At 38.3% G+C, this 66,951-nt stretch overlaps 8 protein-coding genes across 10 annotated transcripts; 2 read left to right on the forward strand and 6 right to left on the reverse strand.

The window, feature by feature from the left end:
- The first annotated feature begins 7,368 nt into the window (after positions 1-7,368).
- On the forward strand, positions 7,369-10,607 carry LOC121797415 (peroxisomal adenine nucleotide carrier 1-like). The gene is made up of 6 exons (XM_042196171.1): positions 7,369-7,508; positions 7,639-7,795; positions 9,088-9,319; positions 9,622-9,768; positions 9,860-10,020; positions 10,180-10,607. Exons 2-6 carry the CDS (start codon positions 7,665-7,667, stop codon positions 10,454-10,456), a joined length of 948 nt encoding a protein of 315 aa, XP_042052105.1. The 5' UTR covers positions 7,369-7,508; positions 7,639-7,664; the 3' UTR covers positions 10,457-10,607.
- A 9,357-nt stretch (positions 10,608-19,964) lies between these two features.
- LOC121795879 (glucose-1-phosphate adenylyltransferase large subunit 3, chloroplastic/amyloplastic-like) lies at positions 19,965-24,283 on the forward strand. The gene is made up of 15 exons (XM_042194534.1): positions 19,965-20,281; positions 20,469-20,582; positions 20,748-20,921; positions 21,043-21,135; positions 21,289-21,372; positions 21,498-21,553; positions 21,907-22,000; positions 22,081-22,193; positions 22,278-22,350; positions 22,467-22,547; positions 22,704-22,790; positions 22,910-23,014; positions 23,699-23,805; positions 23,892-23,952; positions 24,031-24,283. Exons 1-15 carry the CDS (start codon positions 20,060-20,062, stop codon positions 24,130-24,132), a joined length of 1,566 nt encoding a protein of 521 aa, XP_042050468.1. The 5' UTR covers positions 19,965-20,059; the 3' UTR covers positions 24,133-24,283.
- Positions 24,284-24,613: 330 nt separating this feature from the next.
- On the reverse strand, positions 24,614-28,317 carry LOC121795880 (DEAD-box ATP-dependent RNA helicase 58, chloroplastic-like). 2 transcript variants are annotated; one of them, XM_042194535.1, is made up of 10 exons: positions 28,046-28,317; positions 27,720-27,813; positions 27,249-27,362; positions 27,010-27,132; positions 26,747-26,851; positions 26,195-26,353; positions 26,036-26,104; positions 25,779-25,868; positions 25,055-25,195; positions 24,614-24,958 (listed from the first exon to the last, which is right to left on the reverse strand). In XM_042194535.1, the coding sequence occupies exons 1-10, from the start codon at positions 28,282-28,284 to the stop codon at positions 24,689-24,691; spliced, it is 1,404 nt and encodes a 467-aa protein (XP_042050469.1). In that variant the 5' UTR covers positions 28,285-28,317; the 3' UTR covers positions 24,614-24,688. The 2 variants fall into 2 exon arrangements, with proteins under 2 accessions (XP_042050469.1, XP_042050470.1); XM_042194536.1 differs by lacking the exon at positions 28,046-28,317 and adding an exon at positions 27,899-27,975.
- A 2,698-nt stretch (positions 28,318-31,015) lies between these two features.
- Positions 31,016-31,480, reverse strand: LOC121796961. The gene has a single exon (XM_042195714.1). It carries the CDS (start codon positions 31,478-31,480, stop codon positions 31,016-31,018), a length of 465 nt encoding a protein of 154 aa, XP_042051648.1.
- A 1,975-nt stretch (positions 31,481-33,455) lies between these two features.
- LOC121796962 lies at positions 33,456-33,845 on the reverse strand. Its single transcript, XM_042195715.1, has one exon. It carries the CDS (start codon positions 33,843-33,845, stop codon positions 33,456-33,458), a length of 390 nt encoding a protein of 129 aa, XP_042051649.1.
- Positions 33,846-36,221: 2,376 nt separating this feature from the next.
- On the reverse strand, positions 36,222-38,955 carry LOC121797416 (3-dehydrosphinganine reductase TSC10A-like). The gene is made up of 3 exons (XM_042196172.1): positions 38,245-38,955; positions 37,496-37,643; positions 36,222-36,807 (listed from the first exon to the last, which is right to left on the reverse strand). The coding sequence occupies exons 1-3, from the start codon at positions 38,779-38,781 to the stop codon at positions 36,518-36,520; spliced, it is 975 nt and encodes a 324-aa protein (XP_042052106.1). The 5' UTR covers positions 38,782-38,955; the 3' UTR covers positions 36,222-36,517.
- A 13,562-nt stretch (positions 38,956-52,517) lies between these two features.
- LOC121793971 lies at positions 52,518-53,338 on the reverse strand. Its single transcript, XM_042191989.1, has 2 exons — positions 53,091-53,338; positions 52,518-52,993 (listed from the first exon to the last, which is right to left on the reverse strand). The coding sequence occupies exons 1-2, from the start codon at positions 53,223-53,225 to the stop codon at positions 52,730-52,732; spliced, it is 399 nt and encodes a 132-aa protein (XP_042047923.1). The 5' UTR covers positions 53,226-53,338; the 3' UTR covers positions 52,518-52,729.
- A 2,410-nt stretch (positions 53,339-55,748) lies between these two features.
- LOC121797418 (NEDD8-activating enzyme E1 catalytic subunit-like) lies at positions 55,749-59,973 on the reverse strand. 2 transcript variants are annotated; one of them, XM_042196174.1, is made up of 9 exons: positions 59,719-59,973; positions 59,348-59,511; positions 58,050-58,252; positions 57,373-57,605; positions 57,229-57,291; positions 56,916-56,972; positions 56,574-56,674; positions 56,323-56,440; positions 55,749-56,240 (listed from the first exon to the last, which is right to left on the reverse strand). In XM_042196174.1, exons 1-9 carry the CDS (start codon positions 59,812-59,814, stop codon positions 55,953-55,955), a joined length of 1,323 nt encoding a protein of 440 aa, XP_042052108.1. In that variant the 5' UTR covers positions 59,815-59,973; the 3' UTR covers positions 55,749-55,952. The 2 variants fall into 2 exon arrangements, with proteins under 2 accessions (XP_042052108.1, XP_042052109.1); XM_042196175.1 differs by having other exon boundaries at positions 56,323-56,464.
- Positions 59,974-66,951: the final 6,978 nt, after the last annotated feature.

The raw sequence follows: 66,951 nt of genomic DNA on the forward strand, positions 1-66,951 counted from the left end.
CTCCAAACTTTGGCGGCTTCTCGGTGGGTGGCATCATTCTTGGTGCCATTGGTGCCAGATTGACCCCATGGAAGGAGCCTATCCCGTTGCCCCCGTAGGAGCCAACAGTTGGGTTGGGCATAGAACCCCCCAAGTTCGTGTTGGGCATAGTGCCCCCCACATTCGTGTTGATCCCGAAAGATCCAACACTAGTATTGAGCCCGAAGGCACCAACACTCGATCCATTAAAGGATCCGAAGGAACCACTAAAAGTGGAACCAACCGAACCACCAAAGGTGGAACCAGTGGACGCCCCAAAAGGGCTGTTCCAAACCCATGGGACAGTTGATGAAGCGGCTGGGAAGCCAGGGGTCGGCATCATCGAGATGGTGGATGCATTGGCAGATGCACCGGTGGATGGAGTGGGAAGAGTGACGGCGGCGTTGGTGGCCGGAACGGTGGATGCGGCAGTGGCCGGAGTGGTGGCAGAGGTGGTGTTAACGTTGGTCGACATTTCCAGCAAAGGTTTAAGTTTTGAAAGTTTTTAATTCGTTTTTTTTAAGTCTAAGGTCTTCTGTAGTGTATATCTCGTCTTGCTATTGTTGGAGATATAGTTATAAAAAACACTAACCGGACGTAATACAACCCGAGAGAAGACAAATAAAACAGAAACAAAAATTACAGTGGAAATTCGAAACTGTAAAGATGAACTTAGCCGAGTCGAGGAAGGCCTATTTCCGCAAGACGAGATACGCCCTGGTAGTGTTCTCGGTTTTGGCGTGTCGTCCCCAAAGATAAAACGGCTACGTCTCGTTCGTTGCAACACCGCATTTGGAACGAGCTCCGGCAAACTGGAAGAGGAAGAGGGCAGAGCTTTCGACAGAAAAACAATATAGAGAGGGAGAGAGCTTTGTACAGAAAAACAATACAGAGCTTTTACACTATACTTAAATAATAACCACATCGTATATTCAGTAACAATTAACTAATCTAGACCGCATGTTTTTCAAATCTTATAGACTCAATTCCTCCTCGTGGCATACGAATTTTTCTTAAAATGATAGGACGATGGCATGCTGTCATTTTTACAATATCTCAAAACATTAATTTCTCATAATTCACTCATTTTAAATTACTTTTCACCAATAATATATCTACCTAAAAGATAATTTTACTAGGATTGATGAAATCCTAATGGCACGTGTTCTCATATAAAATTGTGACGTTGATTGTGTTCTATCAATATGTTGATTTTTATATAATTAAATTTATATTATTCTCTTCCTCCCACGTCGTAATTTTTTATATTAGTTTGTCACATATTATGAGTCTTAGTAAGAATTATATTAATAGTAATAGGCCCACATTCTAATAACTTCATTTTACTCAAATTTTATTACTCTGTACTATATAGGAAATGAGATTCATATTTAACTTTTTTTTTTACTAACTTTTTTTGGTATTTCTTCAAACTCTGCTAAATTTATCTAGGATTCCTAAAGTGGAACAGAAAATATAATATATATAGTGATTTGAGTTTGTATTATATATATTGATTGAGTTTGTAATATACACACCACTTACTTAGTTTAATATATATACGATGCATAAGCTATGCATTCTTTTATTCAATTAAACATGATTTTGGCGTGCAACGCATGGCCCAAATATAAGGTATGAAATGAATAATAGTATAGGTAGGAAAGGCGCAGTTGGCAGTTTGCAGTTGGCATTAATAATGCACATCTGTGTCATCGGTTCTGTTTTGTGCAATGCTTAATTTGTGTTATTTTTATATATTTTCTTGTCTTTCTTTTAATAGTTTCTCCTACTTTTTTAATTCTTATTCTCTCTGTCGTACTTTAAGTGAACTATTTTCATTTTTGTAAATTCCATTCTAATGATATATTTTTAAAAATAGAAACATCACTCTCTCTTAATTCTCATCATTTAACTCACAAAACAAATTACATAGAATTCCATCCCTGAATAGAAATGTTCACTTAGAGCGGGACGGACTGAGGGAGTATTTTACTTAGAATATGAATTCTTAATGTCAATGCCCATTGATTGGAAGGTAGTTTCTAATAAAAGTTTATATGGTATTACTATGATACTTAGTCATCAAGAAAGATTGTTATTAATACAAGTTAGAGTAAAGGCTAAAACTGGTCCTGAATATATGCTAATTTTACAATTTTGGTCCTATACTTTATCTTTTGAATTTTTCATCCTTAACGTTTCAACTCGGTTCACAGTTGGTCCTACACTAACAATTCCGTCAATTTTTAAACGGTTTTTACCCGATTTTGATGGTTTTAACAGTCCCATTCGGGTTAAAACCGTTTAAAAATTGACGGAATTGTTAGTGTAGGACCAATTGTGATCCGAGTTGAAATGTTCAGGATGCAAAAATTCAAAAGATAAAGTATAGGACCAAAATCATAAAATATACATATGTTCAGGACTAGTTTTAGCCTTTACTCTAGAAGTTATGATGGTATCACTATCAGTTTCTTGATTTTTTCGATTATTTTAACATTGACATTGCTTCTTTCTCCAACTACTTGTAGAAGTTATGATGGTATCACTATCACTTTCTTGATTTTTCCGGTTATTTTAACATTGACATTGCTTCTTTCTCCAACTATTGTATGTATTTCTATCTTTTATCACTCATCCTAATGATACAATATCTTTCAATAACATCTATATCAATCATATTTATGAACTGTAGTTTGAACCTTTAATATTAATTTTCTAGCTTCGCCTCGTGATTAGAGCATTAGTAATGGCGCCCGTCCCGGCGGAATTCCGACCGGCGTGCCAGAAGTTCGCGCGGGACGTCCGCCATTGTGCAAGGAAGGCACGGATATGGACATCCGCTGCGGACACCGGCGTTCCGCGGATATCCGTCGCGACGTCCGTGCAGACGTCTGCCATTGCGTTGACTCCCATGGACATCCGCGTGGATGTCCCGATTATTGCATTTCTTTTTTTAATAATTCTATAAATACGTATCGTTGAACTTCATTTCATTCACACCACTTGCATTAACGAGTATCTCTCTCTAAAATACTTTTCTTTTGAAGAACAATGGAGCACCACGATAGCGATTCCCCCGCCACGAGCGAGTCACATGCGCCTTATTTTCCCGTCGGCGGTAGTACGCCGATGTCCGCCGCAATGCCCCAAATGCCGGGGATGATGCCTCAATCTCAAACGACGGCGGGGATGATGCCCGGGTACTACAACATGTACCCGCAGTGGTATGGGATGATGCCCCAAATGTCCTAGATTCCCGGAGCGCGTCCCGAAATGGCCCAAATGCAGGGGATGATGCCCGGAATTCCGGGGATGATGCCCCAAATGCCGGGAATGATGCCCCAGATGCCCGGGATGATGATGTCGGGGATGATGCAGGGATCGCCTGGCGCTGCGGGGAGGAGTAGGCAGGGGATGATGCAATCGCCGACGGACAACGTCTATCGGCCCTATATGGATTTACTGGCGCCAGACAACCCGCCGAGTACTCCTCTCGAGACTCAGTTCACTGGCATCGAGACGTTCTCGCTTGAGGAGTTGGGGCTATCTCCGATCCGGGATTCTCTCACCGACGCACCAACGACGACAGGGGGAGGGGGAGGGCAGGGAGAGGGAGGGGCAGGGGAGAGGGACCGGCGGGAGCCGCTGAGGTGAGGGAGGGGTCCAGCGGGAAGAAGAGGACCGTCTGGAGCATGGAGGAATGCATCGCGCTGGCGAAGGCGTGGATCAGTGTGGTGGAGGATCCGTACGTCGGGGCTAACCAGCACATCGACAGGATGTGGTGGTGCATTAGCCAAAGTTATCTCCAGTTCAAACCGCCAGGGGGGAAGCCTCACAACGGAGAGCAATGCCGGAAACAGTGGGAGCGGCTGAGGAGGTAGCTCAGCCGATTTGCCGGCATTTACACAAACAACCTCTGCTCCGCAACCAGCGGCATGTCTGCCGAGGATGTGAAGCTCCTGTCTCACCATCAGTTCATCGACACTGCACAGGGGTTCGGGGAATTCAAATATTGGGAGGTCTATCTTGTTGTGCAGACTTCGGTCAAGTTCACTGTGGGTGTTGAATCTGGCTGGCCGAAGCGGACGAAGATCAGCGCCTCCGGGGAGTACAGTAGCAGTGCTGGTTCCCACGAACTCCCCCCCGCCGAGGCAGAGTTCCGGACGCCCACATCGTCGGTCCGCCGCCGTCGCCCGGTTGGGCAAAAGTCCGCGGCGCGAATGGCGAGGGGAGACGCCAGCGGATCCCGAGAACCCCCCCCATTCGCCCGCATCCCGGCACATGAAACCTTGTTACGTGCAATGGTTGAATGGTGTCAATCGACCGACCGCCATTACAAGCGGTTGCTTAAGGATATCATCAACAGTATGGGCCGCGATTTGGGGTTCGGATACATGTCGGAGAGTGACGACGAGGGGGGTGCCGGCGGCGGGGACGACGAGGGGACTGGCGGGGGGGAATCCGAGGAGTGAGAAGGCGGTTTTTTTTAACAATGTAAATTTTTTTATAATAATTATGTTTTTTTTAATTAAGTATGTTTTTTTTAAAATAAAGTGGTTTCATTTTCTCCGTATTTGTGTCGAAACTTTAATTCCGTAAATTGTTTAATTTGTGAATTTGTGAATTTTTTTTTATTGTGGGAAGTCTGTCGGGATGTCCTTGGGGATGTCCGCCACTGTGCAGTGGAATGTCCGTATGACGTGACATGAGGTGTTTTTGGGTTGTCCGCGGGGATGTCCGCCGGGACATCCACGTCACTGCGGATGCTCATGTACTCCTATACATCTTCCTATAATAAACAATATGTATATTACATGATTCACTCAATAGTGTCCCTTAAATATTCATCCATGTCGCATCAATCGCATATATAAAAATTGTGTAATGATAAAACCATATAGTATCTGCTAATCTGCCAGTTTGCATGCTCTGACTTGTACAATTATGATAATGGCATGCCGCACGTTATTCACTTCAGATCATCGCTTAGGATAATCATTCTGTATCTTATTTTTGTAATTCGCTTTAATTATTTACTCTATTTTGTATATGTCTCTAATATCAGGGCACTTATCGTTTTTTTTTGTGCAAACTTAAAAGTAATCAGTTAAATCACAATTTTTTCAATTTTGTGCAATTTTGCCATCCGATACATGCACCTTGTTTTTCTTCTGTGAACTTAAAAGTAATCAACTAAATCACAAACTTCAAATGAATTAGAAACTTCAAATTCACTAAATAAATATATTTAAATTTCTAAACATGCTTTAAAATTTCTTGATGTTTATGTTTTATTTTGCATAAATCTCAAATGTTAGTATTTGATAATGTTTATATTTGAGTTTAAGCATATATCTCAAATTTATCATAATTAAATATTTTACATTTTATAAATATAACTAATTTTCACCATTATTTATTGGATTGATCGCATGTTAATTTTATCGGTAGCAACCTGATTAACCCGATGGGCTAGCCCGCACCGATTGACCCGCAACCCGAATAGGGTTGGCCGGAAACCCGATGGACTGACCCGATTGACATCCCTAGTTAAAACACATACTAATATTAAAATCATATTTGGCATTTCTTTAAAAAAAAGACACATTAAATATGAAAAATTTTCACTTTATCGTAGAAAAATAACATCAAATATAAACAATTTTTAATGAAACGAATTTTAACAATTTTAGTTGGGTGCTTTCTAATAGAGGAAGATCACCTATTATTTGATGGTATTTATAAGTGGAGGAGAGATTTAGTGGCCAGCTCAATAATGATAGTACAGAGCATCCACAATAGGGCGGATATCCCGGCGGATAAGCACTAGGACATCCCAAAAACACCTCCGGCCACATCACTAGGACATCCCACTGCACTGCCACATCACTAAGACATCCCACTGCAGAATAGTGGACAAGCACTAGGACATCCCAACAAATAAATTCACAAATTCACAAATACGGAATTAAAATTTCGACACGAATATGAGGAAAATGCAACCATTTTATTTAAAAAAATATACACATTTAAATTAAAAAATAGTTCACCAAAAAAAACATCCAAAACCAAAATACATAGTCCGACGGTATGATGTTTTTTTAGGCCTGCATTTTTGACGATCATGTTATGCATGATAATACATGCGTTAGCCGGTCGCTCATCCGCGGTGCAAATGAAACTAAGTGCAATGAGCCGTATATATAGAGTTTTGAAAAAAAAATCGAAAAATGCTCTTGTCCGTCGAGCACCCACAATAGCGGACGGACGACCGCATTATCCAACGGACGACCTCTCGTCCGTCACGCGCTAGCCGGTCGCAATAGTGGACGAGCGCGACGGACGAGCGGCTCGCCGGTCGCTCGTCCGCGTGCTCGTCACTATTGTGGATGCTCATGTTATTATGTAAATATTTAAATAAATTAAAGTTGATATTGAAAAAAGGGAACATCATTTTTGGTCCACGAACTTTGCCAAAGTATCATTTTAGGTCAGTGAACTTTGAAAATATCATTTTAGGTTCGTGAACTTTGAGTTAGTATCATTTGATGTACTTTTTACTATTTTCAAGTTTTTTTGGATGAAAATACACTCAATACCTTAAAGTGTATATATTTTTAATAAATTTATCATATACTCATATTTGTTTTATAAATATCTTTACAATATATTTTTGACAAATTTTCTAAATATAATTTGACCTTAAATATTATCACTTAATTTTGTGACATGCAAGTAAAATTGCTTCTTCAATTTTTTATATTAATTTTTTTTAAAATTGAATAAATAACTTTCTTTAATAATAAAAAATTGAATAAAGATCTTTTTATAAATATCTTTACAATATATTTTTGACAAATTTTCTAAATATAATTTGACCTTCAATATTATCATTTAATTTTGTGACATGCAAGAAAAGATCTTTATTCAATTTTTTTATTATTAAAGAAAAGTTCTTTATTCAATTTTAAAAAAATTAATATAAAAAATTGAAGAAGCAATTTTACTTGCATGTCAAAAATTTAAGTGATAATATTTAAGGTCAAATTATATTTAGAAAATTTGTCAAAAATATATCGTAAAGATATTTATAAAAAATTATGAGTATATGATAAATTTATTAAAAATATATACACTTTTAGGTATTGAGGGTATTTTCGTTTAAAAAAATTTAGAAATAGTAAAAAGTACCTTAAATGATACTAACTCAAAGTTCACGGACCTAAAATGATACTTTGACAAAGTTCGTGGACCAAAAATGATGTTCCATCTATTGAAAAAAACTAAGTTATCCCAACCTATCCCGATTGAGTAGATGGTTTTATCCCACCGTATTAAATAAAACAAGTACTGGCTATATAGCCCATACTCTGCTTCCCAAATCCCAATACGATTAACAGACAGCTCAGCTCTGACCGCGATCACCACTCTCTCCGTCTCGGCCGGCGAATTTATCCATCGCCGCCGTTCTCGGAAGTCTCGAGGTTTGTTTTTCACCTCAATACATGGTTTTGCTTGGTAGGCGGAACAACTGATATGAATTTTCCCAAGTCTTAATTTCTACTGATTTAATTCCTTCGTTTTGCTGGTTGTTGCGTGTGGATAACTCAAAAGGTTGGGATTAAACGATAGCGCTTGATATGGAGTCGTTAGTGGAGGCGACGTCGGGTGCAGTTGGTGCGCTGGTCAGTACCACCATCTTGTATCCGCTCGACACATGTAAAACTAGGTATCAAGCTGAGAATCGTGCTCATCAACACCAGAGATACAGGTTCGTGTTTTTTTTCCTTTTTTTTTCGTACTTTGATGTGTTGTTTTTCGATGTCTAGTTTGTTTTTGTTTTTAACTTTTTTCTAAGTGGGCGATCATGCTCTGAATTATTAGCAGTAGCTATTTTGTTTTAGGTTTTAATAGCAGTATCGAATTCGTTTGATCCTTATGCTGGACCGTTGGTTGACTGTGAGTTCAATCGTAGTAAAAATAATGTATCCAGAGATTAGAATGGTTGGGAGGAAAATAGATGCAAGACTTATTGGTATGCAGAGTATATATTGAAATCATAGAAATTTAAAAAATCGGTTCTTGTGTGCAGGGTAGTTATCTTGATAGAAGAAAATGATTTGTGTGTGTTGTGGGGGGTAAAGGCACAGAAAATGCATACTGAGTGTAATTTATTCTCAATCAATTGTGCTTGAGGACGAAAGAGATACAGAAGCAACATGATAAAACTGGTAAGATAAGATAGTATAATAACAAACTCTGGTTACTTTACAAATATTTTGTTAATTGGTAGTATATGATTAGACTATAAGTTACCAACCAATGCTAAAATATAGTATAGCAATTTACCAAGGCCAGTGAAGTGGTGATAAAGGAAGTTTTAATGTTAGTATTAGTTTTACAAATGCATTTTACATTGGGGATGAATCAATAGTATATATTTAAGTGTTTAACTAATATACTATATACTTAGGGTACGTAGTTTTTCTAAAAGTATGGAAAGGGAGACTCTGCACATGACAAGTAGAATGATTTTGTTGGATTAAATGCATAACCTCAATCAAGAAGATAAATTTTTGACTTAATGAAGCTAAATATGTCCTGAGGAATTTCTTGTGTCCAACATTTGGCTCTTGATACTTATGCTTCAATGCTTTCTCTGTGCTGACCAGCAAAAGATGGCAACAAGTGCATGCATCAGCTTCTGATGAAAGTGTGCTTCATCTGCTTAGCATTCATAGTCTTGGTGTCTTCTACCACATCATTTTCTTGAGATTGACACATGCATGGACATACATATTTGTAACACTCACAAGTCTCAGACTATCCCTTGGAGATGCATTGTTGTCTTATATTGTTATCTTAATGTTAGACATGTCACATGTCCTTTTGGGATGTCTATCTATTGCTTGCAGATTTGCATCTTTTATTGTGTGGTCAAATTCTGAACATACCTTTTGTCCATCTTTAAAATCTTGTATCTTTGTCTTGTCCATTGTCTGGCTGAGCAGTATAGTGTCAGTTCTAAAAGGGCAATATGAATTGGTTTTCCTGTGATAACAGGAATATTTCAGATGTTTTGTGGGAAGCAATATCCCAAGGTCAAGTACTGTCTTTGTACCAGGGCCTGGGCACGAAGAACCTGCAGTCCTTCATTTCACAGTTTATCTACTTCTATGGGTATAGCTTTTTTAAGAGGCTGTACTTGAGAGAAAGCAAATCTAAATCCATAGGAACTGCTACTAACTTATTAATTGCTGCTGCTGCTGGTGCATGCACAGCCATAGCGACACAGGCACGTCTCAGCTTCATTGATTTCAGATTTTATATATAGTGTTGGCACTAACCGATTTCTGTAATGATGTTTTGTTACATTAAAAGTAGGGTATATATTGTAAATGTATTCTACAAAATTGATGGTGTATTAAGTTTGCACTGAAGTTTAATGTAATGCAATGCTTAGAAGCTTACTTTAATGGGTGTTGCTTCTTCAAACTCTTGTATGAACATGCTTGTTGAGGATCAATATGTTCTTATGTTAGCAGCACCTGTCTGAATCCTGCAGTCTATCCCAACATCCTAATTTTAGTTTTACAGCCTCTTGATACAGCATCTTCAAGAATGCAAACAAGTGATTTTGGAAAATCAAAAGGCTTGTGGAAATCTCTCTCGGAGGGCACTTTCAGCGATGCATTTGACGGTCTGGGAATTTCCCTTCTACTTACTGCAAATCCGTCCATACAGGTACCTCTTTTCTTTCTCTTCAAACTGTTGCTTTGTAAATATTTGTTAGACAGGCCAAACAGATTCTTATACTAATTGCAATGCCATGCAGTATACAGTATTTGATCAGTTAAAAAATAGGCTTCTAAAGAGTAATGTGAATAAACAAACTGATGAGGTGTTGTCTCCAGAAGCTATTTCTGCTTTCTCTGCTTTTGCTTACGGTGCAGTCTCGAAGTGTATTGCTACCTGCTTAACTTATCCAGCTATAAGGTGAATGTCTGTCTTCATTACTTCTCTTCAGAAAACACTTTTTAGCCTCCTCCTTGGGGCTTGAAATCATGAACGTTATTGCATACATTGTTTTAGTTTGTTATCCTACTGCTTCTGTAGAAAACATAGAGTGATAGAGCTCATCTGGATAATGCACAGGTGTAAAGTGGTGATCCAGTCAGCAAAATCAGATGAGAGTGAAGAAGGTAAGCCCAAATCAAGACCCCGTAAATCTATCACTGCAACACTTTGTTCAATCTGGGAAAGAGAAGGGATACTCGGCTTCTTCAAAGGGCTGCAGGCACAAATGCTGAAAACAGTCCTGAGCTCAGCACTACTTTTGATGATAAAGGAGAAAGTTACGAAGACCACATGGGTCCTAATGATCGCACTAAGGAGGTTTATGTTGACGAGACCCAACCTAAAGAGTTCTTGAAGAAATCTTGTTGAATCAGTGAGATGTTCACCTTGATAAGTACAATAAATATGAAAAAAAAAATGAGACTTTTAGGGATCATAATATAGCAAAATATTGTCTCAGTGTAACAGATTGAAAATGCCCAAATTCTCAACTTTGATTGATTTTATTTGGTTGTATCAACATGAGAGAATCGAGCAAGATTTGCGAGAATATATATAGAGCAAGATTGTGTTGCTTTACTGGTGATAAGGTGATAACTTGCTGCATGAAAATGACAGTAGCAGTAGATTAAAGTCCATTTTGAGAAAAGATTCAATTATGATTTAAACATGAACGATTTATAACAATTTCATATTTGCGGTCAATCTTCAATCATTTTATAACAAGATTCATTCGATTGATGCATATGTTATGTAGGTAGAGGTAGTACTAAAATGAAGATGTTTGACATGGCACACAACAATTTTTGTTGAGTAGTAATGACAAATCGAAAAAGAGCGAAGGACGACTATTCACAGCTTCACCAAACATTGCCTTCAACGCTCTATCAAAATTGTAGAGTGATATGTAAAAATATTCATATTGACTTGACCGACAATTTCATGCATCAAGAATCTTGTTTTAAAAACAGTTGAATATTAGCAGCAAACTTGAAATAACTTGTCAAACTTCTATCTATAACTGAAAATTTTCCATATTTTAGTAAAGTGAATAATCAAAGTTGTGTTATTACAGATATTTTCCTCTAAATTTAGGCTGTAAAATATACTAAATCAAAAGTAAAGCTATAAACTGAAAAAATTGGAATTGAGCTAGCCAAATTTTTAGTATTTAATTTTTCTTACCTCAAAATAATAAAATCGGAATTGAACTAGCCAAATTTTTAGCATTTAATTTTTCTTACTTCAATTATTTTGAGGGCATAATTCTAAACACTAAAACACTCCTAAAAGAGGTAAATATATTCAATATGCTAGAGTTTGAAAAAAATGTACTATATCCTAATAAGAGGTGTGATATCAATTGCTAACTTTTTCTATTGATAATTTTTTCAATTGCTAACTCTGTTAACTCATCAACACAACGCAGTGTATGCATAATTTTGTTGACATTTCAATATACTGTGTTGACATTTTAATATTATCGTGTTGACATTTTTAATACACTGCGTTAATGAGTTAGCAGAGTTAGTAACATAAAAAGTTAACAATATACGGACCCCACCCCAATCATATTTGCAATCCTAGCCCAAAGAACTAGGCCGAAGATCGGACTATTTTTGCACTATTTCAAAGGGTCCTGTTAGGTTGAGATTTTTGGGCCTAATTAATAACTAAGATGCTTTTTTAGCCACCCATTCACAATTTTAACGCGATGTCAACTACAGAGACATTATGTCAACTAGGGGGCATAATTGTCATTTTCGCGCGATGTCAACTACAGAGACATTATGTCAACTACGATGTCAACAACAAACGTTATTTATGTCAACTATTATGTCAACAACTAACATTTTATAAATAATTAATTTCAACAACAAATAATTTCATGTCAACGACCTACATTATTTATGTCAACAACAACGTTTTACATATAATATATGTAGATAGGGGAATGTTATATTGCTAACTCAATACTTAATTGCTAACTATAATTAAATAATAGTCATTAGATATTCAAATCAAGAGCCTAGATCATTAGTCCCGAAATATCAATACGATAAAAAAATGTCAATAAGGGTATTAAGGTCAATTTATATTAAATTAGTTATAACTAACTTTTGAAAATATCTCATAACTTTAAAACGCATATAACTTTCTCAATTTAAATTATGTTTTCGCACAACATATATCAAATTGAAGATAATTTCATAAGGATTCTAACGAGATCTCACTTGCATATGTTCCGACGTCAAAATTTGAAAAAAAAATCAAAAATTTTCAATTTTTTCGTACAACAACAAATGTCTAAGATAGTATATAAAATATGTCAATATAATACAGATAAAATGTCAATATAAGCAATGTGTTAACATTTTCAAAGCATTATGTTGATATTTTCGAAACACTATATTGATATTTTTATCCAAAATCCTAATTTGGTAGTTTTTTTTATCTTTTTCGATTTAATTAATAAAAATGAAAATTACACGTGGCAAATTTTAGACCACAAGATTTCTAAAATACTATGGTCTTAAATTAGTTGTAGTTAACAATTAAATGATGAGTTAGCAATTGATCACTCCCCTATGTAGATATATGTAGTTGACATTATATGTATATAGTTGACATGAATTATATATGTAATTGACATGGATTGTACACATAGTTGACATTATATATGTATAGTTGACATGAATTGTATATGTAGTTGACATTATATATGTGTAGTTGACATTCTCAATTGGGGAATATCATCAAACACCTAAAATGCATTATGATTAAGCTTGATTCCCCAATCCAGCTCACATCCAACACAATTGATAATTCAAACCCTAAAACTTCCAATTCCATAAACGAATCAATAATTAAGCTTGCAAAAAGTTCAAATCCTATAACAAATCCCCACCATCCCCGTCTTCCCGGAGCAATCCGACGCCTCCACCTTCCCCCTCGACCAGCTCTTCCGCAACATCAAATCATCGGCGAAGCAGGGGAGCATTCTCGGCGAGGGTGGTTTTGATCCTGTGGAGCAGAGGGGCGGAGGAATTAGGGTTGGGGAAGAAAATAGCAGCGATGAGGCGGTTGAGGAGGGTGAAAAGGGTGAGGTCCTGCGGGTTTTGAGAATGTTCGTTGCCGATGGGGTCGATCACGACTCCGTTGGGCTGTTTGGTAGCAGTATCGTTCGCCATTGTTGAGTTTGAGATGTTATGTGGTGAGCAGTAATGATGAATTGATCTGTGGCGTGAGTGGATTAGGCGATTAGCGTTGATTGACTGAAGGAATGAGCGAGCTACAGAGATGAAAGAGAAGTGGAGTCGACGAAGGTGACAAGAAGATATGGCAGTTGGGGCGATGGACTCGTGGAGAGAGGATCATGTGGCAAATTACTATTATGCTCTTTCATAATTAATTAATCTAAAATATTTTTCATGTGGCAAATTCTGGATCACTCATTTAATAAAAATGAGTGGCTGATAATGTATCTCAATTCTCAATTAGGCTAAAAATCTCAATTGATCACAACCCCTATTCCAAATATCAAATTATTTTTACGTTTTAGCCTAAAATCAAATAACACACTATAATTAACTAAGTATTATTACTAGGGGAGTGTTATATTGCTAATTTAATACTTAATTACTAACTACAATTAAATAATAGCCATTAGATATTCAAATAAAGGCCCTAGATCATCAGCCCATAATGTCAATACGATAAAAAAATGTCAATAAGGATATTAAAGTCAATTTACAACGAATTAGTTGTAGCTTACTTTTGAAAAATATCCCAAAACTTTAAATGCATATAACTATCTCTATTTAAATTATTTTTCCGCATAACATATATCAAATTAAAGATAATTTTATAAGGATTCTAACGAGATCCAACACGCATATGTTTCGATGTCAAAATTTGATAAAAGTTTAGTAAATTTTCATAAATTTCGTTAACAGCTTTATATAAATACACGACACATAATATGTCAATACAATACTTGTACAATGTCAATATGAAATTGTATTAACATTGTCATGTCTTTGTGTTGATGTATTTAATAAACTGTATTGACATTGTGTTTCTAAACCCTAAATTTGATAGTTGCTATTATCTTTTAAATATTAAAAAATAAAAAATGAAATTACACATGACAAATTGTAGACTACAAGATTTCTAAAATCTTATGATCATAAATTAGTTGTAGTTAGCAATTAAATGATGAGTTAGCAATTGATCGCTCTCCGTTACTATACGTTACTGTTGGAAAGAAATCAAGGAAGAATCAGATCACAAGCAAATAATCACGAAGATATGAAATTGATTGTGATTAGTAAATTACCGTGTAATAAGACAATTAGAATTATGGTAAATCTTACCTTAATTTGTATAGTCTCTCTACTATATAGAAGAATGTAAATCATGGAACAATTCAAGTTGAATACAAATAAACGCCTTTCAACATGGCATCAGAGCAGAGGCTCAGAAACAAGTTCATCACAGCCTAAATATACCTCTCTCGACCTAAGGCAGAATTAAGCCATGGCCGACGACGACAAACCCAAAATCCCAAACGACAACAAGCTGATAGTCATCAAGAATGTAATAGTTGCCGTAAAGCTCAACGGATCGAACTATTCGATATGGGCACGGCTAATGAAGATCCAGATTGGGAGTAGAAGGGTACTCCGCCACATCAACGGCAATCCGCCACCACCCGAACCAGGGGTGGCGGACTACACGGAGTGGGAGGAGACGGATCTAATCGTCTTCTCATGGATCCTAGACAACATCGAGACCAACATCGTCATCGATTTTGCTCATCACCAAACGGCAGAGGCGTTGTGGAAAAACCTAGCTGTGACATTCGAAAGCACATCCGACCCCTTCTTATTCTTCGACATGGAGGAAAAGGCAGAGAAAGTCAAGCAAGGAGAACAAAGCCTGGAGACATATTGGCGACACTTACATGGGACGTGGATAGGTGTAGATCGGTGCCAAGAACAGCCGGTCACATGTTGTGACAAGGGAGTAAGTCAATTATGAAAGTACGTTGAAACACGGCGGTTATTCAAATTCTTAACCGGCCTGAACCCAAGATATGATCAGATGAAGCGTGAAGTACTCAAGGATAAACCGTGGCCCTCAGCCGAGGTCGCGTACGGCTGGATTAAGAGGGAGACCGTCTGGCTCAAAATCATGCCGGCAACCACCATCGAACCCACCGTCGCAACCAACGACACATCATCATCGGGCGGGATTGGGCTCAGATTCACGGCTCGCAACCAGCAGCGGGGTGGACAGCAGCCGTCGCATCGAATCGGAACACCGACCGCTCCAAATCGCCGGCCATTCAAGCCGGAAAAATCAAAATTGTGGTGCTCACACTGTGGGAAACACAAGCATACCAAGGAGTCGTGTTTCTTACTCATCGGATTCCCAGAATGGTGGGACGAAAATCAAAGGGCCAAGGCAAAGCTAGTGATTGGTGTAACCAAAAACGGAGGGGGTCTGCTTCCTTCGACCGGAGCGGGCAACCAGGACGTCGCCGACGCTCAGGGACGGCCGGAGAATAGAGGCGGAGCGATTGGGGAATCGGCTATCGCCGACTACAGAAGAAACGGCGAAATGTTTGGAGGTAAAGGGTTAGGGCTTTTTAGCCCTAATCCTCATTTGTCATTTACACATTACACCCCCAATTCCATAAAATTTCAGAAATTACCCCATCCTACATCCTCTGTTACACATAAGTCCCCCAGATCTGATAAATTGCATAATATACCCCAGAATGATGTTATTATGCAATTGAGTCCTAAGAAAACTGAAAATACAAAGATTGACTCCCCAATTTCGAAAAATTCATTTATTAGCCCTAATTACTTTGCACCCCTTGAAAACACACATATTGCGTGCATGGCAAAAAATTTAGAGTATAATAATGGAAGTGAATGGATTTTTGATTGTGGAGCCACAGATACTATGACTTATGATAGGAAAGATTTCTCCATTTTTAATGGGGCAATTAAAAGCCAGATTCAAACTGCTGGTGGCGAATTTACATCTGTGCATGGAAGCGGAACTATTGAAATATCTCCAAGTCTGAAACTTAAGAATTGTCTCTATGTGCAAAAATTGTCTCATAAATTGATGTCTATTAGTCATGTGACTAAAGAGCTGAATTGTACTCTATTGATGCACCCGAATTTCTGTGTGTTACAGGATATCAGGACGAGGAGGATAATTGGGCGTGGCACTGAGCGTCAAGGACTCTATTATGTGGACGAGATAGCTTACCAAGGTGGCGCCGCGATGCTTGCTCACGGATATGCTAATAGAGAAGCTTGGTTGTGGCACCGAAGATTGGGTCATCCGTCTGCGGGTTATTTTAAATTGCTTTTTCCAAAATTTTCGCATCTGAAAGACATTTCTTGTGAGTCGTGTGTTTTTGCTAAGAATCATAGACAATCTTTTAAGCCCAGTAATACGCGTGTCAAAGACATTTTTTCTCTAGTTCATGCTGATGTGTGTGGCCCTGCGCCTATTACTGGTGATCATGATTTTAAGTATTTTCTTCTGTTTGTTGATGATTGCACACGAATGACCTATGTGTATTTTCTGCGAAATAAATCTGAAGTCTTTGAAAAATTTGTCATATTTTTTAAGATGATTCAGACACAATTTCACAAAAATGTGTCGGTCCTTAGGTCAGATAATGGGATGGAATTTGTTAATAAAGACATGGAATACTTTTTTAAAACACACGGGTTAGTGCACCAAACCACACGTCCTTATACGCCAGAGCAAAACGGGGTAGCTGAGAGAAAAAATAGAATTCTTCTTGAAATAACTAGAGCGTTATTTTTTGATTCAAATGTCCCAAAATTTCTTTGGCCGGAGGCAGTCGCTACCTCAGTTTATCTTGTAAACCGTCTTCCTATAAAAGTGCTTGATATGAAAACACCCCTTCAAGTCCTTTCAAAACAGACAAAATCTCGGAACCCCTCACCCTTCCGCTCAAAATTTTTGGATGTTCTGTCTATGTGCATGTTCCAAAACACGAACGAACTAAATTTTCTGCGTGCGCTGTGAAATGTGTCTTTCTTGGGTACGAGATTAATCAGAAAGGATATAGATGTTATGATCCGTCATCTAGGATAATAATCACTACTATGAATTGTAATTTTCTTGAGTGCGAGTATTTTTATCAGACCCAACTTCGGGGTCAGGGGGAGAGTAGTGGAAATAGAAATGGCCTAGGAGAGATAAGTGGACCCCCAAGTTGGTTCCGCCTCGGTCCAATCCTCCTCCAGTGATATCTGAGGTAACTCCCGAACCAGAACCTGAAAGTACATCTGTTACTGCTGACAATTCTGACACATATGAAGTCATTGCCGTTGACGGAGACACTGGCCGTTATATTCTTCCCCAACGCAGCACTTGAGGAATTCCGCCTAGAAGATACAGTTCGGAGAAGATTGGAGCTAAGAGCAGATACTCAGTAGCAAACCTTGCTCAAGCTAATCTCACTGAAATGGCTAGGGCATTCACAACCGCCCTATATAAAGCAGAAGAGGCTATGCAGATAACTCATTGGAGGAAAGCAATGATGGTAGAAATGAATGCCCTGATGAAAAGTGAGACATGGGATGTATGTGCCAAACCAGAAGATGTGCGAGCCTTAGGATGCAGATGGGTCTTCACCATCAAAAGGAGACCTGATGGATCGATTGAGAGATACAAGGCGAGGTTAGTAGCCAAGGGATACACTCAAACGTATGGGGTCGATTATGCAGAGACGTTCTCCCCAGTTGCCAAAATGAATACTATCCGAGTCCTATTCTCTATTGCGGCCAACAAAGAGTGGCCCCTGCACCAGTTTGATGTTACTAATGCTTTTCTACATGGGGAACTCTCGAAACCAATATATATGGAAGCCCCACCAGGTTTCTCTGAAGACTTCAAAGGTGGACAAGTGTGCAAACTCAAGAAGACGTTGTATGGATTGAAACAGTCACCTCGAGCATGGTTTGGGAGATTCACCGAAGTCATGAAAAAGTACGGGTACAAACAGAGTAACTCTGATCACACCCTGTTTCTGAAGAAGAGGGAAGGAAAGATCACCTACCTGATCATCTATGTAGATGATATGATCCTCACCGGCGACGATGAAGAAGAAATCAAGATGTTAAGGCAGAACCTTTTTTCAGAATTTCAGATGAAGGATCTTGGATTGCTCAAGTATTTTCTGGGAATAGAAGTTTTGAGATCAAAGAAGGGAATCTTCATTAACCAGAGAAAGTATGTCCTCGACTTATTGGCGGAGACAGGGATGTTGGATTGTAAGCCAGCGGATACCTCTATGGTGCAGAATCATGGGCTGCAGATAGTAGAAGGAGCAGAGCCTACTCATGGCACAAGGTACCAACTCTTGGTTGGTAAGCTAATTTACTTGTCCCATACGAGACCTGACATTGCATTGCATATGCAGTTGGAGTAGTGAGTCAGTTTATGCACAAACCCCAAGAAGCCCATTGGGAAGCAGCACTGCGGATCGTTCGCTATCTAAAAGAAACTCCGGGACATGGAGTAATGTTTAAGAAGCATGGTCATATGGACATATAAGGGTTCACAGATGCCGATTGGGCCGGAAACCCGAATGATCGAAAGTCAACCGCAGGGTATTTTACATTCGTTGGTGGTAATTTGGTCACCTGGCGAAGCAAAAAACAAAAGGTGGTAGCTTTGTCAAGTGCTGAAGCAGAATTTCGAGGGATCAAGAGTGGATTGACCGAGATCCTGTGGCTAAAAAGACTAATGACCGAGTTGGAGTTGATGCCTTCCGGACCCTGCAAACTGTTCTGCGATAATAAGGCGGCCATCAGCATACCCGAGAACCCAGTACAACATGACCGGACGAAACATGTTGAAGTTGATCAACACTTCATCAAAGACAACATTGAAGCCAAGGTTGTGGAACTACCGTTTGTCAAATCAGAAGACCAGCAAGCTGATATCCTTACCAAAGCATTGGACTCCAGAAGTTTCCATGAAGTATTGGGCAAGTTAAGTTTGGACGATCCCCTTATTTATTTAACTTGAGGGGGAGTGTTGGAAAGAAATTAAGGAAGAATCAGATCACAAGCAAATAATCACGAAGATAAGAAATTGATTGTGATTAGTAAATTACCGTGTAATAAGGTAATTAGAATTAGGGTAAATCTTACCTTAATTTGTATAGTCTCTCTACTACAAAATGTAAATCATGGAACAATTCAAGTTGAATACAAATAAACGCCTTTCAACAGTTACTATATTAACTCATTATCACTGCTCATAATTGTTTACATATAAATTAAAATAGTACGTGTCTCACATATAATGTACTACTAGATCATATCAATATCAATATAAATGCTCTCGTATATACTACTAATATTCTATATACAATAATTGCTCAATACAAAATCAAATTATAAAGACATTCGGATATCCGTCTTATTTATTGAAGAAATAAAAATATGTTATTTCAGAAAGTAATAAAAATATGTTAAAAACAGCATATACCCTACTGATGTCCTTTATTCTGATCGACCAATATCCCCCTCAACCTCAAACGTGCAATTTGTAGATTAAATTAAACCTCAGATTATTAATAACTCACAGGCTTAGAGAAATAAATAAACGAAACAATCAAGAATATTTGTACTAGTTATAAGTAAACTATACATACAATTAACACGAACACAAGTAAATTAAAGAAAACTTCCAAATTCATTTGGCATGATTCACATGAATACAAAAGAAAAATTGGTGGACGCAGTTGAATTTGGATAGCGTGGCTCACTGCATCAATGGCATGCAATCCATGTACCCAAATCACACACACTCACAAAACACTCTTTAGTCTTTCTTCATATATACATGAAAACCTGACCTCCCCTGCAGAAACTAGCCTATTAAAATGGCAGTCACTGCCGGTGGCCGCGTCGCCCTGTCTGCCACAGGGCAGCTGCACCGCCCCACGAGATCTTACGCTCGAAGCGGGAGGCTAGTGAAGTTTGGCAATGGAGAGTTCATGGGGCAGAAGCTCAAGTTTGCTCCAGTGCAGCAGAGGAAGAATGACAATGCTATTAGAAGCCATGTCTGCAATTCACTCACAGCTGACTTGGCGGGTGAGGCCAAGGTGAGATTCTTGGTTTCAATGCAAGATGAAACTGTGGATAAAAAATCCTTTTTCTTTCTCATCCTTTCTGTAAAACCTCAAGATAAATGCCAGCATTCAAGAAATACATGATTACAGAGAAAACGGTTAATGGGACTGATTTAATATAAATACCCTGATTTTGATGCCACAATTGATGCTTATACAGTTGAGGGACCTGGAGGTGGAGAAGAGGGATGCAAGGACTGTTGTCGCCATTATTCTAGGAGGAGGAGCAGGCACCCGTTTGTTCCCACTCACAAAGCGCCGTGCCAAGCCAGCTGTGAGTACACCATTCTGCACCTCACCAATGAGTACTACAGCATCTATAGGCATATACTACATTACGTATCAGTAGTTATGAGTTATAATGCATATTTTCAAAACAAGCCACTCTCAAGAGTCATTTTATAACATAGATGGCTTCTGCTGCTCGATGACAATTTAGGTTCCAATGGGAGGAGCATATAGGCTAATTGATGTGCCAATGAGTAACTGCATCAACAGTGGGGTCAACAAAGTATACATTCTCACTCAGTTCAACTCGGCATCACTCAACAGGCATCTCGCAAGAGCTTACAATTTTGGAAGCGGTGTCTCATTTGGAGATGGCTATGTTGAGGTAAATGTCTCAACACTTTTTATGCACATGGAAACACGATCACGTGTCAAAGACATGTGTCAGATGAAGAACCACACATGATTTAGTCGAGTATGATACTGATGAGTACTTGGTAAGTCAGGTATTAGCTGCCACTCAAACTCCCGGTCAGGCAGGTAAAAATTGGTTTCAGGGTACTGCAGATGCTGTGCGGCAATTCCACTGGCTTTTTGAGGTATGATGAGTCTGCTTCGTAACAATATGTATATAGTAGTAGCATTTCTTCGGATGCAAAGACCATCAACTCTCCATGTAAAGGACCAAAACATACGCATGAACCTGCAAATGTATGGTATTTATATGAAGATTCGTGTTCCATGCACCACAGGATCCAAGAAGTAAAGATATTGAAGATGTTCTCATTCTATCTGGCGATCACTTGTACAGGATGGACTACATGGACTTTGTTCAGGTAGCTATTGGCTATTACAGAAAGATTTAGTGCCTAATGACTGCAGTTCAACTCAATTTTCTCAACAACAAATGAAGTCTATTTATTCACAGCATTAACATTGCATAAGATTTTGTTTTGTGCAGTCTCACCGCCAAAGTGGGGCAGATATTACTTTGTCATCTTTACCTATAGACGAAAGGTATATCACTTTTGTGCAACTTAATACTACTTATTAATAGTTTTCAAGAAAAATAAGATAATTGATTTCCTTAGCCAAGCATCCCTGTGACTAAGCATTTATATTTGTGCAAAGAATTTGAACAAATATAAGTATGATGCATTGCACTAGTAGGTTCTCTGCAACACGGTTTAGGAAAATGTGGAGAACAATAAAATAAACAGAAATAAGTCCACATTTAGATTTTGAAAGTGAAAAAACAAGAAGGGAAGTATATAGATCTGAAGAAAGAAAAATCCATAACTGCCAGCTTTGGTGTTTCCTTCTACACAAACACATATATATTCTATAAGATTCATCTCTTTCTATGATAGCCGCGCCTCAGATTTTGGTTTGATGAAGATTGACGATAAAGGAAGGGTCCTTTCATTCAGTGAAAAACCAAGGGGGAATGAGTTGAAGGCAATGGTAATTGTGGATATAAATACTTACTCCTGTCAACTGTTCTCTAAATTACGGAGGGAAGCAATTACAGTGGTATATTTCAGGCAGTAGACACAACAGTTCTTGGACTCTCTCAAGAAGAGGCAGAGAAGAAGCCTTATATAGCTTCAATGGGAGTTTATGTCTTCAAGAAGGATATACTTCTCAATCTTTTAAGGTAAGTATAAAACCACTCGAATACAAATATCTGTGTTATCAAATATGTGAAGACTTAGCATTATCAGTTGTTTTGTTTCTTGAGATGGCGTTTCCCAACTGCGAACGATTTTGGATCAGAAATAATCCCTGCATCAGCTAGAGAATTCCATATTCAGGTCTTCTAAAGAATTCTTAACTAAGACAGCAATAATTTCTTCCATAATACAATTCCACAATACACATGTTTTTGAATCTAAGTTGCATGTTGTGGAACTGTGAAAACATTATGCAGGCTTATCTATTTAATGACTACTGGGAAGATATTGGGACAATACGTTCCTTTTTTGAAGCAAATCTAGCCCTTACAGAACATGTAAGGTTTCTGTAGTGCAAAGGTCTACTCTTTTAAGATGTCATCATCACTTAAGCTCTCTTTTTTTGGAAGTAGTACGGATGAAGGATATAAACTTTCATGGTACTTATGTAATCAACAATGATGTCTTTCTCTTGCATTGCTTTGTCATTTCAGCCACCAAGATTCAGCTTCTATGATGCTACAAAGCCAATCTACACATCTAGAAGAAACTTACCACCATCAAAGATAGATGACAGCAAGGTTACACACTTTTTGCATGACAGAGAATCTTAAAATTGCATATCACATCACTTTCAAAAGCCACTCCATGTAGATTCTTCTGTCTTAACATCTTCAGGAAGCTTATTTTTGTTTTGCAGATTGTTGACTCTATAGTTTCGCATGGTAGTTTCTTGACCAGTTGCTTGGTCGAGCACAGTGTTATTGGTATTCGTTCACGCATAAACTCCAAGGCCCACCTAAAGGTTAGATTTGTGAGCAGTGCAATGCTTCTAAATTTTCAACACTTTACTGCATAGTCTCCTCATCATCAACCCAGAACAGGGATCCAGACCAGCAATACACTAAATGAATTTATTAAAGTACAAACCATCTATCCCTTGGATCTGGTTCTATCCTACAACTCAAGCGCTTGATAATATCTGGTTTTTGCCAATGACCTTGGTTAGACTAGCAGAACTCCTGACAGGCTTCTACTCTGACTCTTACAGCTCTCATTATATTCATGACAGATAAGAGAGCCATAGTATAACAACATTATATATATATAGGTATATATATAAAGAGAAGCAGCAGCAGCAGCAGCAGTAGTAGTACATATATAAGGGTGCAAGGTGTCATTTTTTATACACCATCTAGACCATATGTAACAGTGAGATTACCGAAACCTCGTAGCACTGAATGATTTTTATATCATTTGGAAATTTGAGAACCGATGAAGGTAACATGGATTTCTTCCATATTTACCCATAGGCAACGCCAGAAAACAGCAATCAACAGTAGTTAGTAGGGCAGCCAGCCTTCCCAAAATTAACACCGAAGAATAAAAACATGAAGCCGGGAAAAAGTAATTGCATATGTAACCTGTTTCAGATTTTGGTAATTTTGTCCACATATAAAGTGATTGTTAAGCTTTGAGGTTATTGCAGGATACGGTGATGCTGGGAGCTGACTTCTATGAAACTGATTCAGAAATTGCCTCTGCCTTATCAAAGGGGAAAGTGCCTGTAGGAATTGGAGAGAATACAAGAATCAAGTACAGACTATTTGATTTATGACTTATGATTAAATCCTCAAAAGTTCTTTCACATTATTTTCGTTCTCACATTTCTCCATTTGCAGAGAATGCATCATTGACAAGAATGCTAGAATTGGTAAAAACGTCGTCATTGAAAATTCAGAGGTAAGTTTCTCTCGAAATACTTACCAGCAGCTACTGACGTTCTTTATCAAGCACTCACTACAATTTGATGATGTACAGGGTGTACAAGAGGCTGACAGAACTTCAGAAGGATTTTACATCCGATCAGGCGTTACCATAATTTTGAAAAATGCAATAATCAAAGATGGAACAGTTATATAACAATTTTGGCTCTCTTAGGTTGGGGGTGCCGAAGCAATTATTTATCCTCAGAATTCAGATTCTATCAGAGCCATATTTCCCTTTTGTCCATATATTCCTACAATGTAGAATTCTACAATTGTTTCGAAGTCACAATTATCTCTTATCATTATTACATAAAGTACAGTACCTAATAAGTACTCAAACAAGGATCTCTGAAGAAATATTCAGCATACCAATAAAGGCTTCAAAAAGTTGACAGGAGCCAGGCTGGCTAGTTTCACATCTGTTTAAATGAATTCCGCAGAAATGACAAACATGCTTCCCACAATCAACATGCAAAGTTGGGGATTTTCATTAACGTTCAACTATGTGAAAGAAATTCAGACATTATTAATCAACTATTATAATCAAACTGGAGAAAAGTTAATAACAACATGAATGCACTGTGTTTTTTTAGATAACTGAAGGAGCTTGATCCTTGTTATCTTCGAGATATAAGTGAGGGAAAGGGACAAAAATGTACACTACTAGAAACTATAAAAAAAAGAGTTGTATACAATGTGAGAGCAGAGAGCTATTCCGAAAATAACAATTCTTCACAATGAAATTTTAATTCATTCTCAAATCTCTGCAAGACAAAGCGTTCTTCTGCTGATATAATGCTGGTGACATAACATTTACTGTCTGAAAAAGGCTTCCTACCTGTTCTTCCTGCCCGATGAAGATAATTAATTGCATCTTTTGGGATATCAAAGTTATATATATGGGTTGTTTCAGGCAGATCAACTCCTCTACCAGCTATATCTGTTGCAACAAGAAGATAATCTCCTGATTGCTTGAGGTCCTATTTTCAAAATGCAGGTGAAAACAGAACGGATAGTAGTCAGCACAGGGAATAATCTCAAATATTCTTTCCCTAACTGAGAATGGATGAACTTACAGTTATGGAAGTAGCTCGTTGGTTAAAATTGATGTCTTCCTCTAACAGAACTAACTCTAGGCATCCTCCATAAGATGTTCTCAGAAATTCAATCAGAAGAGTTGTAGACGGAGCATTTCCAGCTTTCTTTGACTTCTCAGACTGCATATCATGAACAAGATGCAATAACCCCATCATTGACATTGATATCTTCAAAATCAATAGCAATCTATATGATAGAAGTGTGTGAATTATAATTTTACTGTTATAAAGAAGAGGTTGAGTAATTTCATCTAGCCTAGATAGTTGACCATTAGTAGAACCTACTTGCAGTACTAAGAGTTTTAACATATGCTGTGATCAGTACAGAGCATATTGAAGATCGGAATGGTAATGCAAACACTGAGTTATTTAAAAAGATGAAAAAAAATCATGGAAAGCTCAATCTTACAAACATGAGTATTGAGTTCTATATTTTTGGTAACCATTAACACACCTGTGGAACTACTTTGGGAAAGTACACACATAAAGCATAAGAACTACATGAAGAGATGCAATTTTATTTTGATACTGTTCAGAAACACCAGATAACATAACATATATCCGTGTTTATCACTTTATCTTGAGAAAAGGCTTCCATAACCATGGCCATGTAACTTTGAATCACAAATCATGAAAGACAGCCTTCTTTGGTTTATGAGTGCAAGAGTTGACTGTATACTTAACAGAGTTAAGAGACACTAACTTGCTCTCCAACAAAAATGATGGCAGATAGAGGTGAATCAGACTGTAACAACTGTAGGAGCGTAGAGTACTTCTCTCTGTTACCACATATCTGAATTAACAAAATGAAGAGACTAGAATAAGATATTACCAGGTCAAACAAGTTAAAAACTATAGCAGGATAATATTGGTTAATAAAGAACCAATATGTGTTGTCATCAACAATGGATTGCACATTGCAATTTATCATCTCAAATTCCTACGGCTGCATTTTCTCACCACATATCTGTGATGAAGGCACAAAGGCATTGGCTCTATTGGGTTTACATGGACATGCACAACATTCGCCTGTCATACAAACATGAAACAACAGATTTCATAAATAGCAGAAAGTGAACCATATGCACATAATGACTAGTATACGTCTAATTTACTAACCTTGGTCCATTTCTGCTGTATACAGTCATACACAAATCGTCTATGCTGAGGAATAGATGCACTAGCAAATACAGTTTGGCGGCTATTGATTGACGAGTGGATTGTCAAAAGCTTCTTTAAAGAGCTCACCTCCTTGGAAGAATTAAACATAAAATCAACCTACAGATTTAGCAATATATTAACCACAGCACCACATATGTTGTTAGGGCATTTAAATGTACATATGACAGCATACAGAAAGTAAGTTACAAAAGTCATAGAAGAGTTAACTCTCTAATACACTTGATTGTTAATTCTATTGCCAAGCTTTGCCCATCGGGTAACTTCAACTATTAAGGCAACACAAAGACTTAGGAACTACAACTAAAGTCATCCATGGGATTCCTAAGCCACACCTGTTTCCAGAAGTTTGTTAGCCAACAGAAAGCCAAAATTGATTTTTTTTTTTTTACATTTTCCCAGAAAGATCGGAATAAAGCAGCCTAGGGATTTTAGCATATAGTTTGGTTTGTGAAAAGAAAGGACATTAAAAAATGGAAATAATTTAGGTACCTCATCAATTACCAACACTCGCAAGGCATCCAACTTAAGAATATGCTTGTCAAGCATCTGGCATAGACTCCTCAAAGTAGCAATTACTATAACAGGGGGTTCCACCTGTTAATATGAAATTTTGTGATTAGATTATGGGAGAACACCAGAAGAATGTCGACTTTAAGATGAACCATACAGCATCATTAGTCACCAAAAGTTATCACACAAGTTTGAATTCATGGTCATAAAGATATATGTATAGTAACAGGAATGTCAATTACCTTTAACCAACTCTTATGTCTTCTCAATGTTCCACCGTCTAAAAGAGCCATGACTGTACATGACTTCTGTTCATTCTCAAGCTGCAGAGATTTTGCAGCCAAAGTACGAGCAACTTTTGTGACCTTTTGTTGGAAAGATACAAAAAGCTTTTCATTATCCAGAACTCATTTCATAACACTAAGATATCTACACAGAAATTACTCTCTACACAGAAATTACAGAAGAAAGAATCAACTACCTGCATACCGAGTTCTCGTGTGGGCACAACAATCACAGCCTGCACGGATGACCTTTGTGGATTGACAACTGAGAATATCAAAAGTAGGTACGCTAGGGTCTTTCCTGAACCTGTCTAGAGAAACAAAACCAGAAAGAACAGTTACTTTATCAGCTTTCGTGTGGAAATGTGGAAAAATCAGCTAATGATAAACCATTGCTATCGAGTTTGAGGTTTTAAAATGGACTCTATCTTCATCATGAGAATGGCCTCATACATAACGAATTCTCAGAAGAAAAATAAGGTCCATCCTAGGATCTCATGTCATTTTCATTTTTTTGACCTTATACTTTTATATTTATCTGGATTTTTTCGATACTAGCTCCCATTTTTGCCACCGCCACGGAATGTAAGCCTCATAGAATTTTCTGAGCGAATATAGAAAAACATGTAAATACATTTAAGCAACACTGGAATCTGGATTGTATTGACCTGAGCATGAATCACACAATCACGGCCGGAAAATAACACCGGAAGCGCCTCATTCTGTACTGGCGTCGGCACTATGTATCCAACCTCCTCCGCCCTGAAAACAATAAATCTAAGCAATTCATCACCGAGAAAGAAAAAAAAAAAGCAAACAAAGTAATCATCGGAATTCATATAATTACTGTGAGAACATGAAGTTAAACCAACTCTAGGGATTTCCTTACTCCAGACCAATCAAATGTTATCCTACATCAACTCAACCTCGCTTCGAAATCCCTAAACATTCATTTTCCACACGAAACATAACTGAAAACCAAAAAAAAGCTTGCCTCTGGAGCACGTGATCGGGCACGTGACCTTCACACAGTTCAAGCAGCGTTGAGCATATATTGTTGGTTTCCACAGTAGAATTGACAGAAGCGGATAGCGAAAGACAGTTTGACATACGATTTCTGCGGTAAGAAAGCAATGAGCTCTTGCGATTAGGAGGGGCAAACGAATGAGAGAGCAGCTTCATTGAGGATGTCCATGATAAAGGGTGCGTATGAGCTGCAAAGGAAGACGCCATGTAAATGACTTCTTCAGTGACACGTGAGAACGGATTGAGAGTGGGAATGGGGATTTAATCATCCATACTTAAATTTTTTTTTAATCAAAGACGCCCCTGGGTAGGGGTTTAGGTAGGCCCCCAACCCGTAAATAAGATCAAAATATAATGTTCCAAAACATGATCATTAGCTCAAAAATGACTAAGATCCAAAGCAAGAACATGAGAAAACAGACCGGGGGTCCCACAAGCCGGGATCCTCAATGCTATCAAGGGAAAAAATAGGGCCAAATAAACAAAAGGAAGCAGTATAACTGTAACACCCCAACTTTTTCTACCATTTTTATTGTGTTTTTGAAATTACCGTCATTTGCGCATCTGAAAATATTTTGCCGTTGTTCTTTTGTCGAGAAAAAGATTTTACTCTTTGGACCAAATAATTATTCTTTCGTATCTCAAGTTGAAAATGAGCCCAAAACATATATTTATTCTTTCTTTTGAGCCAATTTTGGGAAGCCCAATTTTTTCCATGAGAATTCAACGGCCAACCCACAATTTTTGTTCCACAAAATCTGGCACTTAGCTCCACCAAATCCCAACAACGATTTGTTTAAATAAACTCTTCCCTCACTCTTCTTTCGCAACACAAAACTGACACCGTAACTCTCTCCACCACCCTCCAAAAGCTCAACAATTTATATATATACACAGCCCACAACTCCACGTTTCATATGATTCAACTAATTTAGCTACTATCACTACTTTGAGAAACCGATAGTTGAGCCGAAGAAAACACAAACTAGAAGGAAAACGCAGTCTGCAGAAAACATAATGGGTTAGAGAAGAAACCAATCAAGATCCAATGAACAATGGATGAATGTATGAAATAGAGAGAGAAAGGCATGACAGCAGCGGTGATGAGTTGTAATAACGAGAGGGAGGGGGTGCGGTGAATCGAGGAGAAGGCGAAGGACGACGTGCTGGCGGGGAGAGCAGCAACAGCAGCTGCTGCTCGGCAGCGATGACACAGACGGGCAGAGGCGACGTCGCTGCCTATGCTTCTCCGACATTAGCAGAGAGGGCGAGGAGCAGGGGCTGACCGCGACTTCGATGCGGTGACGGGCCGAACAGCGGTGGACAACAGCGATGATGCTGGAGAATTTCACTGAGGCAGTGACAGCGACGGCGCGAGAAAGGCATCGACGGAGACTCGCTGCGATTCAGATCTGAACGGCGGCGGGTAAGACCGCGAAAACTAACGGCGATGCAGTTTCGGCAGACTGAGCGATGACGGAGGCAGAGGCGGCTGCCACGGAGGGGCGGTGCTGTAGTGAGGTAGAAGGAGATGAGGGAAAGATAGGGATGGAAACGACGACGCGGAGGGCGTGAGCTAGCAGAGAGAAACATAGATCATGGTAATTATCCTTTTTTTTATTTTGAATTTGGGAATAATGTAGGAGAAATAGACGTGAGATTTGGAGAGAAGAGAATAATGGGGCTGTTGTGTTGAGTTTTCAAAAATATGAGTGGACCCATTCTGGTATTTGGGTTGCACTACTAATTTTTATTGGAGTCTTGAGTTATTTAATTGATTGGGCTAAGACAATTAATTTTAGTTGAGCCAACTAAATTATCAATGGAAGTTTTGAGCTGGAATGTTAATTAGTTGGGCTGCCCGTTTAATTATTAGGATTGGAATATGAATACAAGAATGATGGGGATATGAATAGACGGCCGGCGTCACCAGCGACGCCTCGGGCGGCCACAAAAAATTCGAAAGAGAAAAAGGACTAGCTCTGCGATACATTAAGGTCGAAGTACGGAAATCGGAGTTAAGCAAACTCTTAAGTGAACGAGGTGGGCTTTCTTTTTAAATAAGGGCTATGCCCTAAGTGTATTTTTATGTGAAAATAATGTGAATATTTGTCATGCCGTGTTTTGTTTTATTCTATGGAACCTATCTGATGTGGCTTTCGCCATCTATGGATAATCGAATTCGGGTTTGACTAGGGAATGAGTCCCTACTCAGGCTAGTGTACACCAATGGGGATCGTGAGCCGTCCTTTGGGTCGGCCGGTCTAGTGACTTGGGATGTGGCCACATTCCTTGTCATCAATGGATCAGATATGGTAGACATCTATGGAAAAATGACTACAGTCACGAGTTTTTACGATGGAAATGATTTTAGTGTCTTGGGCGATTTCTAAAGTTAAAACCCCAAGGTCACTCAATGGTGGAATGATAAATACTTTTTATAAAATGTTTTCGGCATGAGTCCACTGAGTGCATCAAGTACTCAGCGCTGCATTTCTTTTTAAAAATGTGCAGGTTGAGCGTGACGGGTGCGGTGGGTGTTGAGCAAGACCGTTGAAGAAATTAATTGTTTAGAATGTGTCATGTCTTCACACGTGGCATATTCCTTCTCTCAAATGCTTCCGCTAAGTAGTTGTCCTTCTTTTGAGTTCTTGTATCGTTGAGATAATATTGTTTCTTTTGAGTTGTTGATTGTTGAGATACTCTGATTTTATTCGAGCTATTCCCATTTGTTTCGAGCTATGGTCAAGTTGTGATGTTTTCCCCTTTCTTCCCCGCTTCTTTAATCATCATCTAGTCGCGATCAACCGTGTTTCCTATCCTTAGAAAATGCGGGCGTGACAATAACTGAGATAAATCTAACTATCATGAGAACAAGATTAACCCACATCTCTACGTCGAAAACGGAAGTTAGGATATCCCGACTGGTCCATCCTAACTAGCGCCTTGACATAGCGAGGCGTAGAGATTGGGTCATAATAAGTAAGGGCAGGGGTCTGAGCCCCCTACCTGCCAGAAAGTCGGCAGCCTGGTTCCCTTCTCTGTAGATATGTGAGAACCGAACATGCCGCTGAGCAGTCATACTCCGGATCAAAGCCGTGTGATGTCTAATATCCGCAGAGCCAAGTCGTCCAGATGACAACAAGGTAACCAGAGCTGCTAAGTCAAGCTCAATCCAAATGTGGGTCGAAAGCTCCATCGCCATCCCCAAACCCCGAATCAGAGCCAACAGCTCCGCCTCAAAGCTCGATGATGCGGTAATCGGAGAGTAGAAGGCCCGTAGAAGGCCTCCATCCGGCCCTCGAACCAATCCTCCCTCCCCCGCCTCCAGCGTCGATGCAGAGAAGGCACCATCAGTGTTCAGCTTCACCCACGGGGCATCAGGGGGATGCCATAAGACCATGAGTGACCGCAGAACCCTCTGTCTGGGGGAGTCAGGCATGAAATCAACCGACGGCGAGCATCCCCTCCAATGTGTTGGGGTGATCCTGCCGGCTAGAACAAGCACGTGCAGGTGATGAGTGACCTGCCAAATAACATGTGGGTGACTGAAGGGACGACCGCCATATTTGCAGTCGTTCCTCTCCGTCCAAAGAAACCAAGTAATCAAACAGGGAATAAGAAAACTAATATGCAAGGCGGGTGCCCTCTGGAAGGAGGACCTCCGCCAGTGACCTAGTCTAAGTGCAATATCAGTGCTCGTGTGAATCGGTGTGTGCGAGGAAGGAAACCAGGCATCGAAATACTCCCATGCAGAAATCGCCGACTGACTCAAGAAAAAGACGTGACTCAGAGACTTGACATGAGGAGACCAACAACACTGACACCTAGATGCTAACTCAATCCCCCTCCTTTGTAACTTCTCATCCACTAGCAATCTACCAAACAATAACCTCCAAATGAACACCGAGATGGTAGGGGTCAGCCCTTGGTTCCAGATAAGGCCAAAAATCTCCCTCTTCGGCAGTCTAGTCCGGATGCTCTCCCAGGCTGAGGTCAGGGTTTAGGGTTTAGTCAGACTCCACAGAGAACTCGCCATGGCTAGTCAGACTCCACCGCCTCACATCCTTCGCCCCCAACTCGATCGGCGTGGCTCTGATCTGATCTATAACATCTGGAGGTACGCCAAACCTGAAAGATAAACTATGTAGCATATCCTCATCCCATGCATGCTCATGCCAATATGATGCAACGGCTTGGGATTGAGGAGGATCATTTCCCGGGATGCACAGATTCCGGATGGGACTAGCCCCAAGCGAAACATCATCCCAGAAGCTGATCTTCCCCTCAACCAAGGACCAACGGATATACTCATGCATGTATGACCAAATACGACGTAAACGACGCCAAGTAGGACTATCATGCGACCAACAAGGGGATGTATGCAAATGACAAGGGAGGATACTGTATTTCCGGGTCATGAACTGGGCCCATAGGGAGTCATGAGCTAGAAGTCTCCACCACAACTTGAACCCAAAAGCCACTGCCACTTCCCTGAATCGGCGAATGCCAAAACCACCCTCATCAAAAGGCAAACAAATCTGTCTCCAGGAAATCCAGTTCAGCTTCCTTTTCTCACCAACTGTACCCCAAAAGTATCTAGCCAGTATCCGCTCCAATTCGTCCAGAAAGCCAAGCAGAGGGCTCATGACCTGTAAGATATGAAGCGGGATGGCGGCAAGGGTACTCTTAATCAAAGCTAGGCGACCCCCAAAGGCAAGGTGTCGATGGGACCAACTGTGGATCCTGTCCATGAGCTTCTGCCTAAGGGGCATAAGATGACCTGCCATCCTCGCTTCTCGGAAGATCGGAACCCCTAAGTACGTGAAAGGCATCACCCCTCTCTGGAAACCTCCAACCTCATCCACGATGGCAGCGAACTCCATGTGCTCATCCACCAAATAGAACTGTGTCTTTCCATTGTTCACCATCTGACCAAATACAGCAATGTAGTGTTCCAGGCATCTAACCAACTTCTCCACCGCCTCTCTGTGAGCTCTCGAGAAGATGATGGCGTCATCCGCGTAGGAGAGGTGCGTGATAATGGTGGCCTTTTTCCGGCATCTGTAGACTAGCTCTCTATTCCCTTTGATCAGTCTGTCAAAACATCTCGAGAGGTAGTCTGCCGCCAGCACAAAGAGGGAAGGCGATAAGGGGTCCCCTTGTCTTAGCCCCCTAGAAGACTGAAAGAAACCCGCCGGACCACCATTCACCAGGACAGAGAACCAGCAAGACGAGATGCATCTACTAATCATACCCACCCAAGTTGGTGAGAATCCCATCTTTTCCAAAACCTTGAGCAAAAAAGGCCACTGGACTCTGTCATACGCCTTTGCCATATCCAGCTTGAGGGCCAGATTGGGTGATCTCCCTCTACTCTAAAGTTCTTTCCCCAGGTCATGTATCAACTCTTGGGCCAGAAGAGCATTGTCACTAAGCAGACGGCCCTTGTTGAACCCACTCTGATTTGATGCAATGACTAGGGGAAGTAATGGTGCTAGTCTCGAGGCGAGGATCTTTGTGATGATCTTGTTCGTAACATTGCATAGGCTGATCGGTCTGAAATCTCCCCACGTGACCGGGTTAAGCTTCTTCAGGATGAGAATGATCATGGTCGCTGTGAAGCTTCGGGGCATAAAAGCTCCACTGAAGAAGTCTCCAACGGCTTCAATCACATTACTCCCAACAATGTCCCAGCAGTGCTGAAAAACAACGAAGTGAACCCATCCGGTCGGACACACTATCCCCACTGATCCCAAAAACTGCATCTCTAACCTCCTTTTCCAGCGGCGCCGAACATAGAGCCTCCTGATCAACTGAATCTGGAAGTGTGTGGATAAGAGATAGGTCGGGCTCTGCAAGGTCCCCGACGTCCGATGTCAGAAGCTGCTGAAAGAAGGCCGCGGCTGACTCCCTGATCTCTGTCTCTCCCGTCAGTGCCTGCCCCCATCCATACTCAATTTACTGTTAAACCCTTGCTTTCGGCTGCTCTGATGAAATATTCCATCCATCCACGAAAAATAGGACACATTATGAATGGCACAGGGTTTAATGTGGAATTGGTAAAGCAAGAGAGAAGGAAAAAAGTAAGAGAGAAGTATTGTTAGTTGAATGTGGGGTCCCATATTATTAGTAAGAGAGAATGAAAAAAGTAAGAGATGAGTTGTTGAAAACTTTCCTTTTTTGAATGTGCTCTATTTTTTGTGGAATAACAAAAATGGTAAATGTACTTTTTTTTTCATGGACGGAGGGAGTAAGTTTTGTGGATGTAGCAAAATTCAATTATTTAAATAAGTGTTATTTGGTGTATAAAATTATGAAATTTATTCAAATTATGGTTTGTCACGTATTTTACAAAATTTAAATGAAAAATTACAAAGTTTCAGAAATTCTCAGTTGTCCCATATATGAATTTTTTTAGCCAAATTTGATGCTAAATTGGTTCACATGTTTAAAATTTTGGCAATATCGATGAATAGTGATGTAAATGTATATTAATGTGATGACATCAATGGTAAAGCATGTGATGACATCGATGGTAAAACGTTTTAAGCATAATAAACTAAATGTATAGTAAAAGAAACAGTAAGGGCCAAATGTAGTCCTAAACATATGATGTCTAGGACTAAAATCGTAAAAACGCCTTGTTTCTCTCTCCATTTTGGCCGATATATCGGCCTTGGCCGATGAGTGATGGCCGATGATATGCTTCCCATTGTGGAAGAAGGGCCGATCATCGGCCCATACACATATTTTTTTTTGTATTCCATAATTTCTACACTATAAATACTCCATAATATTATTGTTTAATTTTGGTTCTCGTTGTATTCTTTTTTCTAATATTGTAGTACAACGAAGATTTGCGTATTAGTATATTATTTTGGTATTTTAATTTAATTTATTTAATAACATATTAAATGTAGATGTGCAAAAAAATTAAAATAAAATAGTGATGATGTGGAAATGAAATAAAAAGTGGGATAGTCTATTTGGGAGGGCTCTTCCATTATGCCCTTGAGTAAAATACTGATGTAGAAGGGCCCTCTGGGAGGCTTTTACATTGTGAATGCTCTTACCTCTAAAATAAAGTAAAACAAATTTTGTCAACTCAGACAATAGAGAATTTTTAAAACTATAATTTATTTGAATTTTGAAAGGTGAAGAACAAACTAAAGTTTGACCAAATTTTATAATTTTATACTATAATTAACCCAATAATAAAAATATTCTTTAGAATGTGAATCTTAAGGATTCAAGACACATATGTTTGCCCTGGACTTGCTCTTATAAATATTTCAACAACCCAAACAAACCAAACAAAAAATAGAACAATAAAAATGGTGGAAAATGAAGAAGATAAATGTGTTATGATTTAGATAGATGCTTGGAACCTATGTACCTTCTACAAAACAATGAATACAATCCAATGCAACTTTCACCAAAGCAAAAATCTAATGGCTCCACAAAACTAGCAACTCAAGAATTGGTAAAGCATACCTTAACATTTTCAACCTAACCCCAACAATAGATTGGAATGCAACCACAAGGAATTTTTATAAATCTTCAAAAATGAAGATAAGTGCTCACAATGGAGTCTTTGTTCTTACAAATATCATTCAAAGCTGTCAAGAACAAACCCTAGTGTAGTATTTATACTAGAAGTGAAAAAGGAGCAAAATAAAACAAGTCTTGGTAAAAAAGTCACATCTCGGACAAAACACCCGGCCGTGTGTTTCTTTCTGCATTGCGCGACTTTTGTAAAATGATCATAACTTCCTCATCCGAGCTCCGATTGAGGCATGCAAGATACTCACGCGAAGCTCTTTCGACAATGAAGACAATGATGGTCTGAGGAGAGCATTTGGACTTTATCTTCATAGGGAAATTCCAGTTTGAATCAGATCTCGACATTCGGCTTGGCTTCTTGTCATATCCCCACCCTCTTCTCGGACCTCAATCAACCCATGTCCCTCGACATCATTGTATTCAATGATTGTGAATACCCAGATTCACATCACATTCGGATAATAACTTTGGCTATTCCTATTAAAATTTATCTGAATGAATTACCATTGGACATGTCATTTTGAACAAAAATAGCCAAGGTAAAATGCTAAGATTTTCTCCAATCCAAACACAGTATATAACCCGAAAAAGGATTCACTGAAAATATCACGGTTAGTTACATTCTGGAAATAAAACACTTACTACTTATTTTCCTTTTCTTTGGGCAAATACAACCAGATCATCCTACCATAACAAGTTAGGAACATTTTCAAGTGATACAAACACACAGGAGGCGCACAGCGAAAGCGGTTCAGGTATAAACGGAGGCATAGTGAGACAACTGCAGCAAGCCATAACACTTTCACTATCTCAAAACTCAAGTCTTTCGCTGCCAAGATATTTCTTCGTGGGCAGAGTAGATCCAAGTAACCAACTACTTCTTTGCATGCCATTTCTCGATGCTGCTGAACCAATTCCATTGAATAACTAAGCCGGCCAGACGCATAATACCAGCGGTCATTACCTCCACGAAGGCACTCAGACACGACCTCTGAGGGGATAAACCAGCTGTTGCAACAGCCAGTAAGAATCCTTCCAAGTTGCAAGGGACCATGAATGTGCCCGACTGGATTCCTTTCAGAGATTTTAGAGCGACTTCGTCAGCTTTCATTGCGCCAGAGGAAGCTGCTATTATACTAGTCAGCTGGGGACGTCTCTTGTTCTCTGCCATCCGGAGGTAATATCGATGAATGTTGCAAGACGATCAGTCCAAATAATAAAAAAAGGCAAATTTACTAAAAAAAAACAACCAAGAATTGAGTGTTGAAAATTGAGGATTCCAGCAAATGTTTCAGACACTACTAGACGTTTTGCCCCGGAACCTCTACAACAAGATGTGAATAACAGCTCCCAAGTGTGTTAGCTTACATTTTTTCGATATATGTATTAAGTTCTTATTTGTTGTTGTCAGGATATCGCAGATAGCTAGCTTCTTATTTCCATCAAGTTGTGCTGGAGGAAGCAAACTTCTAGTTTTGCTTTAATTTTTATTAGATAATGTATCACAATCCCAGCATATAAAAACCTAAGCTTTTTGTCTAAAAAAGAAAATTAAGAAAGAAGTGGACTTGGACTCTTGGAGAGCTAGAGCACTAATCTAAAGAGATTTCTTTTATAAGAGCTTCCCACCAAGTGAAACAAATATTGTTCCTAAAAATTGTAACTAAACCTTCTTGAATTACAATGCCAAATGTCATCTTAGAAACTGGTAATGGTATCGAATCTGCAACTATAAAGTTATGCACACAAGAAACAAATCCGAGATGTGTGTTGTGAAGACAAGAAATGAAGAAATAACAAGTAGATTATTCACGGTGAGCAATCCCAAGTGGAATAATTAGGAAATTTATACCTTCTGCAAAACCAGGAGTTTCAGTGTCCGGAGGAAAAATTAGGCTGAGATGAATGTTGTCTGCTATAACCTCGTGTTGCAGCGCTTCAGCCAAACCCTTGAGGCCAAACTTACTGGCAGAATAAGCTGTGTATCCATATATGCCAACCTGAAATAATGAAATGTGAGAAAGAAAATACAAATACCAGTCATTACTTGGTATTCAGACTGCAAAGCGCAAACAACACAAATATATCAGCACTTTCAGCTTCACATCAAACTTCGAAGTACTATCAAACAGTTTACAAATAGCCAAACTTTCATAAATCAGCTCAACACTTGAATTACATACACTCATGGGCGGACCCAAATGGAGGTGACTAGGGGCTAAAGCCCTTAATGAATTTATTTTTTAAACATTTTTCTATTAATTTTTTGTGAAATTTATTGATATTTAATGTAAATTATTGTGTAACAGCCCTTACAAATGATGAATATTGTTCAAAAATATATATTGAAATAAAAAATAGAAATCTCAGCCCCTATCGATATATATTTCTGTGTCCGCCCCCTGCATACACTACACAGTTAATCAGCTCTTCTAGCTTCACATCAAAGTATCAAACAGTTCATAAATAGCTCAACTTTCACAGATCAGTTCATCATACATCACACAATCAAGAGCAACAGTTAATCACAGTTGTGGACGCACACATTTGCATTTTGTTGAAGGGAAAGCTAATTCGATAAGTGAATTTGGGGTACTTCACCTGGCCTGCCTGCGACGACATAATCGCAATTGAACCGGGGCCTTTCTCGGCCCGATTCTTCTTCATCCCAGGCAAAGCGGCCTTGATCAAATGAAAAGTCCCCGTGAGATTCACATCGATCATGAACTTAATCTCCTCCAGTTCCTGCTCCTCCAATTCCTGCGGCACGTAAACCCCGTGATTGCACACGAGCACGTCGATCGGGCCGGCCTCCTCCACCGCGCGATTGACGGCGTCGTAGTCCCTGACGTCGGCGCTGAAGATCCTGACATCGCGGCCGGTGGCGAGCTTGATGGACTTCTGCGCCTCTTCGAGGCGGGTGAGGTTGCGCGCGAGGAGGGAGACGTCGGCGCCTCTCTGAGCGCAGAGGTGCGCTAGGGCTAGGCCGATGCCGCTGGAGCCGCCGGTGATGAAGACGTGGCGGTTCTTAATCGGGACGCGGACGGCCTTGGGGCGGACGATCAGGTAGAGGATGAGTAGCACAGAGAGTGGGATGAATAGGAGGAGAGAGAAGAAGGAGAAGTAGACTTCCGCCATTGATGAGGGTTTCAACTACCAAGAACGACAAGGTTCAAAATCAGAATTCCTTTAATTTATGTCATCGAGCGATTCGAGCCCTTGATTTGTGGTGTGATTGGGCGAAATGTGTATGGATTATTGTTCGATTGAATCTAGGCAAGATAAAAATTTCAGTGCACTCTGCCAATATCACTCCCATTAACTACGGGAAAATCGGGTTTATGGGGGAGTTTACACTAAATATTACGTAAATGTACCCATTTTGTTATCTATTCCACAAATGGGAAAAACGCCAACCACATTGGCGTTTCTATTAGTAAAAACGCCAACCTCATTGGCGTGTTTTAAGGTAAATACGCCAACGATGATGGCGTTTTATACTTGTGCCGTATTTTGGGTGTATGCTCTCGGATTGTAATTACGATTAAACACGCCAACTTGGTTGGCGTGTATAAATAAAAAAACGCATTTGTAAATGGCGTGTTTTCTTTGTTGAAACGCCGAACATATTGACGTTTTGTAAAAGACGCCAACCGGAGTGGCGTATTTACTTAATCATGAAAAACGTCATTCTGAGTGGCGTGTTTAATCAGACTGATATACCAGGCGTTCCTCCCCCAAATCGCGAAAACCTCACAACACACAGCCTTCGCGATTTCTCCAGCTGCGCGCCTTCTCTCCGTGATTTCGGCCTACATTCATCAATCGGTGCTATTCTCCCCCAAATTCATCTATTTTATTCGGTTAGTATGCTTACCTTTTACATAATTATAGTAATTGGTGGATAGCTAGGGTTTGTAATGGGTTGTGAATTGAGTAGAAATATTATGCATTTTGGATTGGTTGAATGATATTATTGTTGATTATTATGTTGGATTGTGTTGGGTTTAAGTTAATTTGTGTATAAATTTGATTATAAGCCTAAACCCTAGGGTTTTTATAGCTAAAAAATTGGGCAAATTGTTTTGATTTATGTGGGTTTTGGTTGATTAGTTTAGATTGTTAAATTTGTTTAGGTTAGGCAAAATTGAAATTGGTAGGTTGGGCGAATTGTTAATTGAAATTGTTAATTTTGTATAGGTGAATTGGTTTATGATTTTGAATGTGCAATGTTGTGTAACTTGCTTATTTGATGTTGGTGTTCAATTTTGTGATATTGGATTAAATTGTATCTAATTATTGAAATGGTTTATGGTTGGTTATTGTTGAATTTGGTTTATGAAATTGGATTAAATGTTATGGTTGGTTATTGTTGAATTTGAATTATGTAGGTAAATTATGGCATCATCTTCAACCTCTCGTCGTCGGCTTGCATGTGGTCCTGCGGATCCATCTGTATTATATTTTCAGAGACAACACGTCTCTAACAACATATGGGCAGGAGTTCCATCCGAAGATGTACGCTGCCGACGATTTGAAGGAAAAATTTGGGATGTTCCCATCCAGCAACATGTCTTGACAATAGTGGACCAGATGGGGTTTGGGGGTATGTTAAGGTGTGGTAAACCAAAAGAAATTGACCACCATCTTATCACAGCTCTGATTGAACGTTGGAGGCCAGAGACTCACACGTTTCACTTTCCAGTCGGTGAAGCGACTGTGACACTGGAAGACGTGGAGGTCTTATGGGGCCTGAAAGTTGATGGAGAGGCTCTGACAACTTACATCCCCCCGACGGACGCGGGATATTGGACGGACAGGTGTATGGATTTTCTAGGATTCATACCGGAAGCATCCGAGTTGAAGGAAATGGCTTTTAAGCAGACGAGCTTATCGCGCCAATTGAGGATTGAGCTGTCTAATGACCACGAACACTACATATATGCTCAGCGGGCTCGTATCTATTGTCTGCTATTACTTGGTGGTCTGATCCCCAACGCCACCGGAAATAAAATTCCGTTCTTCTACCTACACTTTTTCATGGATATAGAACGGTGTTCTACATATAGCTGGGGTGGGGCGACGCTTGCTTGCTTGTACCACAATTTGTGTGAAGCGGCCGTTGGTCAGAGGACGGATGTAGGGGGAGCCTTAACTCTATTACAACTTTGGGCTTGGGAGAGAATCCCAAATATTAGACCGAGGATGCTAGATCCCGTGCATACAGACTATCTACCATGTGCAAGCGCGTAAGTTGTTCATTAATTGCGTTTTTAAACTTAATGTTCATCAATTTTCGTGTTCTTCGCTCATAATTTAAATTTTTTAGATGGAATGGCCCGGCGTCATATGTAAAAGCACCCGGACATTGTGTTGAAAATTTCCGAGATCAGTTCTCCATGATGCATCCTAATCAGGTACTTCATATATTTATAAAATGTTTTTGGTTTTTTGTTTTTTGTTTTTATGGAAATTATTTTGAAAAATTTGTATCACATGTAGTTTATTTGGAGGCCTTATCTCCACCGGGAGTTGCCGGAAAGTTGTGATGCCGGTCGTCCTATATGGATGTCGATCACAACGCTTATTTGTTGGAATCTGGCTGAGCCACACCTGCCACACCGAGTGTTGCGCCAATTCGGGATTGTCCAACCGTATATCCCGGATCTCCCCCGGTTCCACGGTTCTGATTTTTTGAAACAGGATCGCCGTGGAAAAGCTGGTCGGAATTGGGTTCAATGGCACGCCAATTATATACAGGAGTGGGACAACAGACACTTTACGATATGGACTGATCTGGAGGACAGTACTGAGCCTGTTGCAACGGAAGAATATATGAATTGGTTTCGCCAGATCACTGTGGTGTATTTAACCAAACCCGGCGTGCATGCTGAAGAGGGATTCCACGAAACCGCATCTTCTCATAACTTTACGGTACATTATTCATACTTAACTAAACCCTGATTACTTATTCAAATTCATATTATGATATGTACTTAACTTTGAAAAATTGTAGGTGGAGACGCTTCACAAAATACGTCACTATCTAAGTGGCCGAGCTGCGACAGGACATTTCTGTCCGGATATGGAAACCATTTCGAGGATGGTTGAAGAAGGACTGCAGATATCCGGGGAGCCTCAGCTGATGGACTACCCTCCTTCGCAGCGCTCTGCAATGGACGTGGACGTACCCATAAGGCAAAAGGCAAAACGACGAACCAAGCAGAAAACCGTCCGCGGAGAGTCGTCATCTCAGTTCGTACACGACTCCGATGACGATTTTGAGGACCCACCTCCACCGAGCTCTGCACTTCGAGGCCGTCATTCTATTAGCCATACCGGTGGTACCGGAGAAGATATTGGCCTCAGTGATGTCCCCGCTTCTCCACCGCGGTCGTCTGTGCAGGAGGATCTTGAGAACGCTGTTGTTCAAGATACTCCTCCCTCAAGGATCCCTAGATCTACATCTACTATTGGGAAGGGGATACGGCGTCTGTTTATGCGGAAACGTCGTGACGATTGAACTAATTTGAACTCTTGATATTACTGTAATTTGATATTGATGTTTTTTCATTTGATTTGAACTCATTGATTTTAAGTCTTTATGATTAATTATTTGGATGTCTGAATTATTATTTCCTAGTAGAAATGAAAATGAAAACAGGCAAATAAAGAGATATTGGCGTTTTTGTGAATGTAAGTCTTTGTGAAAAACGCCAATGCTATTGGCGTTTTTAAGTTAGTTTATATTTTGCCCGTTTTGTCTACGACGAATGCGGACATTCTGAACAAACACGCCATTCCCGTTGGCGTTTTTAATAAGACGCCATTCCCGTTGGCGTGTTATTTAAAAACGCCATTCCCGTTGGCGTTTTTAAGTTAGTTTATATTTTGCCCGTTTTGTCTACGACGAATGCGGACATTCTGAACAAACACGCCATTCCCGTTGGCGTTTTTAATAAGACGCCATTGCCGTTGGCGTGTTATTTAAAAACGCCAACGCCATTGGCGTTTTTAAGTTAGTTTTTTCGTTGCTCGTTTTTTCTACGCCGAAAGCGGACATTCTGAACAAACACGCCAGTCCCGTTGGCGTGTTTCAGTAATAACACGCCATTCACGTTGGCGTTTTAAAGTGAAAAGACGCCAATTAAGTAGGCGTCTCTTCAAACACGCCACTCACATCGGCGTGTCCTATAAAAAAACGCTCCCACAGCTAAGAGTTTTTAATCATTTCATCATTATTCAATATATAAGTACATACAAATATTACCCTATACATTAGTCCAAATCTTGCTAAATACAGAAATCCAATATTACACAATGCATACGTTCAATTGTCTCGCCTTTTCCGCGTAAAAAAGCTACGGATCCCCTTCCCGATTCTGGCGGTTGAGAGTCTAGACGGAGGAGTCTCTCGCACAACGACATTCTCTAAATCAACCCCAAAATATTCGTCTCGCACAGAAGACCGAGGTGGAGAATGTGGGACATCACTGAGACCGATGTGTTCGCCTGTACCACCAGTGTGGCTGACAGAGTGACGACCTCGAACTGCAGATCTTGGTGGAGGTGGAGGCATAAAATCGTGATCGACATCATCAGTGTGACTGACAGAATGACGACCTCGAACTGCATATCTTGGTGGAGGTGGAGGCAAAGAATCGTCAGCGGCATCATCTATCAACTGAGTATCCATCCTTGGTGGAGGTGGATGCAAAAAATCGTCAGCGGCATCATCTACCAACTGAGTATCCATCCTTGAATGAGCATTCGGGCAGTTGCGCCTGTCGTGACCTGGTTGACGGCAATGTTTACATCGGCGTCGGGCTCGTGGCTGGTCAGCTTCACGGACATCCATCTGATTAGGAATCCTAGTAGTACGGTATCGACCGCGACTTTTAGGCATTAACTGAGCTCGTGAACATTGCAAAGTCCATTCAGGCACGGCCCAATAATCTTGGTGTCTGGGTGGATTGAACACCGTAGAATATTGGTGTACCCAAACACTTGTGCGGTATACGGGATCAACAAGCGACAGCATGTTGTCGTTTCTAAAACGCGCAACTGCCGCTGCATGTGAACATGGAAGTCTCCACATCTGCCACTTTTGACATTTGCAGTGCGAGTCCAAGTACTTTACCTTCCACTTATTAGCGCCCTTTCCACCAATTCGACGCTTTGTTCGAACCACATAATGCCCTGCAATTGTGTTGGGTGCTCTCACATTATGCAATTGACCTTTTGCATCATTTTTGCACACCTTTTCATGCGCCCACGGGGTAAGTGGTGTGGCACACTGTGTTGATGCAATTGACCGGTCATTGAACCATTCTATTGTCCTCCAGAATATCATATCAATGCAAGCTTTAATTGGGAGTTGTCTTGCGCCTCTCAACACATTGTTGTAAGATTCCACCATATTAGTGGAAACCTCACCCCATCTTTTGTGTTTGTCATACGCCAGATTCCATTTTTCTAACTCCACGGCATCAAGGTACTGCAAAGCCTCGTTGTTGACGTTTCGAAGTAAACGACGTCTGATCTTAAACTTGCGCTTCTTGGTAGCAATACCAATTTTCCAAACAAGTCTTTTGACCATGATACCTTTGTGATTCTGCAAAACATTCTTTCTAACATGTACCAAGCAAAATCTGTGATGACCCACATTGGGTTCTTCTTTCCATATGGGAGAATTCATTGCATCTATGATTCCCACATGCCTATCAGATATGACACATATTTCATGCTTTGCTACATGAAGTCTAATGCGTTCCATAAACCAATTCCAACTTTCTTTGGTTTCCTCATCAACAATGGCATATGCAACAGGCAAACATTTCTTATTAGCATCAAATCCAACGGCAATAAGAATTTTACCTCGACATCGTCCACGTAGATGAGTTCCATCAACCGTTAAAACTGGTTTGCATAGTTGAAAAGCCTCCACAGCTGGTCCAAAAGCCCAGAATACGTACTTGAATACCTTGTTCATACCATTGCTTAATATGTCATCGTGCATCCATTCCACAATTGTGCCAGGATTTTGTCTTTGCACTTCATTCAAATAAGCTGGTAAAACTTTGAACGACCACTCCCATCCACCGTATACAAGCTCAATCGCTGTCCTCCGAGCATACCATGCTTTCTTGTAACTAACTTTGACATGAAATCTATTTTCAATATCCGCCACAATTGCTTTTACCTTGTAGCAAGGATCGTTTTCTATCTGATGGCGAACACTCAACGCTATCATACCCGACGAAAGATTAGCGTGACCATTATAGTTACGATCCCCCATGCAAGTATGAGCAGTGCTGAACACTCTAATTTGCCAGTGTTCATCATGCTTCCTCAGTGTTGCTCGGCACTCCCACAAACATGGCGGTAAGGACTTATCTTTCGGATTTCCCTGTGGCCACTTACAAACTGCATGCCATCTCTTTCCTTTACTTTCAACAACTGTATATTGTCGGATTTTTTCCAAATGCCAATGAGTCACAGCTGCCTTCAATTCCAACTTCGTTCTAAATTTAGTATGCAAACCGACATTGGTAGGATCCTTTTCACTCCAATAATGCACACTGGGATCATCACGCTCAAAGTTTTTGGGATCAAAACTATCATATGGACCTGGTAAGGTGCGAAAGTAGTTGATTCCAGGCTGTGGGAACTGTGGAACTACTCTTCCTCCAACTGCCCTTCCACCAACTGATGTTTCTCCAACTGTTGTTTCTCCAAGTGGAATGGATGGTCTTGAAGCAACAAATTGTTCATCATCCGACGGATCACCATCTGAGTCTGTACTAACCGTGTCGGAATCTTCAGAATTATAAGGTGATTGTGGATCAAGAAAGTCGGCTTTATCAGGACCTATTATGTCCTCCACCACATCACAATTGTCACGATCCCCTAAATGCACGCCTCCAGCTTCAAAATCTTGTGTTGCAGCTAAATATGGTTCTTCGGCTCTCGTAGACGTACCAACATCAAAATCTTGTGTTGCAGCAAAATATGGTTCTTGGGCTCTCGTTGACGTACCGGCATCATAACTTATGACATGATGACTATGATGTTGAGTAATTGCCGAATACTCAACATATAATTCAATTACACCTCCAATAACCATACTCTCACTAAACATTAGTTGCATGCATACTTCTTCTAGTTGAACACCTATAAACGTGACTCCGGATCCAAAGCATATAGTACGTTTCCATATTATTTGAATATTGTTTTCATATATGCTTATCCCCATCCTTTCACAAATTTTTTCCACAAGGTCATCGTACGAAATTGTTTCATCCAACATAATGAATCCTTTAGCAAAAGGAGGATCATACGAAATAACTGCTCCGGGAATTATCTTTCCACCCCAATATAAATTGACACACCACGTCATACTATCTGCAATAATGTAAAACACAAATAAATATGTATTATTTTTACATTCATCATTATGTAGAGTCAACCAAAAAATTGACAAAATAATTCTATTAAATACACTACAATATGTATTATCATAACAATCCATAAAATATACTATAACATATAATAGCATAACAATTGGTCAAAATATTTCCATTAAAATATATACTATCATAATAATCCATCAAAATATTAGTGTACCCATAATAATTGGTCAAACTATTATATTAATTACACTACAATATATATTATCACAACAATCAATCAAATATTGGAAGACTAATGTTTAGAAGAATGAGTCTAAAATTTGATATACTAACCGATTAGAAGGACTAATGGTTGAAAGAATTAGCCAAATTCAAAATATCCACGCTTAAATCCACCACCGGGTCGACCCGAGCGAAAGGTTTTTATGCGTTTGGGAAGGGTTTTCGCGTTTTGGGGAGGGAAAGTGTTTAGGGTCGCGATGTTGGGGGAGATCTGATAAGGATATGGTTCAACAGAAACACGCCGCTCAAATTGGCGTTTTTAAGCATAACACGCCAACCTCAGTGGCGTTTTTATTAATTAAACACGCCAACTACATTGGCGTTTTACCTGGTATACACGCCAACTTCATTGGCGTTTTTTCCCGTCGCTGTATTTGGCGAAAATACACCTCCAATACGACGCGAAGATAAACGCCAATGAGGTTGGCGTTTTTACTAATAGAAACGCCAATGTGGTTGGCGTTTTTCCCATTTTTGGAATAGATAACAAAATGGGTACATTTACGTAATCTTTAGTGTAAAGTGCCCCATAAACCCGATTTTCCCCATTAACTACTCCATATGAAATTATTAATTAGGAAAATAAAAAATATAAAAAATTTTAGTTATCAATTAGATTATTTTAAAATTAAATTAAAATAATTTTTGAGTTTGATATTGCAACAAATCATCATTTCCTCATACCTCTCTTTGTTTAATTTAAAAGTTTTAATTTTAATTATCAATTAATTCATAAAAATGAAAATACTTCATTTGTTTGCCATTAATTAACACACTTCCACTCAACTCAATTAAATTGGTTAACTCTCTAACGATTAACCAAATTAAAAATGAAAAGTGATTGCTCGGTCACGGTATGAATTATTTTTATTCGAAGTGCATTATTCATTTATTTGCCTTCTTGTGCGATTTTAAAATCCTAGACGAACTTTTTTATTTATGTTAGTGGCCCTCACTTACATTAAAATCAAATATTGCTTCATCGTGGGCGGTTGGATTGGATCAAGATGTCACTGGCGTTCTTATTCTTCAATCAAAATAATTCGATCCCAGTTATATTTAAAGCAGTTTACGTGAGATTTGATATTCTGAGCACTTAGGGCATCAGCAGGGCGCCCTAAGGCGCGCCACGTCATCAGTTTTATCCTCCTTTCCCCCACCTGCAGTGGGGCCCCTTAAGGCGCGCCACATCATCATTTTATTGTTTTGTTTAATTAATGTAAGAGTAAAGGCCAAAATTGGTCCTGAACATATAGCCATTTTACGATTTTGGTCATAAACATTATCTTTTGGATTTTTTGGTCCTGCACATATGGACATTTGATCATTTTGGTCCTGCACATATGGAAATTTGATCATTTTGGTCCCCCGTCAACATTTTCGTTAAAAACTAACGGTCAACATTATCTTTTGGATTTTTTGGTCCTGCACATATGGATATTTGATCATTTTGGTCCTGCACATATGGAATTTTGATCATTTTGGTCCTCCGTCAACATTTTCGTTAAAAACTAACGGTCAACGGCCGATTTTTGACTAAAACAATGGGTTGGGTCGGGTCGTGTTTGGGTCGGGTTTGGGTTACACGTTAAGAAAAAAAAATAATTATTTTTTATTAATTAAAAAATTATAAAACTTTAATTTTTAGTTATTTTTGTTGATTAAAAATATTATAACGACTAAAACATGATGTTATTATACGATTTAAACATGATATTACACAATAAAATAAAAAATTACCAAATTAAAATAATCATTTTTTAATCAAAATAATAAAATTAAAGTATATTAATATTAAATCTATATAATAAAATTAAAAAATTAAAAAATTATTTTTAATAAAATCTAAGCATAATATTTTCTTCAAATTCATGAAAAAATTAATTAAAAAATACTATACTTTAATTTTATTAATTAAAAAATATTAATTAATTTTTTAAGAATATTATGCTTAGATTTTAACGAAAATATTATGCTTAGATTTTAAGAAAATATTATTTTTTTCTTAACGTATAACCCAAACCCGACCCAAACACGACCCGACCCAACCCATTGTTTTAGTCAAAAATCGGCCGTTGACCGTTAGTTTTTAACGAAAATGTTGACGGAGGACCAAAATGATCAAAATTCCATATGTGCAGGACCAAAATAATCAAATGTCCATATGTGCAGGACCAAAAAATCCAAAAGATAATGTTGACCGTTAGTTTTTAACGGAAATATTGACGGAGGACCAAAATGATCAAATGTCCATATGTGTAGGACCAAAAAATCCAAAAGATAATGTTTAGGACCAAAATCGTAAAATGACTATATGTTCAGGATCAATTTTGGCCTTTACTCTTAATTTAAATGTTTTCAAATAACAAGTAACGAGTAAATAAAAAACGTCTAAATAACAAATGACGACGCATTAATAAAAAAAAGTTACACCATTCAACTTACAAAAAAAAACAACTAAGTCGGTGCAATTCCCAACTTCCGACGTAGCTCATCGATTAACGCCCGGAGATATTCGGCTTCGTCGGGGTCGGTACACTTCTTGAGGGCCTTGTGCGTCTACAATAACGTCCTCGCCATCGACGCTGTTGCCAACGACTCAAACGCGGTGGTCGTCTGGGTCGGGAGCGTTTCCGGGAACGGAGATGGGTTTGCAGCGGTCGAGGATGAGGTCGCGGCCGCCTTCCCCTTGGCCTTCGCAGCCTTGACGCCGGGAGGACACCGGGTGATTGCCGCTGCCGCTGCCGCTGCTCGTGTAATCACCAGTTTCGGTGGTCTTCGTCCTCTTCGGCGCACCAGTGTGCAGAATTCCACCTTGGAACTTCTGCTTGTCCCTCAAGAGCTCCCAGATGGCCTCGTGCTTGAAGTCGTCGTACATCGACCGGTACGACAACAACGCTTTAGCGCGCACGTCGCTCAATCTAATAAGTTTCGAAAGTGAAATCGTGAAATGAAATTACAAATGAACTCTATTTATAAAAAAACGAAACTGCGTGCCATCGTTCGCGTCGATCGTCATCGTAGCCCACAGTGGGCCGGACGATGGCGCGGACGATGGCCTATCGTCCGCCTAGGCCGCAATGGGGCGGACGATGGCGGGCGCGGACGATGCGCGCCATCGGGCGTGCCATCGTCTGCCCCATTGCGGATGGCCTTAGGCATATTTGGTTGGCAGGAAAGTAAAGTTGACAAGGAAAATGATTCCTGGGAAAATGAATCTCCGGAATATGATTTCCAATAACATTACTTTCCTGCGTTTGAAAAATATCAAGATTTTAAATTTATATCTGATTTAAACATCAGACTAAAAATATACTTATAATTATTTTATTTATAAAGAAGAATAATAATAAATTTTTGAATAAATTATTAATTATAAATAATAATAATTATATAATTATATTTATTATTACGGTGGATAGTTTAAATATGGATCATCCATTACAATATATAATAACACAATTATAATTATAGTTACATGAAATATTACAATAATAGATACTATTATTATTATTATTATTGTATTTACGGATATTATAATTAAATAAATTTTATAATTTTTAAAATATCTCTACGATTTTATTGAATAATTAGTAATTTATAAAATAGTAATTAATATTTATTATTATATAATTTATATTATATAATTATCTTTTAATTATTTAATAAATTATTAATTATTATTATGATAATAACAATTATATATAAATATTATAATAACATAGTTATAATTATGATAATTTTAATTATAGTTATTTATTATACTGAAATAAAGTATGGTTTATAATTTTAAATTATTTTTAAAATATTATAATTAATAATAATAATAATAATAATAATAATAATATATTGCATTAAAGATTTAAGAATTCTAAAACTGAGAAAAAGAATACCTAAGAAAAGTTAGGATTCATAATCATGGAAAGTTGTACTAACTTTCCTTATTCTCGAGATTCTGATTACTTTCCTAATTTGATTAAAAATCAAAACAAACATAGAAATTTAAAATTTAAGGAATTAGATTACTTTTTTTAGACAGAATTCTTGCAACCAAACATGACCGCGACATTGTGAGCGCTTCTTTCCACGTCATCTCTCCTTTGGTTCTCTAAAATCAATTTCACGCATTTCTTCTGCAATTCTCAAACACAACTATGAAATCCGATAGGGATGCACAAATTACCGCTCCTACTCTAAATATGCAAATTCGCTCGTCTCTTTCCACGTTTTCTTCTTGCCCAATCCTTTATTTTATCACAACTAAAAGCTAAGCCACAATCAGAAGAAGAATTTCGCCAAGTTTTCTGGCCTGCTTCGATGAAGAGGATGATAGACAGAGTATGGTGCCGACGGTTTTCTTCATTTCTCTTGATTTTTATCTAATTCTCATTCTATAGATCATCACAAACTCAGCGCTGAGGCTAATGGAAGCGCTACCTACGCTTCGAACAGTCCATAGAGGGGCTTTTCTCGACAGTTGATGCTTAGGATGATTTGATTTCATTGTACTTGAGATGGATTGAGTGTACCCGATTGTAAATTAGTGACTTAGTATGTGAATCATCTCACTGTGTTTGTGCGAAACAGGCAAATGGAGTAGTTTTTGAATGTTGATATAGAATTTGGATCTTTCATAGTACTAGTATATTTTTGGTTGCTGAAAAATTTTAATTGCTTGATTTTGAAATTGTGGGTAATTAGACTGATAATTCTTGCAACCCAGATCCTTTGAAAAAATTCTCAAGTAAAAGCTTGCACTTATTCAACAAACACTCTTTTTTCATTTTTTCTACAGCCTAATTTCATCTTGATTTTTGTGTTTAGTTAATCTGTTGAGTTTTAGCAATTCTTTATAACTAAAACTGATAATAGAGATTGAAACAATTGAAATGAGAATAATATACAAAAAGCAACAGATAATATAACAGTAGAAGATGTCAAGCTAACCAATAACTGTAGAAGATGTCAATCGCCTATTATCTACTACAGATTATAAAGTTCAAAACTTGCAAATACTATCACAAATAAATTATGGTTAACAAAACTTTGTTTGAATTTGAAGAATCGAAAAGAGGTTAACAAAACTAGGTAAGCAAAATACCGAAACACCTAAGATTATATGAAAGGCCAACTCTAGTAATCAAATTAGCCAACATTATTAGCAACTGATTCCAAGAAAAAGTAATTGCAATTCCTTTTGCAAAAAGAGATCATTCTGTCTTGAAGCTATCTTTTCCTTCAACTTTCAGAACTGATCAAGTCTTCTCATTCTTGCTGCTTATTTCTCACTCTCTTTTGTCATGAATGGTACCTTTTCTAACACATTGCTTCTTCACTTTATATCAAATCTCCAGTTTACATATACACAAAAAATAGTAAATGCAGTGAGGAAGATTGCGTCATCGGCAACCAATTTTTGCCATGATATTCGAAATTGTTGGACAATCTTAGAAAATTTGACTAAAAGAACTCCTTTTTTCACGAGATAATTCGAGTGCGAGATCATGAATTCACTTTTATAACTACTTAACCCTTCTTGCTGAACGAAATTTGTGTAACATAAACGAAAAGGCATACACAATTCGAATAAATCGATCAATAATATGATTTTTCTAAAAACAATTTTGTAATTTATGAACCCTTAATTGTTATTTACACATATGACACCGACTAGCTATTAATTCCAACTCCAATGATCCCAATGCTGACTGGAAAAAGTGGAAATTCTTTAAATCTTCTTTTGCCTTTTTCACTAAATAGATTCCTGCCACAATACTAAAATATCCCAGAATAAATTCATGAGCTCAATTATATCCAACTCTCATATTTCTTAGTGCCTCGCACCAAAAAAATACATAAAACATTATTCCTCTATATATTCTTCTTTGGTGGCAGATCACTTTTTAGTTTAAATTCTAAAAAGGGTATTATTGAATTCTTGTAGGCCAATTTCATTTATTACATATCTAAGCCATGAAAAATACAGTTCATAGACTTCTGGACAAAGTTGTCTAGCCAGTTGGTACTTCTATCATACTACAATGATGGTGAGATCACACGATGAATATATATCCCCAAAAGATATTACACTCATTTACATCAATCAGAAAAAAAATTACTACAATATTAGGAAAATATAACTCAAAAATCCTAATAAAATAAATTTCTTCTCACTTAGGGTAACCAAGAAATACTATACTATGTATTATTCATAAAACCCTAAAAAACAATGATTAAATACACTTATTTATTAGTAGAGAGGCATAAACACTTACTGAAACCTCTCTCAAACAAATATGCATCTTGCATCTATCAACAAATTCCCCAACCTCTTCTTTATTTCAATTATACATCACATTTAATGAAACACCATCACAATATAGTAGTCAAGATCAAAATCTTCTAAATGAATGATCATATGATGGATTGATGAGGGTGTCAGGAGACAGCCCTCTTGAGCCGTGATCAAAGGGCCTCTGAAACTTGTTCGCAGAAGCCATGAATCTTGCTTGCCTCGCACTCCTTCGTCTGGAATTTGACGAGGAACGAGGGATGAAAACTCCGGTGCCTTTGCTCTCCCTGTTGCTAGCTTGGTGTTGGTCATAGCTGAAAAATGATGAACTTTGTGTTGCTGGATTGTTTGCTTGAATGGAAGCCTTTCAAAAGGAAATCAAGAATTTGAATTTTATATTCAAGTTTAAGTGATAGGAGTACTATATGTGATCTTGATTGTGTTAGTTGAAGATTGAATACCTGACTATTAAATGGTGGAGAGTGTGAATGAGAGTGAGAGTGTTGTTGATCATCATCATCCATGATGAGGAGAGATATTTGCTTGCTCAAGTCTTTGAAGAAGACATCATCCTCCAACTCCAGAGCAGCTTCCATGCCTTGTGTATTTTTCTTCACTTTACTCTATATCTGTTTTTTTTCCTAGTTGAATCAGATGCTGAATTGATTTTAAATAGGGAGAGAAATTTGGAAAAGCAAATGGATGATGGGATTCAAGTAGAAGGATTATGGGCTGGGGCATGTGAATTAGTGGGGTCTTTGAGAGTTACTTGCCCATCCTGTCTATAGCACAGCCCCACAACACTATATCCATATCTTTTATATGTAGTATAAATATCATTTTTATCTTAACATTTGAAATTTTGCACAATTACACCCAAATATATGCAAAATCATGCATTGTCACTTTAACAATTCTGCTCTATTCGATCATCGGTCGTTGAAATTGAGACACGCGATCAGAATCCTCACGAATTGAACGACAAAATTTTCAAGTCAACAAGATTCCAATCTAATCTATACTTCAGCAAAGCAAAGGGTGATAGGATCAATCGAAATTGACACCACAAGAATAAAAAAACTTTTTTTACTAATATAATTGGCAAAGATTATAGAACTACAAATATTAGGGTGTAGACTGATATTTTCACATGAAGTGTTTGTGGGTGAATCTTTATGAAATTATTATTATGATTATTATCTCTGTGTGTGTGTGTTTTGATATTATCCAGTTGTGGGATAGAAATAGACCCACAAACCAGATTATCTGATCCAGAGATAGACTTGAATGTGATGAGGGCATATATACTTGGTGGTGATTGTACATGCACTTTTTCCTCTCATCCACTACTTATTTTCACACCTTAGTACTTTCTTTTTTGGGGATATATTAGTTTAAGTTACATCCAACTAGTCATAAACAACTGTTTTTTTCTTGTTTTTGTGTTCAAAGTAAATATAGATATGCAGCCAAGTTCAACATGGACAGTTGAAAGATCAATCGCAAGCAACCCCACTCTTAAAAAGAAAGAAATGGAATCATTTGTTTATGTCCTAATCTTGCGGAAGGTGTGGGTCATTTAGTGAAATTATTTATCCTACTTTTTACTCCACATTCTTGATTTCTAGAATTGAAGAAGATAGTGATTCCATCGTACTCTCCAAACTCAAGATTAAGAAATGATCAATTAACATCAAGATGGCTAATAATGCATTTTAGGCCATATGCTAATTTTATCAAGCCAAAATACCATGCAAATAAAGTGAGTTAGGGATATCAATCAACGTCAAAATTGGCAACTTGACCCAATACACTGAAAAGGATGGTTCAAAAATAAAATGAAAATGGCCAATCCACCCAATTTAACAACAATGTGTAGCCAGCCATCCCCAATTTGCTTAAATGGGTTTGAAGGATAGAAAATTAATTAATCCATCGGCATAGCATAACTTGAATGTTCCTTTCGTCCTTGGCAAAAAAACATGTAGGCTAAATTTGAAGTACTGAGTTTGTTATTTGAGTTAGATGAATAAAATAGTGAATAAATGTTTAAGTGCAATATATTTGTAAAGTAGGATAAAAAATGTAAGATAGATAGGAAGATATACTATGTGAAAAAGGGATATAGTGAGGCAAAAGAAGCAATTGATTGGAGTATGGATAGAATAAATGGATTCCCTAGCTAGTAGTAGTTGCTATCAATGTTAGATTCAGCCTCAGATTTCTCAGGATTTTATGGACCATACTACTCTTTTTCAAAAAGCCAATTACTGTAATACTGAATTCCTTACATTTAATGTGGTCCTATTCCTGCTTAGGGACAAAAGGTGATTCGCTCACCCCAGGCGCCCCCATAACCCGGCCCGACATCGCTATGGAGGGGTTCAAACACGGTACCTCAGCGGCCCATTAGGTGGGAGGAACTTACACTGGTAACCAGCACACAAGGAGCCACCACAGTGGTGAAACTCCCACACTGCGGCTGCCAGCATTCGATCCTGTCTGCTTAGGGACAATCTACCACCCAGGAACCAACTGAGTTACGCCCGTGCGGGCAGAACAAAGAGTTTACCAAGTGGTCCTATTCCTGCTGACTTGGGACTTTTGGGGTCTTCAAACATAATACCCACATACATATAATGTATGGATTGATGAATAAATATTTCGTATCATTTGTAGCATATCATTTCCCTCCGTATAGATAAATGACTAATAACTTATCATTTCATAGATAACATGAAGATAACCCTGTGGTCCAGAGCCCACAAGAAGTACTGCCACACCCCTCTAAACTTCACCTCTCTATCACAGCTTCTGTCCAAAATATACTACTGCTATTTTAAAGACATTTTTTCATGCAGACAAACCTTGTATATGTATCAAATATTACCAAAAAAATTTCAAGTTGCAATAAATTCTAGCCACAAAGACTAATCTAATTATCAGACCAACTTAGTGACTTTCATCTCTAGAGTTGGCCTGGTATGTGGATATTTTGTAGCCATAACTTATCTTGGCCTCAAACTCATAGTTGTCTTGAAGGACCATCACAAACACAACTAGGTACTACAAGGACAAAGGAATGGAGCCAAAACACGTGCTTATATTGCTTGAACAAATTGAAGCAAAATCTTAATTTCCATTGATGTAAATTCACAGTATAAGAAATTTGAGAGGATGCCAAGTACATCCTGCTTTTCATGAATTCTCCATGTGCTGGCCAGAAATTATGAGATTGAAAAAGGGAAATCTATGCTACTATGCAGCTGGATGAACAATTCAAATACCTCCTGAGATGGAATGCCTGAGAGTGGAATGAGAGGTTATGCCCCACCAGCCATATCAATATCCGCAATCCCATCAACGCCCTTAAAGGCAATGCGTAACTTCCTCATGCAAGACTGCTTCTTGTCACCCTTGCCTGCAATTCCATTAACATTAACAATACCCCTGGATACTCCATTCATTAGATCGAATAAAGGAATATCCAGGTTAGATCGAGTCTCCTTTTCTAATGCAGGAGGTGCCTGCATGTATAACTTTTCTCCCCTGTATGATACGCTCACTCTAGTCAGGAGAAGACGAGGATGATCTTCCAGTTGATCGATGAACTGTTGCAATGAAAAATTAAAAAAATCAGTATGGGACAACAGTAAAAATTACTGATACGAAAGCAATTAGTATGTGAAGCACCTTTTTTAAAGTAATGGACTTCTCCATCTCGATTAGAACACCAGGACCACAAACAAGGCAATCTGGATCCTTCACAAACTCTGTAACTTTAATATGAAGACCTTCGACTCCATTATACCTATGAACATAATTGCAGTTACTTCTTTAGTAGTGAATAAAAAAGTTATAGTATTGGTGTAACATAGAATGAATTAGAAACATTCGTGAGATCATCTGGACTAAAACAAAATCTAGAAATCAGAGATAGTGACTTGCTGCATCCAGAAACAATTTTCAAGGTCTCCAAAGCACAAGCTGCTGAGATAATAGCATTCGTAGAAGCTATAGCAGGAATTATGTTTTTCACCACACCCTGTAAATGAAGCCAAGTGTTATCTCATAAAAGATTTGGTCAGAAGCAACTAACCCGAAACTATTTACAAAAATGGAGATTCATATTTACACTTCCTGGACTGATGATGCAAGCTTTCACTTAAGAAAAACAAGAGAATAATTTGAAAGCTATCGCTAGCCAAAAAGAAGTACTAAGCTACAAAAGGCACTTAGCTATGTGAAAGCAGCTGAAAGGTAAAAACTGAAAGATACTTGCTTACCTGAGTCAAAGAATATGTGACTCCAGGAATTCCAAAAAGTTCAGCCCTCTGGACAGCCTTTGAGAAAAATATGAAATTATGAATTAAAAATTGGAGAAATAAGACATGATGGAGTTCAAACCGAAAGTATTAATTCATTTCTCAGGGGCAAGGATCTAGGGTTAATGCCAATCAACCGGAACAACTTCGTAAATATATGGAAAACCGAAAGGATCCAATTCGAGCAAGTTTCCAATTCAAAAGCAAAACTTGTTGAAATTGATAAACACAATTCCAATTTGTTCAACTGAAAGATACTCTTATAACTTATTACCTCTGAATAAACCCATCGCATGTCTTCAGGATTATCTGGATCAAAGCTTTTGAGACCATGGACCTGAAAAAATATTGTCCTACTGAAAAACGCAATGCAAAGACACCCAGAAGGAGAATGCAGTTAAATAAGTTATATGCTTACCTCATTCCATTTAATTAAATGGGCATATTCAATACAATGAGCAGCATTCCTTGGAGTTTCTGCTAAAGTACATAGAGGGAATTTTACTTGCGGTGGGAATAGCCAAATGGTACACTCGAAACATGGGGTTGTTCCTGGAATTATAATCCTGGCATGGCCCTTGAATCCTTCAGTTCCACCATCCACCATAGGTTTGACGGTTTCTTCTCGAGGATTATCATCAGAATCATACTCTTGTTAAACAGAAAGAACACAAACTTAAGTACATCAGAATTGCAAATAGACAATAAAAGACTATGGATCATGTTCACACCAAAGACTACATAAAGTTAAAATTTTCAAATGTAAATCTGCATTTCAGGTTAAAAGGTTGGTTTATGTTGAATTTGAATGGGAACTAAAATGTAGGAAAGGAAACTATGTTCATCATATCTGTTCATATGCGTGATTACTAGTACTTCTGAATAAGATTCAACGAAATAACAGAACTTAACAACCGACTATGAAATACAATTTGCAAAGGATGGTCCAGCAGTGAAACTACATAAGGTAGATATACAAAAGTAGGCATAGATATAATGTAAAATGAATAAAATAGCCTCATCCAACTAAAGCAATGAAGAAAAAACTTTCATGTCAACTTTCTCCAGGTCCTCTATATTGTCTAGCAAACTTACCTAGAAAGCCACAAGCAACTTCATTTATGTAGCTCCTTGCCTCAATAGAATCGAGCCCAAGAACAATAATGCTGAAATCACTATAAAAGTCCAATGGTTTCTCTTCGATGCGGCAGAAATGAGGTGTAATATTTACACCATTAACTCTTTCCATAACTCGTCTTGCAGCTACTTCAGCCTTTGGCTTGCCTACATCTTCAAGTCTACACACAAGATACATACATAGCCACTTTTCAGCATGGAGTAAATGATAGAAAAACACTGTGAATGGAGACTGATGGAAAATTGGCACGAAATATAAAATAACTCCTTAGATCAGGTCAACTGGCAGTTGATACTCGATCTGGAGCTCAAAATCCAGATGAACATTGCTATGTCTGAGATCTTTATGACTATTATATCGAGCAACTAAATCAGCTAGAGTCTAGAGACTAGGAAGAGCAAAAGATCAACCACCTCTTTAGCTTGTAGAACTGTTCCACAAGGAATTCAGCTAGTGCATACATTATTAGGTAAGCATAATAATGCACTAAAAGTTGGCTCTAATTTTATCTGCAAGAGCTTATTCATTCTCAGCTGCAAAACGAACTAAACAGGAAAAATACTTTTTCAGACACTCATTGTCAAATAACCAAATCTAACAACCTCAAGCTAGCTAAGATTAGCTCACTTGCAGAACAAACAAAAATCTCCAAATCAGAGTAAAAAACCCTCATTTTGACTTCCCAATCATAGTAAACAAGATTTGTAAGGCTAATAAAGAATCCCAAATAAAAACTAGCATCTATGGATCAAAGAGAAGGTTATATTAAGTATTGTTATAGAAAAGAAAGCATCATTCCATCGATGCAGTTTTAAAATCTTAGTGTCACCTACAAAATTCATGATGAGGAGTTCGGATTCAACACCTCACTTATATCGATAAAGAAACAGAATACGGAAAAATAGACATGTCCCTCACTAGGCACTACTCAGCATTTAATCAGTAGATGGAACCCTAAGTTACTGCTCATTCATAGGTAGAAAATATGTTGTCAAAACTTCTCACTATATTCATCTATGGATCAAATCGCCTATACATACATAAGAGTCCTAATTCTAATTGACCTAGGTAGCACATAAATAAGCCATAGAGTTCTATCAAATACAGTATATAATTCTAACAATTAAAAAGAAACTGAAGAATTGCATCATCAAGGGAGATAACAATTCAGAAGATTTCACTGATCAATTATGGCAACATGTGTAACAACAATATAAGCAGAAAAGAATCTCAGTAACAAGAAGCACGAACACACCTAAAGAGGAACTGACGATTAAGGTTGGTGACCTCAATCCGATCCATATCGATTACATCAAGGTTCCGAAAGCCAGTTAAAGCCAAGTCCTTGAGCAATTCGCATCCCAGCCCACCTGCCCCGACCACCAACACCTTGACATACTCTTTAATGTCCTCCCTCAGCTGCAACAGTTGGATAACTGATCATCAGCAAGACTTGAACGATTGAAAAATAACCGGATTGAATAAACTACTCAGACAAAACAAAACAGAAATCAGGTAGTGGCTAGGCTAAATTTTCCTCCATTAACATGAATAAGTCTGAACAATCAAACAAATACAGCAATGCGGCAAATACATATATAGCAGAGAGAGAGAGAGGGGTTTTACTTCTTGGCCAGGCTCGAAGTTGGGGCCAACGAGGTGGCCTGGGCGGAGGAGTAGCTTATCGAGGTCTCTTGATCTGGTGGGCTGAGACGCCGCCATTATTGCAGACGTTAAAGCTTAATTATTTCTGCTATTCGCGAAAATGAAATTGGAAACAAAGATATTTAAATACGTTCGCTCAGTATATCTACTACTGTGGTTGAATTATTTAGTATTTCATGTTTTGAATGTAATGTGATATCTATCGAGCCAGAGTCGCCGACGCGACTTTACTATCCTCGATATTTATAAAATCTGAATCCGATAACTGGGCTTTTACCCGCAGGTAGCTTAAATATTACGCTTGGGGAGTGTTATAGAGTATACACAATAGAATAACAAAAATTAAAAGGTTTTTTTTAGGGTGTGCTTTGACCAAGTGATAGAGAAATTAATTTAAGTTCGAGCCTTTGTGGTGTGTGACTTTTAAATTTAAATTTGTTTATCCATTGAAAAAATAAATAAAAAGTACAACATTTTTTCTAGTTTTAGGTAAAAAAATACTAGAAGAAAGATCCTCCACACTTTTTATTTGTATAAATGGTAAAAAGGAACACAGACTTTAATCTCAAGTTTCACAATTGCGGCTTTAAAGCCGAGTTTGGCCTACGCACTTTTTAATCCGATTTAGGGAAACACGGTTTTAAGAGATTAGCAATGGAAGGACCCCAAAGGGACCTTTTTTTTTTTTTAATTATTCTCACGTCAGTATTTTACCCCACTTATTGTTAAGAGCATATCTCACTTTCCATTTCATTTCCACATCATCAATATTTGTATATTTCATTTTTAATTGTTGGTATCAAATAAAATGCGACAATTACGAATACATTCAAGACAAATAAATTATGAAAAGCGTACTTAATTAAAAAAACCTCCATTTAAAAAAGTACAGACCACAACTAAAAACACAAATAAAAACCTAGTACAAGATAATGACTCAAGCGTCATCGTCATCGGAGTCCAGACCCAATTTTTTCTTGATCTTCGTGATTGTTTTTCAGATGCCCATCTTAATCCACATGTCTGATCCATAGCTAGAATTTTGCGAGGTGTTGTCGGAATTCTTTTGTAAAGAGAGAAAAAGAAGTATAGAGTGAGAAGTATTGGATGAAATGTAAGAATGAGGTATAGAAGAATAGGTATATAGATGGTAAAAAATAAAATTAAAAAAAAATAAAAAAAATCGATCGGCCGATGATCAACCATATCTCCACATTGGAGAGCCGATCAAAGGCCCTATGGGATCGGCAAAGGCCAATACAACAGCTCTTTTGGGTGTTTGTGGAGGGCCGATGATCGGCCCCTCTTCCTCTTCCACAATGAGGGGCCGATGGGGGAGCCGATCATGGGCTCGGTTGATCGGCTCCCCATTGCTAACGCCGTAAAGCCAATTTTGTTTATATCTTTGATTATTTTACTCTTTTTATTCCATGTCTCATGAATTTCAATAATTCAATGATCATGTTTTAATTTAGTGTTAAGGATTATACAATACTAATAGTAGAAGAATTTTGAGAGTTCATTGCTGAAAAACTAGCAATTCTTGAAATCGAAGACTTTGTTTATTGGTCAAGTTGGTATCTTGGCATTATTTTTTGTTCATTTACAAAGATATTCAGATGAGCTTGTTCTAATTTTCTTATTAAGAAAAATAAAATAAAATAAAAGAGGCCACAAATCTCCTGGGTAATATGCACATGTACATCATTCAAGATCGCTTAATACTCCCTACGCTCGCCATTAAATGTTTCATATTTTCTTTTTCGTCTGATCGCCATTAAATATCTCATTTAAGTTTTATACTCCTATTTTTGATAAAATCAATATATAAAAAGTAGGACCAACATTCCATTGATATTTACTATCTACTTTCATTTACAAATAAAAATGAGAAATCTACTAATTCAACTTGTTTACCTTCTCTTCACATTGACATTTGAGTCTATAGGCATGTACAAGTCAACCCAGAGATGTAGAACCCCACAAAACACTCAACCCAATCCCAACTCCACCTGGGAATCACACCACCCAAATCAGTAGTCACGAAGAAAACTCCAATCCTGTACACATAACTAACATGATGGTCCAAGAATCCCTCCCACCACATTGCCATAACCCTAGCCGAATCGCGCCGCCAGCATTTGACGAACAGAAGTAATCTCAATTCTCAACTAGTGCAAGGACTCCGAGGACCACAACAACGACAACGACAACGTCATGGGACTTTTTGCTTAATACGAGTATCACAATTAAAATGTCTCAAAAACTTCTTAATTCGGAGTCGTAAAGAGTAGATTAAGAATGTAGTAGAAGTTAGGATTCTCCACTTTTGAAGATGGTTGTGTGGATGTACTACAGTTTATGTGGGTATTGGATGTTGCCAAACTCTGATAACTTAACCATTTCATATTTTATTAATTACTAGTAATATGTATTCAGAAACAGAGCTAATTATACTAGTAAAACTACATTATTTAGAAACAGAGAGTGCTAATTATTATTAGATAGAATTGATATGGAATAATGAATCATGTGTGAATAAAATTTTAAATTATTATCATTATTTTTTTGAGGTATTTAATTATTATACGTATTAAAATAGTTAAGCAAATTGAATAAAATTACAAATAATATACTACTAGTAAATTATAGTACTACTACTAGTAAAGTTTAGTTTATTTCAAACAAATCAAATTTTAATAGTACCATCTATCAAGTTTAGCAATGGTAATTACTATCTATTAACAATTTTTTAGGATTAAAATGTTTCTAGAGAGTTTGTGATGGGAGTGTGGCAGCAATAATATCTACCACCACAAAAACTGCAATCAGTTCAAACGTACAAAATTATTTTGTTGCCTATGAAATTCAACAGCAGTGCAGCAAGTGAAAGATAATAACAGCATTATTTATGATAAACAAAACAAAACAAAACAAAACAGAACAATACCCAACCCAAAATCCTCTAAAATTTGAAACTCGAAAAACTTTTATAGCTTACGATCGGAGTCCGGGAGGCTGCTGGAGAGATCTGCGCCGTCGGTTGGAAAACTATCAGCGAAAGTATCAACCGGCTGAGAGGAGGCGGCGGCGGATTGGCGTTGCTGCTCCAGTTGTGCTTTCTCGAGGTAGGGTTTGAAACCGAGATGGAGAGTCAAATATCCGAATGCTAGTGCTCCGATCACTACCACCGCCGATCTCATGGCGTTCGCCTTCGCCGTGCCTCTCATTTCCGCCCTCGATTAACTTCGCCACGATCTCACTTAAAAGCTTCTACTTTCATCTCCCAGTTTCCAATTTATTTGCTGATCTTTTTATATTTATTTTTATTTAAATGGAAGCCCAATCCATCTGAAGGCCCAATCAATTAATAAATGCCTTCACAAAACCAAGAGCCGAACTGCTAAAACCTCTACAGATTTATAAAAGCGAGCCCAATCAAATTGAAGAAAATGACTAAGAGCATCTCCAATTAAGGAGAATGATTTTTCATACAAAGAATGCATGTATGGTAGTTATAAGATTTTACCTCTTTATTGATGGAAAGGTAAAAATACCTCTTCAAAATGGGAAAATGTATAATACCTTCTCAAATACCTTTCTCCTTAGAGAATGATTTTTCATGAAAAAAGATAAATATGATAGTTATATAACTTTACTTCTCTATTTAACTCTATAATTCTATAATGTAGTACTCCAACCCCATCATGTTTATTGAATTTTTATTCTATTTTTCTTATTTTATTGCATATTTTAATTTTTAATTTATTTTTCTTATTTCATTGCAGTTTTTTATATTTTTCTTTTCTTAATAGTAATATAAATTTTTAATATATTAATTCAATTGAGAAATAATTAAGGTTTATAAAAGAGAGTATTTTTAAATTATTTCTATTTTTATTTAAAAAACAGAATGAAATTCATAAATAATTAAGTGTATGAATAGTAAATTAAGGATGGTTTTTTTAATAAATTATGTGGTAAACAACAGTGTGGAGCTATAAATAGTGCAGTGAATTATTGATGTAAATAATGAGATTATGGCCACCATCTCCAATAATACTTTAAAATCTAAAATAGAGTAAATAATTAGCTCTAATGGTACTGCAAAATTAATTATATTTTGGGTTTTAAGTATATTTTTAAAAGTTAATTGAACCGAAAAATTAAAAAAATCAAACTGAATTTCAAAATTTCCGTTTGGTTCGGTCCGGATATTCGGTTTTTATTTTTTTTCTCACCCATACTCTCACTCCTATTTTTCTCTCCCTCCGTTCTACTTCTCTCTTATATGTTGGTTTTCTCTCTTCCCTGTCGAGATTTCATGCCACCACCGACACTATTGATGCTCCTTGGTGACCACAGAAGCAACGACACAACCTTCCTCATATTGTCACTGGTCTTCCTCACGGCCTCATTTCCATCTTTTTTCCCAATTCCACATCAAAATTTTGAGAGCAGGGCAGCGGTGGAGAAGAGACAATCGTGATTTTGAGAGAGGCCGAGAGATATCATGGAGTGAGAAAAGAGGCGTTTAGACGTTTAGCGGAGGCATGAATGAAAAATAAAGAAACCTAGGTTATGAAATAAAAAAATACCTCAAACTGGTCAAACTGGTTTCCGATTTCTGGCCGGACCACCCGATTCTGACGGTTCAAAACGGTTTGATTGACTAGTGGTTTTAGATATGTTGGAGGAAGTGGGAGCAATTTAACAACTTATTAAGTTGAGGGACTGATTTGCAAATAAGGATAAGAAAGAGGTTTAAGGGTTTGAAGATGAATCAGCTCAAATCGAGTTTTGAGCTGAAACTGCAAGACGTGGAGGTATATATGCATCTTCATTTTCTGTTCCTTGAGTTAGTTTATCAGTTAGATTAGTCACCCTTTCTATTGTGAGATTATCATGTTCTTCAATATTCATCTGAGAGCTAGAGATTTCTTGAGAGATTGTGATAGATTGAGTGTGGATTGATTGTACTTTTTGTGTAAATCTCATCTAGAGTGATAGTGAATAAAAGAGATTCATCTTCTCCGTGGACGTAGGCTTTACAGCCGAACCACAACTGGTTGTGTGTTGTGAATTTCTGCTATTACCTTTCGATTTCGATTCGTTTCAATCAGCTTTGCAATTACAAATTGGCGCCGTATGTGGGAATCGATTGCGATGTCGACGGCGAAGTTCGAGATAGAGAAATTCAGCGGGAAGAATAATTTTGGGCTTTGGAAGCTCAAGATGAACGTTGTGATGATGCAGCAAGGGTTTTGGGAGATCTTGAAGGGCGCCGGCGATGCCAGGGCAGAAGCTGCGGATGAGAAGGTCGTTGCGAAGAATCAAGAACTTCAAGACAAAGCTTATAACACTCTGGTCCTCAGCCTGGGTGATAGAGTGTTGAGAGTGGTCTCCAAGGAGGAGACGGCAGCAGATGTTTGGGCAAAACTTGAGTCATTGTACATGACTAAGTCACTGGCAAATCGCCTCCGTCTGAAGCAAAAACTTTTTACTTTCAAGATCTCTGAGAGTAAGAGTGTTCTTGAACAATTGGAGGAGTTTGGGAAATGCGTGGATGATCTAGAGATGATAGATGAGAAGATCAAGGACGAAGACAAGGCTTTGATGTTACTGAATTCACTTCCTAGTTGTTATGAGCAGTTCAAGGATGCAATTCTCTTGGGGAGGGATTCAAAGATAATGTATGAAGAGGTGTATTCTACCTTGAAGCTCAAAGAAGTCCAGAAATCCAACTCCAGATCAGTTGATGTAGGCATCTTAAGAAAGACTGTTATGCACTCAAGAGAAAGCTGGCTGAAGAGCAAAAGGTTCAAGATACAGCTAAACTTACAGAGCACATTGAAGTTGCTCAAGTAATGAATGTCACAGTGAGGTAGATATCAAATTCTTGGGTGACGGATTCTGGATGTAGTCTGCACATGCCTTCATACAGAGATTGGTTCATGGATGTTGAAGAGTCTGACGGTTCAGTGCTTCTAAGAAATGATCATGTCTGCCAAGTGAAAGAAAAGGGCAAGGTGAAGTTCATTATGGAAGATGGATCCTTCATAATTCTCACTGAAGTGAGATATATCCCAATGATTAACAGAAATTTGATTTCTTTGGGACTCCTAGAGAAGAAGGGTTTCGAATTTGCCTAAAGGGATGGTATAATGCGGGTTACTAAGGATGGGAAAGTCTTGATGAAGGCCAAGAGGTATAATAATCTATATTACTTGCAAGCCCAAGTAGTCTGCAATGAAGTAAATTTAACAGATAAGTTGGATCTTACTGTGCATAAGAGACTAGGCCATGTGGGAGTCTCTGGAATGAAAGAGTTCATTAGATCCAGGATTATACCATCAAGCTCAGGGATGGAAGTAGATGATATTTCTAAATGTGAGCATTGTATATTGAGAAAGAGTAAAAGCTCAGTTATCAAAGGGCTAAGCATACATTAGAATCTCCCTTGGATTATGCACATAGTGACATCTGGGGCCTGCACAGACTCAAAGCATAGGTGGAGGCATGTATATTCTCACTATAGTAGATTATTTCTCTACAAAATTGTGGCTTTATGTGATGAAAGAAAAATCAGATGCTTTCATAAGATTCAAATAATGGTGTCAGGAAGTAGAGACTGAAAAGGGTAGCTCACTTAAATGTCTAAGAACTGACAACGGGCTGGAGTTTCTATCATCTAAGTTTGATGAATACTATAAGCTGAAGGGGATTAAAAGACATAGAACCGAGCCAAATAATCCTCAATAAAATGGTGTGGCAGAGAGAATTAACAGAACCTCGATGTATGCTTCTTGATTCTGGCATGCCCAAGAGTTTATAGGGTGAGGTTGCAGCTACTGCTGCTACTTTGATAAATAAGTGCCCATCACCATCCATTGATTTCAGTACACCAGATAACAAATGATATGGCTCATTTGGAGATTACAACATGCTGATAATTTTTTGCTCAAGAGCTTATGCACACTTGAGTTGAAGGCCAGAGCAATTAGATGTGTCATGCTCGGATATCAGAAAGGTGTAGAAGGATACAGATTGTGGTGCACTGAGCTAGGTAGAGGGAAAGTTGTCATTGTTGGTTTCTGGGGATTACAAGAGATAACAAAACCGGGCGTAATACAACCCAAAAGAAGAAATACAGAAGATGAAACTGAACTACAAAGAAAATTACAGAATTTGAAA

The sequence above is a fragment of the Salvia splendens genome, chromosome 3 (genome assembly GCF_004379255.2).
Source record: "Salvia splendens isolate huo1 chromosome 3, SspV2, whole genome shotgun sequence".
Lineage (NCBI taxonomy): Eukaryota > Viridiplantae > Streptophyta > Magnoliopsida > Lamiales > Lamiaceae > Salvia > Salvia splendens.

Coding starts and splice junctions, on each gene's coding strand:
- LOC121797415 (XM_042196171.1), top strand. CDS start 7,665: ATGGAGTCGTTAGTGGAGGCGACGTCGGGTGCAGTTGGTGCGCTGGTC. Junction 7,796..9,087: donor CATCAACACCAGAGATACAG/GTTCGTGTTTTT, acceptor CTGTGATAACAG/GAATATTTCAGATGTTTTGT. Junction 10,021..10,179: donor TTAACTTATCCAGCTATAAG/GTGAATGTCTGT, acceptor GATAATGCACAG/GTGTAAAGTGGTGATCCAGT.
- LOC121796962 (XM_042195715.1), bottom strand. CDS start 33,845: ATGCAGTTTTTGGGATCAGTGGGGATAGTGTGTCCGACCGGATGGGTT.
- LOC121796961 (XM_042195714.1), bottom strand. CDS start 31,480: ATGGTCTTATGGCATCCCCCTGATGCCCCGTGGGTGAAGCTGAACACT.
- LOC121793971 (XM_042191989.1), bottom strand. CDS start 53,225: ATGGAAGCTGCTCTGGAGTTGGAGGATGATGTCTTCTTCAAAGACTTG. Junction 52,994..53,090: donor CTCCACCATTTAATAGTCAG/GTATTCAATCTT, acceptor TCCTTTTGAAAG/GCTTCCATTCAAGCAAACAA.
- LOC121797418 (XM_042196175.1), bottom strand. CDS start 59,814: ATGGCGGCGTCTCAGCCCACCAGATCAAGAGACCTCGATAAGCTACTC. Junction 59,512..59,718: donor ACTTCGAGCCTGGCCAAGAA/GTAAAACCCCTC, acceptor CAACTGTTGCAG/CTGAGGGAGGACATTAAAGA. Junction 56,465..56,573: donor ATTGTTTCTGGATGCAGCAA/GTCACTATCTCT, acceptor TCACTACTAAAG/AAGTAACTGCAATTATGTTC.
- LOC121795880 (XM_042194535.1), bottom strand. CDS start 28,284: ATGGCGTCTTCCTTTGCAGCTCATACGCACCCTTTATCATGGACATCC. Junction 26,852..27,009: donor GACATAAGAGTTGGTTAAAG/GTAATTGACATT, acceptor TCATATTAACAG/GTGGAACCCCCTGTTATAGT. Junction 26,105..26,194: donor TACAGCAGAAATGGACCAAG/GTTAGTAAATTA, acceptor TTTGTATGACAG/GCGAATGTTGTGCATGTCCA.
- LOC121797416 (XM_042196172.1), bottom strand. CDS start 38,781: ATGGCGGAAGTCTACTTCTCCTTCTTCTCTCTCCTCCTATTCATCCCA. Junction 37,644..38,244: donor TGTCGTCGCAGGCAGGCCAG/GTGAAGTACCCC, acceptor TCATTATTTCAG/GTTGGCATATATGGATACAC. Junction 36,808..37,495: donor AACTCCTGGTTTTGCAGAAG/GTATAAATTTCC, acceptor TCCGGATGGCAG/AGAACAAGAGACGTCCCCAG.
- LOC121795879 (XM_042194534.1), top strand. CDS start 20,060: ATGGCAGTCACTGCCGGTGGCCGCGTCGCCCTGTCTGCCACAGGGCAG. Junction 22,194..22,277: donor ATACTTCTCAATCTTTTAAG/GTAAGTATAAAA, acceptor TTGTTTCTTGAG/ATGGCGTTTCCCAACTGCGA. Junction 22,548..22,703: donor ATCTAGCCCTTACAGAACAT/GTAAGGTTTCTG, acceptor TTGTCATTTCAG/CCACCAAGATTCAGCTTCTA.